The sequence below is a fragment of the Notolepis coatsorum genome, assembly GCF_963971535.1.
Source record: "Notolepis coatsorum genome assembly, chromosome: 14".
Taxonomy (NCBI): domain Eukaryota; kingdom Metazoa; phylum Chordata; class Actinopteri; order Aulopiformes; family Paralepididae; genus Notolepis; species Notolepis coatsorum.
Genome location: NC_140178.1, coordinates 93,255,651 through 93,322,735, shown reverse-complemented (window position 1 = coordinate 93,322,735; position 67,085 = coordinate 93,255,651). Strand labels below are relative to the sequence as shown.

General features: G+C 44.4%; 3 protein-coding genes across 3 annotated transcripts; 1 reads left to right on the top strand and 2 right to left on the bottom strand.

Annotated features, from left to right (window-relative positions):
• Positions 1-6,531: 6,531 nt before the first annotated feature.
• Positions 6,532-31,674, top strand: LOC311241215 (CCN family member 1). Its single transcript, XM_084329970.1, has 5 exons — positions 6,532-6,759; positions 9,824-10,037; positions 20,447-20,884; positions 21,600-21,778; positions 28,528-31,674. The coding sequence occupies exons 1-5, from the start codon at positions 6,709-6,711 to the stop codon at positions 28,831-28,833; spliced, it is 1,188 nt and encodes a 395-aa protein (XP_084186096.1). The 5' UTR covers positions 6,532-6,708; the 3' UTR covers positions 28,834-31,674.
• A 912-nt stretch (positions 31,675-32,586) lies between these two features.
• ddx39ab (DEAD (Asp-Glu-Ala-Asp) box polypeptide 39Ab) lies at positions 32,587-54,189 on the bottom strand. Its single transcript, XM_084329321.1, has 10 exons — positions 54,118-54,189; positions 52,695-52,910; positions 49,618-49,745; positions 45,508-45,784; positions 43,197-43,315; positions 38,181-38,312; positions 37,480-37,589; positions 36,790-36,934; positions 35,984-36,131; positions 32,587-33,250 (listed from the first exon to the last, which is right to left on the bottom strand). Exons 2-10 carry the CDS (start codon positions 52,900-52,902, stop codon positions 33,234-33,236), a joined length of 1,284 nt encoding a protein of 427 aa, XP_084185447.1. The 5' UTR covers positions 52,903-52,910; positions 54,118-54,189; the 3' UTR covers positions 32,587-33,233.
• Positions 54,190-55,883: 1,694 nt separating this feature from the next.
• Positions 55,884-63,081, bottom strand: LOC311240874 (volume-regulated anion channel subunit LRRC8D; the record flags this gene model as incomplete). The annotated part of the gene is made up of 5 exons (XM_084329475.1): positions 55,884-57,003; positions 58,502-58,873; positions 60,620-60,870; positions 61,414-62,022; positions 62,707-63,081. 5 exons carry the CDS (start codon positions 63,079-63,081, stop codon positions 55,884-55,886), a joined length of 2,727 nt encoding a protein of 908 aa, XP_084185601.1.
• Positions 63,082-67,085: the final 4,004 nt, after the last annotated feature.

Sequence of the window (67,085 nt, the reverse complement as noted above, 5' to 3'; positions counted from 1 at the left end):
AGTACACAGGCAAGAGAATATACAAACTGTGTGTGTGTGTGTGTGTGTGTGTGTGTGTGTGTGCGGGTGTACACACGTGCAATTGTATATCTGTGTGTGTGTGTGTGTGTGTGTGTGTGTGTGTGTGTGTGTGTGTGTGTGTGTGTGTGTGTGTGTGTGTGTGTACTATGCAGCCTGTATAATAGAGAATGTGAGGAGTGGCGAGGCTCCTCTCTGACTTAAACAAACACTCCACACCTGTCCTCTCCCCCTCCTCCTCTCCCCCTCCTCCTCTCCTCCTCTCCCCCTCCTCTCCTCCTCTCCCCCTCCTCCCCTCCTCCTCCTCCCCTCCTCCTCTCCCCCTCCTCCTCTCCTCCTATCCTCCTCTCCCCCTCCTCCTCTCCTCCTCTCCCCCTCCTCCTCTTCCCCTCCTCCTCTCCCCCTCTCCTCCATCTCCTTCATGTGTAAACACACTCATTCTCGCAAATAAACAGAACTTTCTTTACAGTAAAAACCGCCTCTTTTTCTGCAGTTTTTTCCCCCTGTCTGACTGAACGTTGCGTTGCTTTTCCTCCGACTCCATCTTGGTTGGTGGCAGTGGTTGTTTGATTAATTTTCAATTCAATGAATGCAGAAAGTGGATATAAGACTGAAAACTTGTATTGTGAAATGGTTGCACTTTCTACCCTACCGACAAGGTTCCGTCATCAGAATATAAATTGTGATTTCTGTTTACATTTTTAAATGTTCCCGACCCTGGTTGTAGTCTATATTCGACACTACAGTAGACTACAACAGTAGCTGAAGACCACTATCTTGTTTAACTCAGTTTCTCTCTCTCTCTTTCTGCCTCTTTGTCTCTTTCTCTATCTTCCCCTCTCTCTCTCTCTCTCTCTCTCTCTCTCTCTCTCTCTCTCTCTCTCTCTCTCTCTCTCTCTCTCTCTCGCTCTCTCTCTGTTTCTATGTCTCTTATTTATCTGGCTTTTAAGGTACAGGTTAGTGTGTCTATTGATGTGTTGTTTTTGAAGGTACAGGTTAGTGTGTTTATTGATGTGTTGTTTTTGAAGGTACAGGTTAGTGTTTATTGATGTGTTGTGGTCTAAACTGTGTTCATTCTTCAGTCTTTCTAAGAACAGTGACAGGAAAGCTTTTCCAGTGAACTCCTAAAAACAGCCGTGTGTCACTTTTGCCATGAGAGGCTGACGTTTGCCGTCAGCCCAGAATGCAGAGGTCACCATGAAGGTCATGCCCCAACGTCCAAGCCAGTCCCCAAGAGCAAATGAATGGCACTATTTGTGTGTACATGTGTTTGTGTGTGTGTGTGTGTGCATGGATATGTGTGTGTTTTGTGCACCCGCCTGTGTCTGTGTGTGTGCACACACTACAGTACCTCTATCAATACATGCTTCTATATGACTCTGGGATATGTGTGTGTGTGTGTCTGTGTGTGTGTTATAGTGTATTGTGTGTATTATAGTGCACTGTGTGTGTATTATGTGTATTAGAGTGTAGTATTACCATTATGTGTATTATACTGTACTGTGTACTGTGTGTGTATTATAGTGTACTGTATGTATATTATAGTGTACTGTGTGTGTATCATTGTGTACTTTATGTGTGTTATAATGTACTGTGTATGTATTATAGTGTACTGTGTATGTTGTAGTGTACTGTGTGTGTATTATAGTGTACTGTGTGTGTATTTAGTGTACTGTGTGTGTATTATAGTGTACTGTGTGTATTTAGTGTACTGTGTGTGTATTATAGTGTACTGTGTGTGTATATTAGTGTACTGTGTGTGTATTATAGTGTACTGTGTGTGTATATTTTTGTACTGTGTGTGTATTATAGTGTACTGTGTGTGTATATTAGTGTACTGTGTGTATTATAGTGTACTGTGTGTGTATATTAGTGTACTGTGTGTGTATTATAGTGTACTGTGTGTGTATATTAGTGTACTGTGTGTGTATTATAGTGTACTGTGTGTGTATATTAGTGTACTGTGTGTATATTAGTGTACTGTGTGTGTATTATAGTGTACTGTGTGTGTATTATAGTGTACTGTGTGTGTATATTAGTGTACTGTGTGTGTATTTTGTACTAAGAGACCAGAGAGGAAGAGAGAGAGAGAGAGAGAGAGAGAGAGAGAGAGAGAGAGAGAGAGAGAGAGAGAGAGAGAGAGAGAGAGAGAGAGAGAGAGAGAGAGAGAGAGAGAGAGAGAGAGAGAGAGAGGGGGGGGGCAATGAAAACATACTTGTGTGGGTGTGTGAGATTGAGAGAGACAGAGAGAGAGAGGCAGACAGACATAGACAGGCAGACAGGCAGGCAAGTAGACACACAGACACAGACATATAGACAAGCAGACAGGCAGGCAAGTAGACACACAGACAATTATAGACAAGCAGACAGGCAGGCAAGTAGACACACAGACATATAGACAGGCAGACAGGCAGGCAAGTAGACACACAGACACAGACATATAGACAGGCAGACAGGCAGGCAAGTAGACACACAGACACAGACATATAGACAGGCAGACAGGCAGGCAAGTAGACACACAGACACAGACATATAGACAGGCAGACAGGCAGATATACAAGCAGACATGCAGACAGGCAAACAGCTTATAGGGGTTGTTTACATGGGCTGGTTATTACATCATCTCCGTTGACTGTCAGAGAGAGATGGATAGAGTGAAAAGAGGATGGAGGTCTGGGGAATACATCATTTTACCCGTGTGTAGGCCCACTGTGTGTGTGTGTGTGTGTGTCCATGTGCCATAACCTGTTGTCTGCACGCTTACAGGTGATGCATGTGTGCATATGAGTCCCCCTTGTATTATAGATTTATATAAATTAAATGTAAGAGAAAACTTCCATTTGAAAATGTATGGGAACATTTTAATTTGAGAATGTAAGGGAAAATAGGAATTTGAAAATGTAAAAGAATTTACAGGTGGTAGCATCAACTCTGAGTAAAATAAATCTCTCTTCTCAGAGGAAATGGTTGCATGCATCCCCTTTTTCTTTTAAATATGGAACTTTCTCTGTCTCTGTCCATCTCTCTCTTTCTCTCTCTCTGACTCTCTCTACTTTAAGGCAAATGTAAGGGGAAACAACCATTGAAAACAACACTTTACCCAGATCCTTATTAATTAAATGTGAGCAAATCTTCTGATTGCATGTATCCCCTTTGTTAATTACACATGATATGATAAATGTAAGGGAAAACTACAATTTACCCCCTACACACACACACACACACACACACACACACACACACACACACACACACACACACACACACACACACACACACACACACACACACACACACACACACACACACACACACACACCTTAACCCTAACCTTTATTGTTACACTACAATAGCAGGACATCAAACATGTCCTCATTTATACACCAAACTTGATTTCATCTTGTGCCTCAAAGTTGGTCCTGATTTCGTCTTGTGTCTCAAAGTTGGTCCTGATTTCGTCTTGTGTCTCAAAGTTGGTCCTGATTTTGTCTTGTGTCTCAAAGTTGGTCCTGATTTCATCTTGTGTCTCAAAGTTGGTCCTGATTTCATCTTGTGCCTCAAAGTTGGTCCTGATTTTGTCTTGTGCCTCAAAGTTGGTCCTGATTTCGTCTTGTGTCTCAAAGTTGGTCCTGATTTCATCTTGTGTCTCAAAGTTGGTCTTGTGTCTCAAAGTTGGTCCTGATTTCATCTTGTGTCTCAAAGTTGGTCCTGATTTCATCTTGTGTCTCAAAGTTGGTCCTGATTTCATCTTGTGTCTCAAAGTTGGTCCTGATTTCATCTTGTGCCTCAAAGTTGGTCCTGATTTCGTCTTGTGTCTCAAAGTTGGTCCTGATTTCGTCTTGTGCCTCAAAGTTGGTCCTGATTTCGTCTTGTGTCTCAAAGTTGGTCCTGATTTGTCCAATAAATAAATATGCCCCCCCCCCCAAACACATTTACATTTACATTTACATTTAGTCATTTAGCTGACGCTTTTATCCAAAGCGACTTACAAGTTCTGTGCGACAAGACAGCAAGAAGGGTATAACTCTATCAGCTGAGTAACAATGTTCATCAAAGTGTTGCGTGTTACAGTGTAGGTTAGTTTATTAGGACAAGTGCATGACATTAAGGTTAGTCGGGGTTAGATTTTTTTTTTTTTTTATCATTTCAGATAATGGTTGAAGAAGTGAGTCTTTAGTCGACGGCGAAAGATTGGACGGGATTCGGCTGTCCTAACTGGGATGGGTAGTTCATTCCACCATTGTGGGGCAAGGACTGAGAATAGGCGGCTTCTCTTTGATGACCCTCCGGGAGCTTGGATAGGAGTAGATCTGAGGCGGCCAGAAGACGCAGAGCGTAGGGGTCTTGAGGGTGTGTAGTTAGAGACCATTGACCGGAGGTAGGCGGGAGCGGTTCCCTTTGCCGCACGGTATGCTAGGTCGAGGGCCTTGAAGCGGATACGTGCAGCAATGGGGAGCCAGTGCAGGTCCCTAAGAAGTGGGGTGACATGGGCTGACTTCGGTAGGTTTGAGATCAGGCGGGCCGCTGCATTTTGAATGAGTTGAAGAGGCTTGGTGGCAGTGGCCGGGAGGCCAGCTAGCAGTGCGTTGCAGTAGTCGAGGCGGGAGATGACTGTTGATTGGACGAGGAGTTGGGTGGCTTCTTTTGTCAGGAAGGGGCGTATCCTTCTGACGTTGCTCAGGAGGAATCTGCAGGTTCTGGTTGTCGCTGCGATGTGAGCAGAGAAGTTCAACTGGTCGTCGAGGACAACACCAAGGTTCTTGGCGGTCGGCGACGCGGTCACAGCTGCATTCTCGACTGTGATGGAGAGGTCGGTCAGGGGGGAGGATTTGGCCGGCAGGTGGAGCAATTCTGTTTTGCTTAGGTTCAGTTTGAGGTGGTTGGTCGTCATCCAGGCGGAGATGTCGGACAGACAGGCCGAGATCCGCTCAGAGACGTGGATATCTGAGGGAGGGAAGGAGAGGAAGAGTTGAGTATCATCGGCATAACAATGATATGAGAAGCCATGAGATGTGATAATGTTACCCAGTGATTTAGTGTAGAGGGAGAAGAGAAGGGGTCCTAGGACCGAGCCCTGGGGGACACCCGTCCGGAGGGGGCGGGTGGCCGACAGAGTCCCTCTCCATGACACTTGGTAGGAGCGGTCATTGAGGTATGATGTCAGCCATGTCAGCGCAGATCCAGCCACTCCCATTCCTGCGAGGGCCACTCACCCCAACACCCCTGTTCACTTTCATCAAATCGCCATGTGTGTGCGTGACTTCTGAACAGTTTAATGACGTGTCAGATAGTAGGACGTGTGTGTAGTATGTGTTTAATGTGAGCGTGTCGCCATAGTGTGGTCAGAGCACTGCAGCGGCTCAGGTAGACAGACAGCATCCTGTGTGCGTGTCTGAGGGGGTGAGAGGACCATTAGCCAGACCCAGTGTCCTCACGGCTCTGCACACTCAACACACACACACGCACACACACACACACACACACACACACACACACACACACACACACACACACACACACACACACACACACAGTACATACACTCAATACAGTATCTCTATCAACACATGCCTGTATATGACTTTGGGATGTGTGTGTGTTTGTGTGCATGAGAGAGAGAGAGAGAGAGTATAATGAGTGTGCATGTGTGTGGAGAGTGGATGTGTGTGGAGAAAGTGTGGATGTGTGTGTGTGTGTGTGTGGTGTGTGTGTGTGTGTGTGTGTGTGTGTGTGTGTGTGTGTGTGTGTGTGTGTGTGTGTGTGTGTGTGTGGAGAGAGAGAGAGCGAGAGAGAGAGAGAGAGAGAGAGAGAGAGAGAGAGAGAGAGAGAGAGAGAGCAGTTAAAAGGGTGCACAGATGAGCTGTCTACCATGGGAACCAGTGAGGAGGTGAGAGGGATGTGGAGACCGACGACCGGATATGGAGAGAAGCGAGGGAGGAAAGAGGGCTCATCACAGTCATTTACACCATTACGCTACTATCACTCAATCAATGCTCAGCTCTATACAGCTCGCACCGCCGCTCTCGCCTGGTATATATTTTATCTGTCTAACTTTCGTCTTAAAGTATTTTCATAAAGAGGGGAGGAAATTCCTAACTGTTTTCTATGGCTGCCCTACTATTAATGTAGTGCAGACAGGCAGCTGAGCATATTTATCTTGCCGTTCACAAAGCAGCAGCCGGACAGAGGTATGCGTGTGAAAACGACTTTAAAACATCAATAATATTATTTTCGCTCAAACATAAATAAATAAACACCCAAAAGCCAGGTCCTCTTTGGAATGTAGTAATACTGAATTTTTATGAATGACTGCATTCATCGTTAGCCACGCCCTAAAACCTCAAGCTATCCGTTTTGGAGCTCCGAGGTCCCGCCCCTTTTGGAATACCTTGGCCACGCGCCTGTGTCCTAATTGGATAAAGGCGGTCTCCGGGGGGCGGGGTCGTCATACAAAGTAAGGGGGTGATATAAAAGCAGCCTCAAACTTGAAACGGTGAAAATGCACACAGGTGATGGAGGAATCAAAAGGATGATTGTTCATTATTAAAACGTTTTGGAATTACTCCCGTGGACAAAACCCCATTGTTTGTTTTGTTTTGTTTGTTGTTTGGGCGTCAGTGGATTTATTCTGCTGTGACTTCAGTTGTTTTCGCTTCAATTTATTTTTCCTGTCTTCTTTCTGTCGTCAACATGGGGATATTACTGTTCCTAGCGGCATTTCAAATGGTGACTATCGGCTTGGTAAGTGTATAAGATTTGTTTTGTTTCATTTTGCGTGTATAGGCCTTTGTAAACACAAGGAATAAAGACTCACGTGTTGGCTGGTCAAGTAACAGTACAGCTGTTCTCGCGGTTCGGCTGTATACCTACGTTGCAATATGCGAGTCTTTTCTCTCGTTATTTGCTGTCGTTATTAGACTGTTATCGTATTGTTATAATTTACATATTTTGGTATGACCATGTTGAAACAACGTCATGTGTCGGATGTCAAAGCAAACGATCTAGTACTCTCTCATGGCACAACATACGTACTACTGGAGCAAGAATAGTAGTAGAATAAAACACATTATCTCCCTCTTTGGTTTTATTAGTCACAAGTGTGTTATAATGTAGGGTATTGCTACCATAACGTGGCATTTGAATCGTATTCTTTCTTACTTGATGTCCGACCTGCCACACTGCTCTAAAAAAGGAAAGGTAGAATAGTCTCTGCTACATGGGTTATGTGTGAATCACACCTGCTACCTCATAGGTACCCAGCCTCCCAGGCCACTGTAAGGGCAGGAGGTATCTCTTTGTTCGCTTGTGTTTACCTGGATTCCTGGATCATATTTGAACAGCACAGAACTGGCTTTTACTGGCTTGTAAAGTGTCACACCAGGACCCACGGTGTGGATCACAAACAGAGATGAAAAGTGACACACATACAAGACTGGAAATAGATGAAGCTCACTGTGCGGAAACAATTTAGGCCCTCTCTCTCCAGCCCCCAGCCCCCCCCCCCCCCCCCCACACACACACAGACACACACCACCCATATACCCCCCCCCCCCACACACCACCCATATACCCCCTCCCCCCCACACACATCACCCATACCCCTCCACACCACCCATATACCCCCACACACACACACACCACCCATATTCCCCACACACCACCCATATACCCCCCCACACCACACACACACCTCCCCCTGCCCCGGGTTTAGAGAGTGGCTAAGCCAGGAAGGGATCCCTATGATCCGGTCGTGGACAGGCGGGCTGAGAGTATCTATGATATCAATATACCTGCTGAGCTATTGAGTTATTGGATTTGGAGGGGCTGTGGTGTGTGTGTGTGAATTTCTCTTTCATCCTTGCTCTCTTGGTGAATGCCAAGCGCAAGGCGACAGAGGATGACAGACATGTCGCTGGGGCCACTGGGGGACAGTGCTGGGTATTCAGAGAATATTTTAACCCTTTCACTACCACACTACAGAAGGTTAACCTTTCACTACCACACTACAGATGGTTAACCGTCTGTAGTGTGGTAGTGAAAGGGTTAACCTTCTGTAGTGTGGTTGTGAAAGGGTTTTAATCATTTGCCATGTGGCAGTGAAAGGGTTAACCATTCTGTAGAGTGGTAGTGAAAGGGTTAAACCAAACACACACTGAGGAATCTGCGGTAACACGAGTCAAACAATTATTTCCTTTTGAGTTGCAAAAGATCCGCCGCTCTTCTAAAAGTATGTTGTCGTGTGAAGCTTGTTTTCCCCCCAACATCCAAATCATGTGTGGAACTGGAATAGCTGACCCTAAAATTAGGAATGCACAGATATGGGTGTATAATATACCATACCGGTATGGTGGAGAATCTCCCCAATACGGATACCAAGAGCCATATATCAGAAATCAAAGCAAAGCAACTTGTTGTTGTAGTTTTTGACACATAAAGATATTAGATACTGGTGAAACATTTATTACATTTATTTTATTTTTGTCTACTGACCCCAAGCTAATGGTCTAAGTCTATATTAGTAAAGCTAATGGTCTAAGTCTATATTAGTAAAGCTAGTGGTGTAAGTCTATACTAGTAAAGCTAATGGTCTAAGTCTATACTAGTAAAGCTAATGGTCTAAGTCTATATTAAGCTAATGGTCTAAGTCTATACTAGTAAAGCTAATGGTCTAAGTCTATATTAGTAAAGCTAGTGGTGTAAGTCTATACTAGTAAAGCTAATGGTGTAAGTCTATACTAGTAAAGCTAATGGTCTAAGTCTATACTAGTAAAGCTAATGGTCTAAGTCTATATTAAGCTAATGGTCTAAGTCTATACTAGTAAAGCTAATGGTCTAAGTCTATATTAGTAAAGCTAATGGTCTAAGTCTATATTAGTAAAGCTAATGGTCTAAGTCTATATTAGTAAAGCTAATGGTCTAAGTCTATATTAGTAAAGCTAATGGTCTAAGTCTATATTAGTAAAGCTAATGGTCTAAGTCCATATTAGTAAAGCTAATGGTCTAAGTCTATATTAGTAAAGCTAATGGTCTAAGTCTATATTAGTAAAACTAATGGTCTAAGTCTATACTAGTAAAACGAATGGTCTAAGTCTATACTAGTAAAGCTAATGGTCTATGTTTATATTAGCAAAGCTAATGGTCTAAATCTATACTAAGCTAATGGTCTATGTCTGTGCTAGTAAAACTAATGGTCTATGTCTATATTAGTAAAGCTAGTGGTGTAAGTCTATACTAGTAAGACTAATGGTCTATGTCTGTGCTAGTAAGACTAATGGTCTACGTCTATACTAGTAAGACTAATGGTCTACGTCTGTGCTAGTAAGACTAATGGTCTACGTCTATACTAGTAAGACTAATGGTCTACGTCTGTGCTAGTAAGACTAATGGTCTACGTCTATACTAGTAAGACTAATGGTCTACGTCTATACTAGTAAGACTAATAGTCTACGTCTATACTAGTAAGACTAATGGTCTACGTCTATACTAGTAAGACTAATGGTCTACGTCTGTGCTAGTAAGACTAATGGTCTACGTCTGTGCTAGTAAGACTAATGGTCTACGTCTATACTAGTAAGACTAATGGTCTACGTCTGTGCTAGTAAGACTAATGGTCTACGTCTGTGCTAGTAAGACTAATGGCCTACGTCTAATCGTCTATACCTTTATGTAAAAGCGATGGATCACATTGGTAGGTTGTCGTATTGGTGCATCCCCAACTAAACCACTAAAAAGCACCATCACTTGTTACGATTTCTTCCTCCCATGAACTCACCATGGTCTCCCTCCTCCACGGCGCCCCCTGTAGGTGAGTGCAGGATGCCCAGTGGTGTGCGGGTGCCCAGCGGGGCCCCCCTCCTGCCCCCCAGGGGTCAGCTCGGTACCAGATGGCTGTGGCTGCTGTAAGGTGTGTGCCGCTCAACTCAACCAGGACTGCCATGAGGGACGGCCCTGCGACCACCACAAGGGTCTGGAGTGTAACTATGGCAACGATGTTGGCCGCACCCATGGCATTTGCAGGGGTATGTAAACCATGATGGGTTGTAGAAAGTGGTAAATAGCTGGGCTGGGAAAATATGGTCGAAATATCACATGATCATTTTCTATCTTCTAGTTAACACTTTGGTTGCCTAAGGTTAAATTAATGATATACCATAGATTGCCAGCGCTATTTGTCTATGGAGAAAGTCCCCTTCTTTGCAGGGCTATAACTTTTTAAATTCTATTGCTACATTGCCATTATTAGGGCCCATTCAAAGTCCTATATGTATTGTTCATTGTGTAGCAACGTTAAACTTTTTCATTCACATATTCATAGTAAAGTATGGTCTAATGTATAAGTATGTTTTCATCTCTTTCTGCAGCTTTCTCCAGAACGTGATATATAGCCCCAAATGCATTATATTGATGATGAAATACAGTTTGATGGCAATCGGGGCGATATAAAAAATTCCAACTAGACGTACTTCTAGAAGTTACTACACGTCATCTGATGTTGACCGGATGGGCGAGGGGGCGTTTATAATTCCGTGGGCAGCGTTATACCAATCATCTAATGTGGGTCAAATGTTCATCATAGCAGTTAGTGTCGAACACGGTAATATTACACGCTAAAACTCACCCCAGTCTCCGCGGGCCGTTGGGCGATCAGCGTGGGGTAGACAGTTTTCCATTATGGGATGTTGAAATAGTCGGTCCATTTCCAGGTTGTATAATAATATATACGTCCAAATCATGTTGTTTTTTCAAGTTATTTGCAGCGATCGATGTTCACTGTGTGAAGACGGAGTCTCTCTAACATTAGCGAGTGCCCGGACCCCATATGGAGTGAGTCCTACCGGGTTAAAGGTTGACATCCGGTTTCGATCTGCCGATCGGCCACCAGATGGCGGTCTTGAACCGCTAGAGGATTGAGAGGAGATCACACTTGTGTCTCAGGCCAGCGGAGGGACATTATGGATCAGATCGCAGATTTTTGAAATATTGATATAAAGACGACGTAAAGCGTCCCCCGGCAACTTTAGCATCGCCAGCAAAGACGTCTAAAGACGCCCCCTGGCAGTCAAAGTGTTAATGATATTTTACGATATGTGGTTTTCCCAGTACAAATCTGTGATCATGATCGATGGCCTTTTTATTTAATTCAAAATGGTCTATTCTCATCCAATATAATATATATGGAATATATAATATCCAACATATAGGCAAATTTCTTTAGATATTGGGAGAAAAACAAAAAAGAGGGGGGAAATATCTATATTATGTAATAATTACATAACTTGCTATTGTATTGTATACAATATATATACCTTAGCATGGATCCATGACGGTGTGTTTGAGATGAAGAATGGCATGTAGAGTTTTGATTTCAGCTCAGGGTCGAGTGAGAGAACGGGTAACTATAGAGCCAGGCGAGGTCAGTTTGTCTTTGGTATGGCTTTGAGGGTTAAAGGGGAATGTCACCCATTTTAAGAATTCACATAATGTTCTCTCGGTGCTCCGGGATAGTTCAGTCAGTATTTGTGAACACACACCACTCTCTTCAGAGAGAGAACCCTCCCAATCGGTGATGTCACTTGGATGTCGAATCTGGGGCTGCTCCATAGACATGACCTGAATGGGGCTCTGCCTTTTATGAGGCCATGATGTTTGTGTGAGCTCTTATACCCAGATTCTGTTTACATTCTGGTATTAGTAAAAGGTCTGAACCAGAATTAAAACCTCCGTTGAGTGTAAGATTCAGATTCAGATTCCTTTAATGAGCCATATGTGTGTAAACAATTACAGTATATGCATTTTTACATAGATCTTTTTTCCACATAACAAACGGCAACAACAGACACAGGACAAAGACAGTGCAGTGAAGGATTCATAATTTGAATATATATATATATATATATATATATATATAAAGTGTATACAGTGTAAGGTAAAGTGCAGAGTTCCAGGTCAGAGCTCACACAAACATCATATGGCCAGTGCCATATATATATAAACATCAATGTCCCATTTATTGTCCATGGAGCAGCCTCAGACATCCCAGTGACATCTCCCTGATTGGAGGGTTTCTCTTCCTCATTTTTTCTATTCTAGCTTTAGGAGAGAGTGGTGCGTGTTCACAAATGCTGACTGAACTGTCCTGGGGCACAGGAACGAGGTGTGAATTCTTAAAATGGGTGGCATTCCCATCATTTCTAAAAGATGGAACACCTTCCTGAGCAGCTACTGAAAGCAGGCCAACTATTTTAGGTTTACATAAGCAGTTCAGTGTGTACACACACACACACACACACACACACACACACACTCATGCACACACACACACACACACACACACACACACACACACACACACACACACACACACACACACACACACACACACACACACACACACTCTCATCCACTCACTCACTCACTCAGTCATTGTCTTTCTCTCACAGTCAGTGGCATTTTTAAATGCATGTTTATATGAAGTGTGTAGAGGGGTGTATCTGTGGTATTGTATTTGGTGTTTCTATATAGGGGGTGTATTTGGGGTGTTGTATGGGGGTGTTTCTATATAGAGGGGTGTATTTGGGGTGTTGTATGGGGGTGTTTCTATATAGAGGGGTGTATTGGGGGTGTTGTATGGGGGTGTTTCTATATAGAGGGGTGTATTTGGGGTGTTGTATGGGGGTGTTTCTATATAGAGGAGTGTATTTGGTGTTTCCATATAGAGGGGTGTATTTGGGGTGTTGTATGGGGGTGTTTCTATATAGAGGGGTGTATTTGGGGTGTTGTATGGGGGTGTTTCTATATAGAGGAGTGTATTTGGTGTTTCTATATAGAGGGGTGTATTTGGGGTGTTGTATGGGGGTGTTTCTATATAGAGGTGTGTATTTGGTGTTTCTACATAAAGGGGTGTATTTGGGGTGTTTCTACAGGGGGTTCTATGTATGGGGGTGTTTCTACAGGGGGTTCTGTGTATGGGGGTGTTTCTATGTGGAGGGGTTGTTATATAGAGGACCAAAGTGCAGGACACAGGCAGGAGGCAGATGAAAAAGTAAAAAGCTAACACTGGGTGAATGAATGAACGAATGAGGGGGGCCCTGGTTCGGGGCCTCGGCGGGTCGTGGTGTTAAAGAGGCTGACGCTTTGACTCGCTGGGGCACCGGACTCGGGGTCTTCGAGGGTTGGGGATCGTGGTTGATGGGGGGGGGGGGGGGGGGGGGTGGGGCTCGGGTTGGTCACTGTGCAATCTGTCTCAATTATTGTCTTGTTGTGTTAAGTTGTTGCATTGGGATGTCTTTTATGTATTATTATTATTATTATTATTATTGTATTGTGATATGTCTTTGTTTCATGTTTGAAAAAATAAAATAAAAAGATTTGATCACAAAAAAAAGACACCAAAAACAACAATTGAACATAACAATCACTTCCCAGGGTTTCTAAGCTACACCGTGCACACCATCAGAGGCCAAAATACATCACTTGTATGTTATTTCCGTGTGTTTATCCCAAGCTTTTTCTAAATATTCTGCAAGTGCAAAAACCCTGTGATCAAAAATCCATTGAATCTATCTGCATCACTAAACCACATTAACTCAAGGTTTTTACCGGTCAAATAACTTTTTACGCAACTCATAGTATAGTGGACAATAAAACATCAAATGAAACTCATTCTCAATATAGATACCACAGTAAATACAGATCCGCTCCTCTTCTGTGACCCCCCGGTAACGTCCGGTCTCGAGGTGCAGGGGCAAAATCCCAGAGCGGAGCTGGGCACATAATGACCTTTGTCTTTTTGATAATGGAGCACATACATATTTTTCATTTATACAATATTATGTATTGTAGGCAGAGTACAGAAGTAACAGTGTAACACTGTCTTCTCTAACAAATAATTGGCAGAACAAAACTACTAAGAAGTAGTAAACTACTAAAGGTACAGACTAAGTACGTAGACTGATGAACGACCGGATAAAGATTGGGAAATGGAACGTAAATACACATTGGGAAATCAAGACTACAGCTGGGGGTGATGAACAATGACGAGACACAGCTGGGTGAACAGTTTTCACACGGCTATGCAGGACCTACTGTAGGTGGAAACTAGGGGATGTTCGATATTGGCTTTTTTACTGATATCCGATATACCGATATTGTCCAACTCTTAATTTCCGATACCGATATCAACCGATACTGATATATGCGTGTTTCAGGTAATTAACCTTACATATCTCTTGTCGTGGAATTAACACAACATTATGCATACTTTTGACAATAAATAAAATAATAATTCGTTCTTAGTTGCTTGCCTGGGTAAATAAAGGTTAAATAAATGTAAAAAAAATATATATATAATTATAAATTTTTTTAAACCGATACAGATCATTTCCGATATTACATTTTAATGCCAATATCAGCCGATAATATCGGTATGCCGATAATATCGGACATCCCTAGTGGAAACGCATGGGGGCAGGAACAGGCAGGCGTGAGAGGGACAGTCCAGCAGACAGACAAAGACACATCATCATATTAAACTAGTGAAGACAGACAGACAGGCGGGCGGGCGGACGGGCAGGGAAAGGTCTGAAGAATCTGAAGGGCTTATGGAAATCCTCCATAAGAAGGACCCGTCATAGCCCCGTTCCACCCAACTGCATAGGCGACGCCCGCGTGAGCTCGGGAACTCTTCCGGTCGGGAAGTGTCGGCCTGGCCAACTGTGAAACAGCCGAATGTGGCATGATGGGTGGAAGAGTAGAGAGGCTGGGGCTGAAGGGGTGCTAGACAGCCAGTGCTTCGAGGAGAGATACAGAAGCTGAAGACGTACAGTATCTCCTCCAAAACAGCTGCCCAGTCGGTGCTTCGAGGAGAGATACAGAAGCTGAAGACGTATCTCCTCTAAACAGCTGCCGGTGGCTTCCACTCGCTACCCCTAGGGCTGGCATTGACGACACAACACGGAGGCAGCCTCACGCTGGAAATAGACCAGGGCCGAAGCGTCCCGAAGTGCTGCAAAATGTAAATTATTGTGTGAGCAGTAGCCTGGTTGTTCACACCAGCAGTAGAGCAGTAGCCTGGTTGTTCACACCAGCAGTAGTCTGGTTGTTCACACCAGCAGTAGAGCAGTAGCCTGGTTGTTCACACCAGCAGTAGTCTGGTTGTTCACACCAGCAGTAGAGCAGTAGTCTGGTTGTTCACACCAGCAGTAGAGCAGTAGTCTGGTTGTTCACACCAGCAGTAGAGCAGTAGTCTGGTTGTTCACACCAGCAGTAGAGCAGTAGCCTGCTTGTTCACACCAGCAGTAGAGCAGTAGCCTGGTTGTTCACACCAGCAGTAGAGCAGTAGTCTTGTTGTTCACACCAGCAGTAGAGCAGTAGTCTGGTTGTTCACACCAGCAGTAGAGCAGTAGTCTGGTTGTTCACACCAGCAGTAGAGCAGTAGTCTGGTTGTTCACACCAGCAGTAGAGCAGTAGCCTGGTTGTTCACACCAGCAGTAGAGCAGTAGCCTGGTTGTTCACACCAGCAGTAGAGCAGTAGTCTGGTTGTTCACACCAGCAGTAGAGCAGTAGCCTGGTTGTTCACACCAGCAGTAGAGCAGTAGCCTGGTTGTTCACACCAGCAGTAGAGCAGTAGCCTTGTTGTTCACACAAGCAGTAGAGCAGTAGTCTGGTTGTTCACACCAGCAGTAGAGCAGTAGTCTGGTTGTTCACACCAGCAGTAGAGCAGTAGCCTGGTTGTTCACACCAGCAGTAGAGCAGTAGCCTGGTTGTTCACACCAGCAGTAGAGCAGTAGCCTGGTTGTTCACACCAGCAGCGATTCTCCCACACACCTGTCTGCGCCATTGATCTTTTATAACCACAGGTAGAGCTGATCTTTATCATGGGTTAAAAATCAAGAGCTTGGTAACTTCTTGTTGTAGAGGACGCAAGTGCAGGACACAGGCAGGAGGCAGATGACAAACACACAAAAAGTAGCGTCTAGTAAAAGTACAGATGGCAAAGACAGACAAATGACTGGATAAAGACCGGGGATGAAACTTAAATACACATGGGGAAATCAAGACTAACAGACAACAGCTGGGGGTGGTGAACACAGACTTCAATGTGGCTCTGCAGTTGGAAACACAAGGAATGGGAAAGAAACACCAGAGGGAGGGAGGGGGGGGGGGGGGAAAGGGGGTGAAAGTCACGACCGTGACAATATAGGGTGTTTCTCTATAAACTGGTGTATTTCCATGTAGAGGGGTGTATTTGGGGTGTTTCCATGTAGAGGGGTGTATTTGGAGTGTTTTATGGGGGTGTTATATGTAGAGGGGTATATTTGTGCTGTTTATATGTAGAGAGGTGTATTTGTGGTGTTTCTATGTAGAGAGGTGTATTTGGAGTGTTTATATGTAGAGAGGTGTATTTGTGGTGTTTCTATGTAGAGAGGTGTATTTGTGGTGTTTCTATGTAGAGAGGTGTATTTGTGGTGTTTCTATGTAGAGAGGTGTATTTGGAGTGTTTATATGTAGAGGTGTATTTGGAGTGTTTATATGTAGAGGGGTATATTTGGGGTGTTTCTATGTAGAGGGGTATATTTGGAGTGTTTATATGTAGAGGGGTATATTTGTGGTGTTTCTATGTAGAGAGGTGTATTTGGAGTGTTTATATGTAGAGGTGTATTTGGAGTGTTTATATGTAGAGGGGTATATTTGGGGTGTTTCTATGTAGAGGGATATATTTGGAGTGTTTATATGTAGAGAGGTATATTTGTGGTGTTTCTATGTAGAGAGGTGTATTTGGAGTGTTTATATGTAGAGAGGTGTATTTGTGGTGTTTCTATGTAGAGGGGTATATTTGTGGTGTTTATATGTAGAGAGGTATATTTGGAGTGTTTCTATGTAGAGTGGTATATTTGGAGTGTTTATATGTAGAGAGGTGTATTTGTGGTGTTTATATGTAGAGATGTATATTTGGAGTGTTTCTATGTAGAGGGGTATATTTGGAGTGTTTCTATGTAGAGAGGTGTATTTGGAGTGTTTATATGTAGAGAGGTGTATTTGTGGTGTTTATATGTAGAGTGGTATATTTGGAGTGTTTCTATGTAGAGGGGTATATTTGGAGTGTTTCTATGTAGAGAGGTGTATTTGGAGTGTTTATATGTAGAGAGGTGTATTTGTGGTATTTCTATGTAGAGAGGTGTATTTGTGGTGTTTCTATGTAGAGAGGTGTATTTGTGGTGTTTCTATGTAGAGAGGTATATTTGGAGTGTTTCTATGTAGAGAGGTGTATTTGGAGTGTTTATATGTAGAGAGGTGTATTTGTGGTGTTTATATGTAGAGAGGTATATTTGGAGTGTTTCTATGTAGAGGGGTATATTTGGAGTGTTTCTATGTAGAGAGGTGTATTTGGAGTGTTTATATGTAGAGAGGTGTATTTGTGGTGTTTCTATGTAGAGAGGTGTATTTGTGGTGTTTCTATGTAGAGAGGTGTATTTGTGGTGTTTCTATGTAGAGGGGTATATTTGGAGTGTTTCTATGTAGAGAGGTGTATTTGGAGTGTTTATATGTAGAGAGGTGTATTTGTGGTGTTTATATGTAGAGTGGTATATTTGGAGTGTTTCTATGTAGAGGGGTATATTTGGAGTGTTTCTATGTAGAGAGGTGTATTTGGAGTGTTTATATGTAGAGAGGTGTATTTGTGGTGTTTCTATGTAGAGAGGTGTATTTGTGGTGTTTCTATGTAGAGAGGTGTATTTGTGGTGTTTCTATGTAGAGAGGTATATTTGGAGTGTTTCTATGTAGAGAGGTGTATTTGGAGTGTTTATATGTAGAGAGGTGTATTTGTGGTGTTTATATATAGAGAGGTATATTTGGAGTGTTTCTATGTAGATGGGTATATTTGGAGTGTTTCTATGTAGAGAGGTGTATTTGGAGTGTTTATATGTAGAGAGGTGTATTTGTGGTGTTTCTATGTAGAGAGGTGTATTTGTGGTGTTTCTATGTAGAGAGGTGTATTTGTGGTGTTTCTATGTAGAGAGGTGTATTTGGAGTGTTTATATGTAGAGGTGTATTTGGAGTGTTTCTATGTAGAGGGGTATATTTGGAGTGTTTATATGTAGAGGGGTATATTTGTGGTGTTTCTATGTAGAGAGGTGTATTTGGAGTGTTTATATGTAGAGGTGTATTTGGAGTGTTTATATGTAGAGGGGTATATTTGGGGTGTTTCTATGTAGAGGGATATATTTGGAGTGTTTATATGTAGATGGGTATATTTGTGGTGTTTCTATGTAGAGAGGTGTATTTGGAGTGTTTATATGTAGAGAGGTGTATTTGTGGTGTTTCTATGTAGAGGGGTATATTTGTGGTGTTTATATGTAGAGAGGTATATTTGGAGTGTTTCTATGTAGAGTGGTATATTTGGAGTGTTTATATGTAGAGAGGTGTATTTGTGGTGTTTATATGTAGAGAGGTATATTTGGAGTGTTTCTATGTAGAGGGGTATATTTGGAGTGTTTCTATGTAGAGAGGTGTATTTGGAGTGTTTATATGTAGAGAGGTGTATTTGTGGTGTTTATATGTAGAGAGGTATATTTGGAGTGTTTCTATGTAGAGGGGTATATTTGGAGTGTTTCTATGTAGAGAGGTGTATTTGGAGTGTTTATATGTAGAGAGGTGTATTTGTGGTGTTTATATGTAGAGAGGTATATTTGGAGTGTTTATATGTAGAGAGGTGTATTTGGAGTGTTTATATGTAGAGAGGTGTATTTGTGGTGTTTATATGTAGAGAGGTATATTTGGAGTGTTTATATGTAGAGGGGTATATTTGGAGTGTTTATATGTAGAGAGGTGTATTTGGAGTGTGTATATGTAGAGGGGTGTATTTGGAGTGTTTCTATGTAGAGAGGTGTATTTGGAGTGTTTCTATGTAGAGAGGTGTATTTGTGGTGTTTCTATGTAGAGAGGTGTATTTGGAGTGTTTATATGTAGAGTGGTGTATTTGGAGTGTTTCTATGTAGAGAGGTGTATTTGGAGTGTTTCTATGTAGAGAGGTGTATTTGTGGTGTTTATATGTAGAGTGGTGTATTTGGAGTGTTTCTATGTAGAGGTGTATTTGGAGTGTTTCTATGTAGAGAGGTGTATTTGTGGTGTTTTATGGGGGTGTTTCTAATAACAGTGGGTGTTTCCGCAGAGGGACTGAAGTGAAAGGACATTGTAAACGAGTCAAATTCCTCTCCAGTCTAATAATAGAGCCTCCTTCATAAAACTGGAGATAGTCTCTCTTTCTTTCTATCTTTCTCTTTGTTCATCTACTTCCGTCTTCATTTAATTAATTTCCTCTCTTTCATTTCAAAGACATTTAAACACGAGTCTCTTCTTAATATGTTAATTGTCCTCATGTTAATGCTGGACAATATATCAGTACTCACTGTTTAATATCGTCTGTCTGTGTTATCTTATCATTGTTGTTTAAACTCCATTGCTATTGAATATTAAGTCAGATTCTGTATTTGAGAAAGTCAATAAAAAATTACAGTTTCAGTATCATATTCATAGTATTCCCATGGCATGTTTTGCCAACCAATATGGTGCAATGAATGCCACAGCTCATTTAATGATATCTCCTACCAAGATGTCTGCGATCGAGTGCAGTCCTCACTATGCAGTCGAATATGATGAATTGGATATGATTAATCTTTTTTTTTTTTTTTTTTTTTGATATTTTTGCACAAATCTTACAAATATTCAAAGATATCTTTCAACAGCATAATATGCAAATTCCAAGATTTGTTTTTTTTTCTTTTTCGTATAGACATATAAAACATACAAAAGACTTATACAGACATACCAAAAACAGACATGGAAATTATAAAAAATACTTACAAAAAAAAAACATTACTATATGTGCATATATAACCAAGATGCATATACGTTAATGCATATACATACATAATACAATATAAAGTATAGGTACCATCAGGTCAGATCCCATTTTTCACCTTCATCATTGATAATACTGAAACCCCACCTTAATCATTCGTCCCCAGACCGTTCAGTCAGGTGTAGAAAACTGTCCCATACCTCAGCGAAGATATCCTCTCTCCCTGCGACTCTATATGTCACCCTTTCATATGATGCTGTCCGGAACATTAGTTCCATCCATTCTTTAAAAGTAATATCAACAGGTGATTTCCAATGTCGTAATGCAATTCTACATCCTGATATCATGGCCATTCTATACCACATTGGATATGATTAATTGTATACTTTTTTTAACATGTGATTTTCCCTACCTGAGCATGTATGGTGATATATGAATATCGGAAGAATATTGTAACATAACTTTTTCCAATGTGTGTATGCTCCTACTATATCCAGTGTCGTTGATGACGTAATCCCACCTCATCCACATGGTGTTCTAAACCAGCCACATGCGTCTTCCCCCTCACAGCCAAAGCAGAGGGCCGCTCCTGTGAATACAACGGACGGATCTACCAAAACGGGGAGAATTTCCGCGCCGGCTGCAAGCACCAGTGCACCTGCATCGACGGGGCGGTGGGCTGCGTGCCCCTGTGCCCCAGCCACGTGCCCCTGGCCTCCCTCTCCTGCCCCAGCCCGCGGCTCGTCAAGGTGCCCGGCCAGTGCTGCCTCAGCATCGACTGCCACAAGGGGACCGCCGCCGTGTCCCCGTCCCACCGCCGGCCCCAGCCTCCCGCCTACCCGCCCTACCCCTTCATGCCCTATCCGGCCTACCCCTACCCCAAGCCCTACCCCAAGCCGTACCCCAAGCCCTACCCCTACAAGCCCGGGAAGGAGGACGCGCTGGGCAACGAGCTGGTGGAGGTGGGCAGGAAGTGGGAGAAGCCACGTGGACACAAGCACCTGGCTGGTGAGGGTGCAGCGCTGCCGCCGTGTCGCCTCAGAGCGCCGCCTGTTTCCCGGCCGCAGTAAAGCGTCATGTTGCGCTGTAGTCTTTTTAACCCCACCGACGCACAAACGGCCCCACTGTGCACTGCCCTCGCTTTTCCCCCTGCATCTGTGTGTGGGTGTGTGGGTGTGTGTGTGTGTGTGTGTGTGTGTGTGTGTGTGTGTGTGTGTGTGTGTGTGTGTAATAGTGTGCACGCTACATGTTTTCCACTGGCTCCTTGTACACCAGAGGTGCACTCACGCGCACGTACACAAACGCACATGCACACACTCTCTCTCTCTCTCTCTCTCTCTCTCTCTCTCTCTCTCTCTCTCTCTCTCTCTCTCTCTCTCTCTCTCTCTCTCTCTCATACAGCACATACCTCTGTCACCCAGTTTTCCCTCTCTGTAATCACTCTCTCTATGCTTCAGTGTTGCCTGTTCCGTGAATGCAGCCAGTGTGCTTTACATCTCTCTCTCTCTCTCTCTCTCTCTCTCTCTCTCTCTCTCTCTCTCTCTCTCTTACCCTTTCCCCTCTCTCTCCTCCTGGCCCTCTGTCGCCCAATCTTGCTTTTTCCTTCACCTCCGTTTCTCTTCCTGTGTTTCTGCCTCTCCGGCGTTTACACATCCCCGTCTGTGTTGTTCTCTGTTATTTTCATCGTATAACTCTCTCTCTCTCCCCCTCTCTCTCTCTCTAGCTTGGCGGCAGGTGGGAGATCAGTGTGCAGTTCAGACCACTTCCTGGTCCCAGTGTTCTCGGAGCTGTGGGATGGGCGTGTCCTCTCGCGTCACCAATGACAACGCTCAGTGTAAGATGGTGAAGGAGACCCGCCTCTGCAACATCCGTCCCTGCAGCTCCATGTCCATCCCAGTGAAGGTAAAGAGAGAGAGAGAGAGAGAGAGAGAGAGAGAGAGAGAGAGAGAGAGAGAGAGAGAGAGAGAGAGAGAGGGTGAGAGGGTGAGAGAGAGAGAGAGAGAGAGATCAAGTGAAAGGGTGGGGTAGTGGGTTACTGCATGAACAAGTGAGTGAGTGAGTGAGTGAGTGAATGGGTGAGAGAGCTAACAATCTATAGAAAGAGGACGGTCCCAGCAGGTTAGTGTGTTATGTGATGTTCTTCTAGAGAGAGGACGGTCCCAGCAGGTTAGTGTGTTATGTGATGTTCTTCTAGAAAGAGGACGGTCCCAGCAGGTTAGTGTGTTATGTGATGTTCTTCTAGAAAGAGGACGGTCCCAGCAGGTTAGTGTGTTATGTGATGTTCTTCTAGAGAGAGGACGGTCCCAGCAGGTTAGTGTGTTATGTGATGTTCTTCTAGAAAGAGGACGGTCCCAGCAGGTTAGTGTGTTATGTGATGTTCTTCTAGAAAGAGGACGGTCCCAGCAGGTTAGTGTGTTATGTGATGTTCTTCTAGAAAGAGGACGGTCCCAGCAGGTTAGTGTGTTATGTGATGTTCTTCTAGAAAGAGGACGGTCCCAGCAGGTTAGTGTGTTATGTGATGTTCTTCTAGAAAGAGGACGGTCCCAGCAGGTTAGTGTGTTATGTGATGTTCTTCTAGAAAGAGGACGGTCCCAGCAGGTTAGTGTGTTATGTGATGTTCTTCTAGAAAGAGGACGGTCCCAGCAGGTTAGTGTGTTATGTGATGTTCTTCTAGAAAGAGGACGGTCCCAGCAGGTTAGTGTGTTATGTGATGTTCTTCTAGAAAGAGGACGGTCCCAGCAGGTTAGTGTGTTATGTGATGTTCTTCTAGGCGGGGATGAATGGCAATGCCTGCTCATATGTCCCACACCCATGTTCTCTTGCTACCGTTCCAAATAGATTTGGAGAAAGGGGTGTAGGCCGCCTGCTTAGAAGAGGTCAGACTGATATTAATATCATGGTATTCATCAACTGCTCTGCCCACTGGCAGCCTCGCTAGTCAACTCTGTCTGTCTATTCACAGTTCTCCCTCCCTCTCTCTCCGCTCCCTCCCCCCTCTTTCTTCCACTCTCTTGCTTTCTCTCAGACTCTCTTTCTCTCTCTCTCTCTCTCTCTCTCTCTCTCTCTCTCTCTCGCTCTCGCTCTCGCTCTCGCTCTCTCTAGCTGGAGCCTCGCTCGGCCACTCTTGTCTATTCACAGTTCTGTTGCTGTGTGAACAAATAGGCCTATATCTCCAGCAGGATGACGAGTTGACAACAGAGCAGATCAGGGCATGGATTTCCCCCCCAGGGCAAGTTAGCGCCAAGTTCACATGTGTCCCGTGATGTAGTGAAGTTCACATGTGTCCCGTGATGTAGTGAAGTTCACATGTGTCCAGTGATGTAGTGAAGTTCACATGTGTCCCGTGATGTAGTGAAGTTCACATGTGTCCAGTGGTGTAGTGAAGTTCACATGTGTCCAGTGGTGTAGTGAAGTTCACATGTGTCCAGTGGTGTAGTGAAGTTCACATGTGTCCCGTGATGTAGTGAAGTTCACATGTGTCCAGTGATGTAGTGAAGTTCACATGTGTCCCGTGATGTAGTGAAGTTCACATGTGTCCAGTGGTGTAGTGAAGTTCACATGTGTCCAGTGGTGTAGTGAAGTTCACATGTGTCCAGTGGTGTAGTGAAGTTCACATGTGTCCCGTGATGTAGTGAAGTTCACATGTGTCCAGTGATGTAGTGAAGTTCACATGTGTCCCGTGATGTAGTGAAGTTCACATGTGTCCAGTGATGTAGTGAAGTTCACATGTGTCCCGTGGTGTAGTGAAGTTCACATGTGTCCAGTGATGTAGTGAAGTTCACATGTGTCCCGTGATGTAGTGAAGTTCACATGTGTCCAGTGGTGTAGTGAAGTTCACATGTGTCCCGTGATGTAGTGAAGTTCACATGTGTCCCGTGATGTAGTGAAGTTCACATGTGTCCAGTGATGTAGTGAAGTTCACATGTGTCCCGTGATGTAGTGAAGTTCACATGTGTCCCGTGATGTAGTGAAGTTCACATGTGTCCCGTGGTGTAGTGGTGGAATGACAAAGTGGCCAAACTATCGACTCCAATCAGTGATTCCAATGAGATCATTGAAGTGTTGTAGCCTGGGGTCCCAGTTTTCACTTTAAAATGTTTTAAAATAAGCCTCCATTCTCCGTTCTTTAACCCAGAGGTTCCTCTAGGAGAGTGGTTCTCAGACGGTTCTGTTTAGTACAGAATTTCAGACTATGGTGAAAAGGAAAACTCTATTATTGGTATACTGGTTGATCGACCATACCAGTCCAATTTTTCATAATTCTTTAATCAGTCATTCACTGCTGATCATGTTGAAAGATCTGTAAAGACACTCTACGAGACTTGAAGGTTGCTAGGTGTTTCATGTTGAGATGATGTGTAAAGACACTCTACGAGACTTGAAGGTTGCTCTGTGTTTCATGTTGAGATGATGTGTAAAGACACTCTACGAGACTTGAAGGTTGCTCTGTGTTTCATGTTGAGATGATGTGTAAAGACACTCTACGAGACTTGAAGGTTGCTCTGTGTTTCATGTTGAGATGATGTGTAAAGACACTCTACGAGACTTGAAGGTTGCTCTGTGTTTCATGTTGAAAGATGTGTAAAGACACTCTACGAGACTTGAAGGTTGCTCTGTGTTTCATGTTGAGATAATGTGTAAAGACACTCTACGAGACTTGAAGGTTGCTCTGTGTTTCATGTTGAAAGATGTGTAAAGACACTCTACGAGACTTGAAGGTTGCTCTGTGTTTCATGTTGAGATAATGTGTAAAGACACTCTACGAGACGAGACTTGAAGGTTGCTCTGTGTTTCATGTTGAGATAATGTGTAAAGACACTCTACGAGACGAGACTTGAAGGTTGCTCTGTGTTTCATGTTGAGATAATGTGTAAAGACACTCTACGAGACTTGAAGGTTGCTCTGTGTTTCATGTTGAGATAATGTGTAAAGACACTCTACGAGACTTGAAGGTTGCTCTGTGTTTCATGTTGAGATGATGTGTAAAGACACTCTACGAGACTTGAAGGTTGCTCTGTGTTTCATGTTGAGATAATGTGTAAAGACACTCTACGAGACTTGAAGGTTGCTCTGTGTTTCATGTTGAGATAATGTGTAAAGACACTCTACGAGACTTGAAGGTTGCTAGGTAGGTAGTTCACCCTTTTGAAAGTCACTACACCATTTATTTGACCTAAAATGACTGTACTACAAGCCATTCAAATGTGCGCATTGATATCAAATCACCTCTACTTTTAGTACATTCTGTAATGTTTATTGAATATGGACAAAATGTAGGCTAAACAAACACGATATCTAAAAAATAAAGCAATTTTGTGGAAAATGGCCGGGGTTTGCGTAAACCATGTGGCCGGTGTTGACGATGGCCATGACGTGTGACACTGGCCCGTGGTGCTCGTCTCTGGAACCTGTTGGCATGGGATCCAATCTCTCCAGAACCTTCTCTCCTGCGTCTGATCTGCTTCGTCTCCCTACTGTCTCCATAAACTAGTGAAGTGATTGGACCGGCCGCTCTGCTTTTTTTTTTTTTTTTTTTTTAAACTTAATTTTTTTAGCGTTTATCGCTTTTCTGGTCAAGCATGACCGACAGATGCAGGGTGAAACGGGAGGGAGAACAGGGGAAGACATTCGGCAAATGACGGCGGGTCCGGGAATCGAACTCGGAGTCAACCAGATCCGTGACGCAGCACGGTAAACCCAGACGCTTTCGCGTCGAGGTACATGGTGAGCTACTGGAGCCCCGGCCGCTCTGCTTTTAACACTTTGATTGCCCAACCCGAGTTTTCTCGGGTTTACCCCCCGCGGGTTGAATGCCCATAACAAGAATATTCGTTTTTGCTCTTCTTTTTTTTATTAGCGATCTGAATTCATATTTCATCAACCGAGTCTACCGTTGGTAAATCAGCCACCCCAGGCGCTCAGATGTGAAAAAAGCGCCCCCTATCGTCTCCCAGATGGTAATTCACCCTTTTGGATTGGACTCAATGAAAAGGCATGATAAAAAAAAACCCGGACTCCACATATTACTTCTTACGCATGTGACCGGAGTCGATCAGCTTCATTCTGGACCCTCAGAGCAGCGGGATTATGTGTTTTACAGTATACGCTGTGGATCAATAAAAGGATAATTTTCGGAATGGCGATCAGGAATTGGAATAATCCATTTGGATACCATCTGATCTCAGGTAAGGAATCTATTTTACCAGTCTTAGGATAATCGGACCCGTTTTCACGGAGATATAAGCTTTCCCCCTATAATGTGATATGGCTGTTTGACTGTAAAAGCGATCAGGAACTGAGAGAATCGATTTTCAGCGCGCGGCACCAGCGTGCACACGTACACATATACTATCGATAATCTAGCGTTTATTTGAAAACGATTCATAAATAGGCCGAAAAATGACAACGTTCTAGAATATTCCAGTACAGGGCGATTATCATGGAATCTCTTCTTTTTTCCGTGAAAACGAGGGCTTTTCAAAATGATATAAAACGGAAATGAACCGATAAAAAAACAATCCGCTTTGACAATGTTGACTGGAAATGGGTCATTGATAATGCGACGGGCAGATTAGACCCATAATTTAAACCATAGATTAGGCGTTATTAACGTTAACATTGAAGTGGTGCTGGGCATTCAAGGGGGTAAAAAGGAAAACACGGCCGGCTCTGAAAGTGTTAAAAGGAAAAGTAAAACTTTGTCTTTGTGTCTGCGTGGGCGGGGCTGAATCTGGAGCTGGTGTGTTCTTCACTCCACCTCTCCCACGTGGACCTCTCCCACGCGGAGCGCCTGTGGCTTTTGTGAGCCTCTAATGTGCTCCTTTTGGTTTGTGTGTGATGTAGGCAGGGCTTGACATTAACACCCGCCAAATGCGGGTAGAATTCGGCAGTGGCGTGTAACTCCGTCACTCTTACCAGCCACTTTGGCGGATAGACCGTGCAGCGTCACCGTTTTAGAGTCGTAGTGAAGAGTCTCTTTCTCTATCTCTCTCTCTTGGAACGCAGTGCGCGCTTACTTGCATCGTGCGTAATGAGAGTCTTTCTCTTTCTCTCTCTCTCTCGGAACACAGTGCGAGCTTACTTGCGTCGTGCGTAATGAGTCTCTCTCTCTCTCTCTGTCTCAAGTAGCCAAACTTTGCACTATACTGCCCTGTCAAGGCTAACCGCAGTAACTTGAAAAAAGTCTAAATTGAGTTATGAGTGAAATTGAACTTGGCCAATAAATGTTTTATCTTGTGACCAAGTTTCAGATGTTAATGTCGCTCAGTTTTGGAGATATGGGGTTTTATGAAGCCAGCATAGCAGTCTGGGTAGCTGTGGTGGAGAAGATAAAGGGAAGCATATAAACTTGTAATTTTCTGATGTTAAATGAAATAGTGGATGTATAGTCCAAGTGGGGGTCCTGAGGGGGGGGGGGTGGAGGGGGAGGGAAGGGGAAGGAGAAGGAGAAGGAAAGAGCGAGGAAGAGCGAGCAAGAGCACATGTATTGTATTTATTATTTTTACGTCTTTTAATCTACATTTATTTTGATTTAATTACTGGACTGTCATTATTGTTGTTATAGTCATTGTCCTGTGATTTATCATTGATTATTACTGTTACTGTATTGTTTGTCTAGTTTCATGTTAAAAAAAACATTTGTTAAAAAAAAATAGATATGGGGTTTTAAAACTGCAGTAACTACAAAATCACACTCAAAACCCAGGCAGACCGCAGTAACTTCCAAACAGTGAAACTGAGAAAAATGGCTTTAAAGTTATTTGACTTGCCATCCAAAATGTGTTATAGGTAGATAGATGATAGTACCCATATTTAACATGTATTAATGAAGTAATCTTTAGGCATACCAAAAATATGACGTAATTATTTTAATTAACCCCAAAAAAGCAGATACTGCACTCTGCTGCACGATTTCCTTAAATAATTATACAGGTAATGTACAGGCAAAGTGCAGTAACTTCAAATACAATGTTGTTTTCCCTCCAGCTTTCATAACTTAACCTAGCCATTTTGAAAATGAAATTTAACACCTGAATATATTGGAATGATGATGATCCAAATAAAATGGCTAGGTTAAGTTATAAAAACGAACTGGATGTGTGTGTGTGTGTGTGTGTGATTTTTGGCTGGTGAAAATGCTGAGTGGCTAGTGACTTTGGAAAACCACTAGCCACAGTGGCTGGTGAGCCAAAAAGTTAATGCCAAGCCCTGGATGTAGGGCTGAAGGGCTCCACTCTGCCACTCGTCGGGCACCTGTTGGGCCGCGCTCTCCCAGTGTTTGCAGAGCTGTCGTGGGCGTTAATGTGCTGCTAAGCACATGGTTCATACCCATTGTTGGATGACCCCTCTCTCTGGATCTTTTGTTCTGACCTCTGCTCTTGTTTTTCTCTCTTTCTCTCTCTGTGCCAATGCCATTAACGGCGCTTTCCCATGGCTCAGTGTGGTGGCGACAGGTATTCTATGCTGATGGGTAGTATTACGGTTGTGTCTCCTGATTCCTAGATCCCACTAACAGGGCTTCAGAGGAAAAGTGTGTTGACCAGACTTACTCATCTCTCCCTTTTCGTGTGATGTTGTAACTGTGTCTCTTTTGCTTTCTCGGTGGAATTCACAGCACTCTCTCTCTCTCTCTCTCTCCTGTTTCCCCACAGAAAGGCAGGAAATGCTCTCGTACCCACAAGGCCCCGGAGCCCCACCGCCTCTCCTACGCCGGCTGCAGAAGCACCCGCCTCTACCGACCCAACTACTGCGGCGTGTGCCGGGACGGCCGCTGCTGCTCGCCCCGCCGCACGCGCACCGCCACCGTGACCTTCGCCTGCCACGACGGCGAGCGCTTCGAGAGGTCCGTGATGTTCATCCAGTCGTGCAAGTGCAGCGACGAGTGCAGCTATCTCAACGAGGCCGCCATGCCGCCCCAGCGGTGGCTCTACGGGGACACCCACAAGTTCATCGACTAGCAGCCTGAGGCCCCCGCCCCGCCCCCCCCCCCCCCCCCCACCTACATTCCCTCACACACTCCCATTGACATTCACCCTCCTACCCCCCCCCAACCCCCAGCCATCCCCCCCCTTATAGAATAGCTGTCCTGAGTGTTATCCTATGAGTAGAGCCAGGTGCACACATCACTGCCTGCCCTCCTTCCTGGAGAACTCTTTGGGGAGAATAGGGAAAGGAACCAGACAGGTGGATCGAACCCCCCCCCCCTTGCCGAGAAGAGCTGACCGGCACTGGCCTTAGTGTAGACAACCGGTCATTTGTGGCTTTGCCTGGGTATCCACAGTGTGTTTATGGGTAAACATTAATCCGGCAGGCCACCATATTGTAACGTAACACACGCTCCTGAACTCTGGGACTGAATCCACGATGGAGAGAGAGGGAGCTGACACATACACACCTATACACACCTACACACACCTACACACACACACTTACACACAAACTCAAGCCGGTTAACCTGATGAGGATTGGCGGTGGTGGTCTGTAGCCAATAGCAAGCTGGACTGGTGTCGAGAGGAGAGACGGTCAAGGTTCATCACGTGAGACAAACTGAAATGAACCGTCCATCAGCTTTCCAACATCTGGGTCACTGATTTAACTAAACGAAAGAAAAGAAAAAACCTTTTCCTGGGAAAACCAGGACGGTGATGAGGAGGATGGAGGGGCTTTTCTCCAAAGCTCCGCCTGGACTGGGAGTGGACCGCGATCGAAGAGGAGGAGGGTGGAGGCCGAGGGCATCATTTCTCGAATGCTTCTCCTAGACTGTGATGGAGGAGGAGGGTGGAGGGGCGTTTCTCTAACCCTCTGCCTGGACTGGAATCTCTGCCTGGGGGGGTGTTTCTCTAAACGCTCGGCCTGGACCGCGATCGAGGATGAGGACGGATGGGCTTTTCTCTTAACGCTCTGCCTGGACTGGAAGAGGGCTTGTATCTTTATTTCTACTGTATTTATTCCATGGTATTTATTGTTGAGACAGAGATGGCGACTTGGTGGCGGCCGACAGAGGAGGTTGGCGATGCTGCTGCTATGTTTGGAGCAGCACCGCGGCCGGACGGGGAGCCGTGAGGGACAAAACAGCTGAGAGCTGTCAGCGGAGGGAGGGAGGAACTCCCACAGTTCTGGGGGCTTGACCCCCGGGGGAGAGGGGTCACACCAGAGGTCACTGTAGTCCTAGAGCCAGATCTATTGATGGATGATGAAGGCAGCGACTCCAGGGGGAGGGAGAGGCGTTTGTTATGTCTGGCAAAAGGACAGACTTGAACCTGTTGGGTTGAGACTTTGTGTGCATTAGCGGGCAAAATGTCAAAGGTCGTTTACACAGCTGGACTCATCTCCTGCCGTGCCCTGTCTCCCCGCTCACACACACACACAAAAAGAGTGAGACATTTACCAAGCGCTGAAGGAGCAGGCCTGGGATTCTGGCGTCGAGAAGTCGACCGGCTAATTCCCAGCAAATTACAATCCTGACTCTTTGAGGCGAAGAGAGAGCGTCAAAGTCCACCGCTCTCTCGGTTTGTTGTAAAAATAAAACAAATTAAAAAAAGAAATGCCAGCCGTGTACTGAAGTAAACATGTAATTTGTGACGAGCGGGTGGGACCGCTCTGGGACCCGCTCTGGCCTGTAATCTTAGCGGAAAATGACTCAATGAAACAAAACTCTTACTCACGGCGCTTCATGTTTATGTGGCGTCTATTTCTGAACAAACGCTGTTGAGGGTTGCCTTGTTGTCGGATGACATCACTCCCCCGTTTTAAAAGGGACTTGAGCGCTTTATGACACAAAGCATGGGGTTGGGGGTGCGGTTCCTGCCACAGAGGTCGATAATGGCCCTTCTCTTTTTAAGAGACACATGTCGGTGTGTATATCACCTCGTAATTACCTACATGAGAGGAATGCTGTATTGGTCTATTACTGGTGAGACCTAAAACATTTTTATTGTATGACTGAAGAGCCCAAGCATCTTCCTTATTGGGACTAGCGGCCAGCGGGGTTTAAAACTCATGCACCTTATAGCAGCCTTTTTTTCTTCATGGCCAATTTCTAACAATGAAGTAGTATGGAGAAATTTATTGAAATCTTTATGTTGAATGAAAAGTTTGTCAATGATTTAAAGGTTAAATTGAAACCCGTTTTTTTTTAATGTTTCAGTCGACCAGGTTTCTTTCATTTCAGATTTTTTATTGTTTTAAAAGCTTTTACATTTTCTATGAAATGGAAAAACCTTTTCTTTCTCTTTCACAGTCTGTCGGAATCTAATTTCATACGTTAGGCAACTCGACCTTCACTCAGCCTCTTCTAGGAGCTTTGACCTTTTTAGGAAAAGACAGAACTTATTGACAAATGTTTCTTATGTTGTGATCGCCAATTTTTTTTGCCTATGTATGTAGACGCTGTGGTTGTGGTAAAACATGTCTGTAGTTTTGTTACTGGACACAATAGAGCAGCTATGTACAGATGCCATTGTTTTGCGTTTAGAGTTTTATCTGCTGTATTAAGGGCCAATCCATTTACTGAGTATAATGCTGAACTAGTCCGTGTAGCACTGAGCAAGGTCGGCTTCAGACACTTTCGTGAGTATTAATGAAGCTTGCTGAAATCACAACAGTTTGTGTGAACTAGTGTAGATTTCCTATAATGCCACATAAAAATAATGTCACATTTTTTTATGGAAAATGTGAATCCCCCCCCCCAAAAAACAATCCGACCCTATAAATGTGTGGTTGTCCTGTCCTACTTTTGATGTACAGGTCAAATTTGTTCATTGTGCTATTTTTTGAATAAAGAATTTGTTTCACTTCTATCCCAGGTGTCAGGCGATTACGTAACAGAGACAACTGTTGTTCTAAAGATAGTGAGCATATACTTTAGCCAACCGTTTGTACTGGCTGTCTAGTTTTCCGTGATGGATGACAGCGGAAATCTTTATGGTGGCTGAAGTATCCAGATCCTTTTGTTCCAAGCATAAGTAATAGAAAGTATTTGATGATAAATGTTAGTGCAACGAACCAAGCCTAGTCATTTTCATGAACTGATGGCATATTTTGCACAGAAAAAAAACTTTATTGAAGGTACTTGCCGGTTGTATAAATGTAGTGGGGAAAATAGGATATTTGCTTCAAAATGTTATGAGTAAAATATATAAAGTTGCCAAACATGGAAACACTTCAAATTGTATTTTAATGCAGTACTTTAGTAAGAGGACTTAGTTACTTTCCAGACGTTAGGCCGCAATTTGATTACCTAATGGAAGGCTTCCATGGACAGTCTCCAACCGTAAACATAAATAGAGCCATGGCTACCGGTGCCAAATAGGACTGTCATCAGAATACTTGTAGTCTCCTCAGATCAACAGTAGTTTGCAAACTTTAATTATCTAAGCTAATGAGGGCTAAATGTATCTTGCTTTTAGAGCATTATAACCATCAACCTAGTACTTAATTTAACATTCTTTAATATACCTCGAGGGCGTTGGCTTAATTTGGAGCCATTTAAAATCTTACCAAGATCCAACGTGGGTCCCGATCGACAATTTGGAAAGATACTACTCTACACAAGGTACCATATGCAGTCCATTGAAAACCAAAATCATGAGTTTGTGGTCTACAGCCACATGAGTAGATGTTTTGATGTTTTATTTGAAAAAAAGAAATTCAACATGGATATTATAGGATCTAGTCCAAACACAGGGGTACCATGATACAATCTTGCATCCACCCCCCCCCCCCCCCCATCTAAAAAGGCATCGCTTTTATAGATAACTTAATTCGTACTTCACACACTGAATAATGCATCTCGCGTGCAGTGATAAAACAACTTACTGTACATAACATGGATAAACAAAAACACAACTCTTAAATGGCAACTAAAGATCTACTTAAGTGTTTGCCAAATCTACACCTTTTCTTTCTAAAACTCTTAAGATGGAAACAAAAACATAAACACTGATCAAAACGCGTATTGTGTCACATGAGCCCACAACAATGAACTGTTGTTTTTATAAAAAGTTTAATTGCACTGACCAGAAACAAACCACAATAAAAGACAGATTAAAGCCACCCAATACCCACCCCCCCAAAAAAAGATACATTAAAATAAAACCATTGGCGACAACAGCCAAGGAGCAGAACTTAGAAATAAACAGTGAAGCAGGCTGTTTTCCAAATATAAAAACGATGAGAATCATTCTTCTGGGTTGGAGGACTCATCTGGACTGCTCAACTAGACGAGAGAAAAGACTTCTTCTGGGTTGGAGGACTCATCTGGACTGCTCAACTAGACGGGAGAAAGACTTCTTCTGGGTTGGAGGACTCATCTGCACTGCTCAACTAGACGAGAGAGACTTCTTCTGGGTTGGAGGACTCATCTGGACTGCTCAACTAAAGAGAAAACGGGAGAAGAGATGTCACTCAAGCATAGTACTACTTGTTGAAATAGTTTTACAGAATTTGTTTGATCAGATAGGACAGTGAATAATTTAAACCAAAGGTTCGAAGAGGATTCGAACCTATTACGTTTTTACATAGGAGTCTGTTCAGACTGCCAGTCGAAAGTATTGAAATGTGTTTTTTGCTAATCTGATCCAAACCAATTTGGAGGTGGTTTTTAAATGAGATTCCAATCGGATTTCTACAGATGAGTCTCATCAGTCCGGACGCTCAGGTCACTCGCATAGGATTTCAAAGTGTCCTCTGAGTCACTCGCAATACGACACACGGCGACGTCGTGGTCAAATCTAGAGTGAGGGGAAATGCATCAGAGCGGCTAACGTTAGCCGACAGCTGAACCCAGGACCGCGGTTACAATAACATTACATAGCGTTGGCAGTTAGCTATTGTTATATGGATGTCAACTACTGTTAAAGGTAAGCCAACATTACCACAGCAACCCATGCAGACAAGTTGGTGATGTCTGGAAAGATCACTTGTAAATAAACAGTGTGAACAGTTAAAAGATGCCGATTTGAGAAACAAAAATCTGATTCGCCTGCAGTCTGAACAAAGCCATACATCTTGAATTTTAATGTATTCACACACACACATATCATCGTAGAAACATCAAAATTGTGTGCATGTGCCAGGTCTCCCAAGAAGCTATTTAAAGATTTTGGAGGGAGCCCTGATCACAAACAATGGCCTCCAAATATGGACAACATACAACATGCATAAGCTTACACACCACCAGTATCTACTTATACATACATAAATAAATAAATGAATGAATGCAGACAATAATATCCCCAAGTATAGTTACTATTTACAGATATGATTTGAGCAATTTCTCGTTCAGTGACTTTTTGAAGGTGGCGATGGATTCTCATTTCACATCTAAATGGTTGTGGCTGCTTCTTTTGAATTGGGGGGGGGGGGGGGGGTGCCCAAAAATGGAGCGGCGTTCCGTGATAAAGTTGAACTCCACATGATGTGGTGGCCCATCGATCAGGGAGAGAGGGCAGGGTTAAAAATCTCACAGCATGATGTCACACTAAGGCAAATTAGAGGAGAATGAGCCGTTAAGTGTGGTGAGCCACCAGGACGCCCGTCTAACATCCAACACCACCGCTGCCACTATGAGCAACAGCTGAGCACACCAACTTTACCAATAAAAGGCAGGTTCCAATTGCAGAGCCCCTCTCCAGTTACATGGCGACGTCAATTGTCGTCAAGATTATTCAATCAGTGATTATGCCACAGCTTAGTATCTGAGGGGGGTTGATGTGAGCCGACAAGATCCCGCTGACCTTTCAGACCGAGCGGTGCGGAGCACTGATGATTAAGAGCGAGCAGGACGAGATATTACAGGGCTGTTGTTGCGATAGTGAAGTGGCTTAACCTAGGGTCCTATGAATTCCGTTTAATCTTTTCTTGTTTTTGGATTTATCTGTTTATGTTTTCCTTTGGATTTAAGTTTAACCAAAAAAAGAAACTATAAATTTTTTTTAACCAACTTTAACAGTACATCTGTCATATAACAGTGCCAGTGCAGTTCAATGAATTTCTTATTTTTATTTAAAAACTACGGTACATTTTATAAAAATCGGTTCAGAAATTAGTCTTTGAGGTTCCGAGTTTCTGAGTCAGTTTCTACGCCAACTTTCATGTAGATCCCTTATTCGCACCCAAGGAGGGGGGTATCGTTGGAAAGGTACACTCATTGGCTACAACACTGACCAATCATTTTCACCATCAGCGGATGATTCTGGAGCGTTGGGAGTCAGGGGTGGTCATCCGACGCGTAAAAAGACACTCGACATATCGTCCCGTAACTCGAGAACCAAGGCACGGATTTGGTCGACTGAGGTGGCTTTCAAACGGCAACAAATATATATTTCGAACGGTAATTTATATGTTCCGTGAAAAATGCAGCCCGAGCCACTCAAAAGTGCCGTGACTTTCGTGCAAGTGAAAAAAACTGCACGTATACGTGCCACCACCTGTTAAGACGTTAAGAACCCATCAGTCCACATGGTACATCCATGCCAACTCGTCTTCCCTAAAGCACAAGCAGAAGGCTGGAGTTGGATAACATTCTGACAGGACCGTGCAGCTTCCAGGGGACATGAAGCGGCCAGAGCGATGAAGGGCTGCCATTCTGCCAAGCGTCAGGCTTACTCTACAAGTAATGGAATAACCTTGAAGTTGAACCTGAAGCTTGAAGTGTGGACGTTAACTCCTTAACTAACATCCTTCACTGGTCTAACGCACCAAAGTAGTCTCCTAAACTGGCCTTAACTACCATCCATCACTGGTCTAACGCACCAAAGTAGTCTTCTAAACTGGCCTTAACTACTATCGTTCACTGGTCCAAGTAGTTTTCTAAACTAGTGTGCTTTCTTCAGGGAACATTAAGCACAAGACATAACGGGCATATCAAATAAATCTTAGGATAAGGAGAACAAGTGTGAATTCACAATGACTGCAACATTCTCACGATAGGCCGCTCCCGTTGCCACGCGACCCACTTGACCTCCCCGATAAGATTACAGCCTCCTAGAGCGAAAACTGCGGCTGGGAGGGTGGGGAAATTTGTTGTCAACCGACAGACAAATGTAGTTAGTAGCTGCCTGCTGGTTAAAGTTAAAGACTCGACATGGAAAACGAAGCTTGGCTTACTGTAGGTTGAAATGTCGATCTCGTCGGGGAGCTCTGCCACGTTGACCTCGAAACGGTCCTGTACTTCATTCAGTGTCTTGGCGTCGGCTTCATCAGAGACAAACGTGATGGCTAGACCTTTGGTTCCAAACCTACCAGCACGGGCGACCTGGGGAGGGAGGGACATGGACTGTGAATAAAAATGTGCTTATAGTGTTTTAGTAAGCAGCGACTACACCTACGCAAGCAGACATAGAGTCCAGGCGTACCAGCTCTTTCATCCACCAATCTCCTGTGATGATCAGTGTACACACCGAGGCAAATGTTGGTTGAAACCAGTATGCTAGGTAGGTGCGGGGAGAAAAATTAAAAGTGGGGTAAAATTGTGTTTCTCACATGCAATCAGGTAGAAGGACCTCTACTTCTATTCCATACCTTTAGTGATTACCAGAGACAGGCTCATAATTTTTCAGGAAATAAAAACAGCCACATAAATCAACTTGGCAGATTAATTGATGCAAGTGGCCAGCCCTCCTAAAGTTACAAGAAAATAAATAATTGAATCTCATTTGTCAGATAATGAGTTTGTATTTATACTGAACGTAGTTGTCCAACGCTGGTCTAGTTTGCTTTCATTCAAACAAAGAAAAAGAATAAATTAATTCAGACAAAATCAACCTAGAAAAATCCAAGTCAATGAATATGAAGCTCCTGATAATACATATTGGAAACATCTATACTAATGTAAATGTGACCATCAATTTGGTTGTTTGTTGTGGATTAAATTATTTCCCATACCTCCGATGTCTCGTCTCTTTTCTACTCACCCTGTGCAAATAAGTGTCGGAGTCTTCCGGCATGTCGTAGTTGAAGACGATATTGACTCGCTCGATGTCCATCCCTCGGCCGAACAGGTTGGTGGCCACCAGGATCCGCCTCTGGAAGTCCTTGAACTGTTGATAGCGGGACAGCCTGGAAGACGAGAGAGCAGGAGGTGTAGAGATTATCCACAACACAGCTGCTACAGACATTACCGGAGTGACGGCCTTTGAAGGGAACGATGTGTTGAGTTAATTGATGAGGCCTCATACTCCATAAACATAGTCAGGCTTTTGGAGCTGAATTGAATGTGCGTTTATGAGGGTGTGTGTGTATGAGAGGGGAAAGAGTGTGTGTGTATGAGAGAGGGGAAAGTGTGTATGAGAGGAAAGTGAGTATGTGTGTATGAGAGGAAAGTGCGTGTGTATGAGGAAAGTGTGCATGCGTGTATGAGGAAAGTGAGTGTGTGTGTGAGAGGAAAGTGTGCGTGTGTGTATGAGAGGAAAGTGTGCGTGTGTGTATGAGAGGAAAATGAGTATGTGTGTATGAGATGAAAGTGAGTGTGTGTAAGAGGGGAAAGTGTGTGTGTGTATATAAGAGAGGAAAGTGTGTGTGTGTATATATAAGAGAGGAAAGTGTGTGTATGATAGGAAAGTGAGTGTGTGTGTATATAAGAGAGGAAAGTGTGTGTGTCTGACCTCTCCTCCTGAGCCATGCCCCTGTGTATAGCGATGGCAGGGAAGTTCTGTTCCACCAGGAGCTGGGACAAGGCCACACACCGCTGGATTGACTTGACAAAGATCACCACCTAGTGGCACAGAGGAGACATTACAATCAGATGCAGCTTCATAGTGAGGATACAGAGAACAACTTCACCAGGGGAATGTTAGGAGTAGACATTATAGGATATAAATGTATAGGCCGGGTTATGCGATTAGCATAATATTTTATTTAGGCGTGACTTTGACTATACGTCATTTGTGCAGAGCACCTTTTTTCCCCACATTAGAGAGGGAGAGCTTCTCTGAAATCAGAGTAGCATGAGTGAAGTCACCAATAGGTTGAATCATGGTCCAATATGTGGTAACTTGACACCTTTAGCTTAAGCGTACACAGAAGGCTGAGCCGGTATTGACATGGCTTGAAAGTTTGGACCAGCAAAGACTTCTTTCCAATGATAAATTAATGAAGCAATAATGTTTTTTGGGGGGGGCAATGCTTTTATTCCACACCTTTCTAAAAGCTCTGTAGATTTATGTTTTTTAAATGATTACATAAAAAAAGTATCTATAGCCACTTTAAGTATTGCATTTTGTGGATACATTTTGCTGGTCATATGGTCGAGTGGAAACCTTTAGGCCCACAGCGCATCTGTTGTAAATATAATGGTTTTCGTTACCTGGTTGAACTCCAGCACATCGAGCAGATCGAACAGCTTGCGGTTCTTCTCGCTGTCTTTCAGCTTGGAGTAATACTGCTGCAGGCCGTGGAGCGTCAGCTTGGTCTCGTCGTCCACAAACACCTCCATCGGCTACAGAGAGGAGACAGGCTGCATGAGGTCCAGGTAACAACCATCCAGGTAACAACCATCCAGGACATTTCTACCAATGCTCCCCTGCATACAGGTTAGGGCTGGGCGATATAACGATAAATATTGCGATATATTTTAATAATCGATATCGAAATAAAAAAAAAAATCGAAAAATCGTTTTTTTTTTTTTTTTTTTTTTACCTGCAACAGGGCAGTTTTAAAACCAGAGACAGTGGACAGACTTGTCTTTCTTGCCTGCAACTTAAAGTAATGGCTTTGCTTGTCCAAATGACAATACTGACCAAATTCAGATTTCTTTTTCTCTTGTCCATTTATTTTGTTTGCTTTCTAATTTAAAATACAGTTTGAAACCATCTGTACACAGTAGGCTATGTGTGCTAGCAGAACTAGACTCCAGTCACGAGTCACAGTGCACATGTGCGGTGGTTTGTCCACCAAAAAAGCGCCAAAAGATCGAAAATAAACTAGCAGAGCCAGAACTGTTCAACTCCTCTGGAGCCACAGCCAGCAGAGAAGCCGGTTTACTTTAGCTTTTAAACCAGCTGCAGCCTGAGAACTGGAGTGTGAGGGGATGTAACACTAAAGATGGCGGCAATGACAAAGAATTGCTGCAAAATAAACATACATCTGTTGTAAAAAAAAAAAAAAAAAAATGTATTTTTTTATACTTATAACAATTCGATAATTATCGATATCGAGAAATAAAATAAAATTATCATATCGTTATCGCGATATGATTTTTTTCCATATCGCCCAGCCCTAATACAGGTCATCTATAGCAGTGGTTCCCAAAGTCGGGGTCGCGACCCAACGGTGGGCCGCGAGCAGCCACGGGTGGGCCGCGAGATGATTTCCAAAAACATTTTTTATTTTTGTCAGGCCACTGAACTTAGAAGCAGGCCAGGACAGTGTTTCTAGTTGTATTCTAAAATTCTATTCTATTGTATTCTAAAATGTGACTATGGTTTTATATTAACTTAATAAATAAACAAAAACAAAAAATCTACTTATTTCAACGAACATTTCAAACTAAATAACAGATTATGCACATAAAACGCTGAAAACAACCGAAGCAACAATAGTATTTTAATGAGGCTATTATTATTATCATTATTATTTTGCAACAAGTTAGCCCTCTCATAAATAGCACATATAAATGAATAACTAACTTGAACTAACTTAATAGGATTGAAGTGATATTTGGCTTAAAAAATCGGTCGCCTGGCAAAAAAAAGAAAAAAAAAGAAAAGCCTGACTATGTGCATTGGGCCGCGGCTCTCTGACGCCTTATTTTCTGGGTCCTGGCCTGAAAAGTTTGGGAACCCCTGATCTATAGGGAGATGTAGTGGTTACGTCATTGGTGTTTCCGGCCGGTCCACCTCGTTTGAAATTGCAATGTTTTTCCAATGGATACATTTCTAAATTGTCTCGTTTAAAACAAATAAAGCATGAACATTGGCATGGTGTACCTTTCTGTGTGTATTCATCCACAATCTATAGCTCAAATCGCAAAATAATAGGGATGTCCGATATTATCGGCCGACCGATATTATCGGCCGATATCGGCAGTAAAATGTGATATCGGAAAATATCGGTATCGGTTTAAATTTCTTTTAAAACAATAACAATATTTGTTATATATATATACAGTGAAATTATTAGTTACCTGAAATTATTCAGTTTTTTGGACGGGGAAACCCTGCATATATCGGTATCGGTTGATATCGGTTGATATCGGTATCGGAAATTAAGAGTTGGACAATATCGGAATATCGGTATCGGTAAAAAAGCCAATATCGAGCATCCCTACAAAATAATGACGTATAATTTTATTTAAACCAAAAATGCTTAAACGATAGTGATAGAAGTGGCTCATTTTGTGCAAAAATGGAAAGCTTGCCAATGTTCATGAGGCAGAATTATTACAATAGCCGATAATACATTTGCCCAATGATAAATCCCTATACGGGTGGACCGCATGGGAAACTAAAGTGACGTCAGACTACACCTCCCTATAACAGCCGGTGCATCAGCAATGGCCCTGAAAACCATAAAAGACACCAGTCATCCTCACAACAGCTTGATCCAACTGCTGCCTTCCGGGAGGAGTTAACGCAGCCCCAGAGCCAGGTCCGGCAGGCCCATGGACTCGTACTTTCCTCAAGCCATCAGACTCATGAACACTATTTAGTCATTTATATTTTATTGTATATATTTAGTTTAGTATTAGACTCAGCACTGTCACCTTTTTCATACATCATTATTATTATGTATTTTTTTTTTTATTATATTTGTGCATTGTATTGTTCCATTGTGTATTTTATTGACATGCTGTAGATCGAGGGTGCAAGACCCAAGAATCTTAGTCTTTTTTTGTATGAGAAATATGACAAAGATGCAACAATAAAGCCATCTGAATCAGGGGCTCAGGGCGCGTGAATAACGTTTATTTCAAACCTTTATTTCAAACTCCTAAGAGAGGTTACCCTCATTTACAGTGACGACGAGCTTACAAAACAAGACAGTTTATCAGCAAATTCATACATATAGGCACAAAATTATAAAAATCAGCTAAGACGGCTCGAGGGGTGGGGGAAAAGATTCATACAGCAATATTTTGCATGTTATTAAACCAATACGGTGATGCCAAGTTGTGATTTAATTAGAAATCTATATTTCTTTTTTGACTCGACAATCCCATTTTACTGCAATAAATTCTTTGAATGAGGGGAAGAGACTGAAATCATAATCTTATATTTATTGATTTAAAAAAAGTATATATACCGGTATAGTGACTCTTAGTATCGTGATAATATTGAATCGTGGGGCCTCTGGTTATTCTGACCCCATACCCATCAGAATCTTTAAGTTATTGAAAGATATAGTTTTAGTTATGGTTAAAACAGAAGGTACGTAAAATACGTAGTTAAACACCTTTTAATTGTGTATGTAAATACTAGGGCTGTCACTAGCGATTTTGTTATCGATTAATCTAAACCACTAATTTACCAGAAAAAAACAATCTATTATATTTGCAATTGAGAGGAATATCTTATAGCAGACTTCATCAACTATCAAGTATGTTTTTATAGTGTAACTTTTGGCTACTTCATTGAACGTACAGAGAGAAAGAGAGCCCACCCGCCCCCTTTCCTCACTATTAGAACTCCATGAAACAGATTTCTCCTGTGCCTGTGAGCTAGCAGCTAATGTTAGTTAAGGTTTTAACCGCGACGGGCATACAGGGATGGCGAGGATATTAAGCATGTTAGACGCATTTATTGGACCCGTTGCTCACAGAGTTTATATAGAAACAGTGCAGCTCGCAAGAGGAGTTATCACAGGCTGTAGAACGCAGGCTGAAGAGCTGCCATAGCTTCTAAACTGTAAGGTGGGGGTATCAGGCTCAGCCCCTCCCTTCCAGCTGGCATGAAACACGGAAGTTATAAAATGGCTTTGTGAAGAAACATATATGGTCGTGTTTACCTTTGACCTGGAAATAATATAGGTTTCAGGTGAGCAACCCGCACAATATTTTCTAGGCTTTCCTTTTTTTTCTCCACTTTTTCTGCTCATTTTTCTTCCATCTCAATTTTGTATTGCCAATTCTCCCCTCCTGTCTTGAACGTTGCTAGACTATGCCCCCCACTGGTCGATGGTAGTGAGGATAGAAGCCTTGCATCACGTGTCCCCTCCGGTACACGAGGAGGCAGCCTGTCGCATCTTTTCACCAGACAGCACGGACTCTCAGTGGCGAGGAGTAACGCGTGGGAGGCTCACGCTGCACCCGGTACTTACCGTCTCTGCTGTGCAGGCGTCACCCAACCGACCTATAGGAGTCGCTGTCCACAACGTCCAATCCCCACCCAGCGACTTTCCACCCGCTGACTGCCAAATGAGCCAGTACGACAGCCGGCCCAAGACGAAGGCAATGCTGAGACTGGGATTCGATACCGGAATCTCTTGCATTGGTGACGAGCGCAATCTCCGCTACGCCACCCAGGCTTTCCTTAGACCTCGAAAGACGTTAAATTAGTTTAATTCTGTGCGAGACCTTTATTTGTGCAAATAAACATCCTTCCGATATGAAGACGACTCCACTGATGTTCTTTCCGGATGCATATGAGGGAGAGACGGTGCTTTAGCCAGTCGGAGTATGGGAGTGACTGTCGAGACCTGGCTCTAAGCAGAATCACGAATAGTGGTTTAAGAGAAGTTATTTATATTGTGAACGTGATTCACTGCGCATTAGTTAGATTACACATTGTGCATGTTATGACTTTGAACGTCTGCCATTTCCACCGCAAAAGGCACATACAATTAACAATACAATACGATGCAATCATGAATATGCAAATCGACGAAATTTCATCGTCGACTAGGGCGACAAAGCGTGACAGCCCTAGTAAATACCTATATCCAGGGCTTTGCCTAAACTGGAGTTTAATGGTGGCTTTGGCCTGTGTGTTAAAACGCATGCCTGGCTTAAGACAGAGGGCATGTGCTTGTGAACGAAGTCATAACAATAGATAAGCCGAGTCCCGCAGCAACGTCCCTAGGGGAAAGGTGGTTGCCGTGGCCTTTATTTGTGCAAATAAACATCCTTCCGATATGAAGATGACTCCACTTAAGTTCTTTGCGGATGCATACGAGGGAGAGAGACAGTGCTTTAGCCAGTCGGAGTATGGGAGTGAGAATTCCACCGAATGTTTGTAGCCATGAACTACTAACACACAACACAGATGTCCAGGAGATGCTGATAACAATCAACAGACTAATGCGACTGCAATCTAACAGTATGTTAAACAAACTATACAGCCTACGACATCAACCTACAAAGCCCAACTGAATCCAGATACTTACGTCCTGCATGAACTTGCGGCAGACGGGCCGGACCTCCTTGCTCAGGGTGGCGCTGAACATCATACACTGCTTCTCATGGGGCGTCGCCCTGAAGATGTCCTGCACGTCACGCCTCATGTCTGTCACACAGGGAGAGGGACACCAAGAGGTGATGAGTTACGGTAAACAGACTGGACGTCACGCCTCATGTCTGTCACACAGGGAGAGGGACACCAAGGAGGGATCACTAGGGATGTCACAATCAACAGAGCTCACCATTAACACTTTGAGTGCCGACAACGTGTATTGTCGTCTTATCATGCCCCCTGTTTGATTTTTTTTATTAGCGATCTGAATTCATATTTCATCAACAGAGTCTCCCGTTGGTACAGCAGACCCTCTAGGAGCTCAGAGGGGAAAATACCGCCCCCTATCGTCTATCCCTGTGTAACTGCAGGCCATTCGATTATACTGCTGGATCTGTGGAGGTGGAGCCAACTGGCTCCAATGTGCTGGCAAGCCGTCTGATGAACATGGAAGTGATCGCGAGTTGGAAAGCAGCGTGGAATATATATTTACAGCAGCCAATAATCAATCAATAAACACGATCGATATTTGGAATGGCGATCAGGAATTGGAATAATCTTTTTGGAGAACATCTGATCTAAGCTAAGGAGTCTATGTTACCAGTTTTAGGATAATCAGAGCTGTATTCACTGAGATATCAGCATGTGCCGTGTATGTGTGTGATGTTGAGGAAATGAGAATAGATTTGTCAGCCCGCTTCTATAGCGTGCATAAGTACACATACTATCGATAATCTAGCGTTTATTTGAAAACGATTCATAAATAGGCCGACAAATGACAACGTGTCTGTCTAGTGTATTAGATAATATTCCAATAAATCCCGTTTATGGGGGAATCTTTCAATTTTCCGGAAATTTTCGAGAGAACGATAGCTTTTCGAAATGCTATAAAAAGGATATGAACAGATTAAAAAACAATCCGTTTTGACAATGTTGACTGCAAACAAGTCATTGATAAGCGACGGGCAGATTAGACACAGCCATAATTTAAAACATAGATTATGCATTTTTAACACCAACATTGAAGTGGATGATGGCATTCAAGGGGGTAAAAATGAAAACAAGGCCGGCACTGTGTTAACAGTGATAACAGCTAACAGTAACAGCTGCTCCAGTATCTTGTCACTACTAGGAATAAAAGTGCGATGTTTATAGCAGCGGAAAATGTTTATTTTGTACATGATCTAACGTTAGATAATGTACAAAATAAATGTTTTCCGCTGCTATAAACGTTGCACTTTTATTTTGAAAACCCCAGAAAGGAAGTCATTATATTTGCTTTACCTTCCTGTTCTGTATTAGCTCCGGTTAGCTCCGAGCGTCCAGTAGTTAGTAGTATATTATCAATACCAGCCATTGGATTACAGTTTTCTAAATTGGGGAGGCTTTTAATCGTCAAGGTAAGAGGATTTTAAGTCATGGTATCCATAAACTTCAATCGGTTCGGATCCTTTGAAGGAATGAGAATATCAACAAACCTGTAGGGAACGTCAGGCTACTGTCCTCCCTCACTTCCAGTGATGAAGCTAAGCTATGCTAACGGAGCGACTGTTCCCAAAGCTAAATGCACGCACAGAGACAAAAAAGGTATGCATCTTCTTGTCTAACTGCAGGGAAGATGTTAAATAAGCTAATTTCCCAAAATGTTGCAGTTTTCCTTTAAGCAGTATCGATAAGAGTAGTAGTATCAAAGGGCGGTCAGGTGGCGTAACGGAGATTGCGTTAGTCACCAAACCCCGGAGCGGCTAGATTCGCCTGTTCGAATCCAGCTCACAGCTCCGGTGTTGTCACCAGCTTGGCTGGCCGTTCACACTAATACAATTGGCAGTATTAGAGGGTGGGAGAAGCTGGCGGGGTGGGTCCGGGTCGTTGTAAACAGCGACTCCTACAGTCGGGGCGCCTGCTAAGCGCGGATAGGACTTGAGTGGGATAGTGTGATCCTTCCACACGCTACGCCCTCTCAATGAGAATCCGCGCTGCCAGGTGAAAAGAAGCGGTTGATTGGCTGGACGTGTGTCGGAGGAAGCACGCGTCGTGATAGCCTCCACTCTCCCAGACCGACTGTGGGGGGTAAGTGCGCAGCGACCACGAAGGGGGATTGGGAATTGGCATAACGACTAACATTGGGATGGGAGAAAATCGGAGGAAAATGGAGGGGGAAAAGATAAAAAAATAGTAGTAGTATCGATAAAATCCTAACGATACCCATCCCTACCTACCAGCCTCTTGTCACTACTAGGACTCACCTAGCTGCTCCAGCATCTTGTCACACTCGTCCAGGATAAAATGCTTGGCGTTTTTCAGGATGAGGATCTTGCTGCGGCTGAGGGCGAGGATGCGGCCCGGCGTTCCCACGACGATGTGAGGGCAGTTCTTTTTCAGGACCTCCTCGTCCTTCTTGACGGCCATGCCGCCAAAGAAGACAGCACACTTTACTGTGGGCATGTACTTGGAGAATCGCTCGTATTCTTTACTGATCTGGAAGGCCAGTTCTCGCGTGTGGCACATCACTAGTACCGATACCTGGGGACGAGAGGTTGGAATAATTAATGGTCATGACTCATGTTCCCTTACGATTTGATTAGTCAATCAAATAATTTAGTTTGAAAAATAAGGAATGGAAATTCATTAGTTTACACATACCAGGAATGTATTCTTTGCATCTAACTAATCCTAACAATTTTAGGAACAGTGGGCAGCCACAGTGCAACACCTTGGGACCAACTCCAGTTGTAATGCCAGTAAAAGTGCGACGTTTATAGCAGCGGAAAATGTTTATTTTGTACATTATCGAACGTTAACACGAACCTAAACTAACTTTAGGTTAGTTGTAACGTTAGTTTAGGTTCGTGTTAACGTTCGATAATGTACAAAATAAACGTTTTCCGCTGCTATAAACGTCGCACTTTTATTTTGAAAACCCCAGAAAGGAAGTCATTATATATGCTTTACCATCCTGTTGTGTTAGCTCCGGTTAGCTCAGAGCGTCCAGTAGTTAGTAGTATATGATCAATAACAGCCATTGGATTACGGTTTTCTAAATTGGAGAGGCTTTTAATCGTCAAGGTAAGAGGATTTTAAGTCATGGTATCCATAAACTTCAATCGGTTCGGATCCTTTGAATGAATGAGAATGTCAACAATCACAACGACACGTTGAAATCACTGACTGCGCTCAGAGAGGAGTGGTTAGGCAAAAAATAGTTCAGAGTATATTTGCTTATAAAACGTAATTGTCTAATTCAATTATTTTTTATTTCTCCACGTGGTGAATACACAGGTCACAACATGTTTACATGAACGTTTTAGAGTTGTATTTAGAGTGTATTTCGTGACTGTATACAGTGTAAGGGAACGTCAGGCTCCGGATCTCCCCCACTTCCAGTGATGAAGCTAAGCTACGCTAACGGAGCGACTGTTCCCAAAGCTAAATGCACGCACAGAGACAAAAAAGGTATGCATCTTCTTGTCTAACTCCAGGGAAGATGTTAGATAAGCTAATTTCCCAAAATGTTGGAGTTTTCCTTTAAACGGAGTTTCACAACACTGGGCGCGGGGCGATGACGTCGCCGGATTTTCAAAATAAGAGTATCGCAATATGAAGATCTTTTTTTTACGTTGCATCGATCCTATTTGATTATTGATAATAGATCGATCTGGATCGATGTATTGTCCCACCCCTACCCATTAGACACTAACGTTCCAACGTGACTCTGCGGCACCAGTTCCATTAGTGAAGAAGGGGTGGAGGGGTATATTGACGAGGCTTGACAGAGGTTCAAAGATAACTTCACATTTATTGGCTATTCGTTTCTTTATATCGCTTTGTCCAACAGGCTGCTCCCGTTTCCAACTCTGTGTTGACAATGACATCCTAGTGTGACATCATCAACTACGGCAACTTAGGAAGGCTCAAACCTAATACATCACACACTCTCTACGTTGTCAAACATGTACACTATATATACACACACATAAGTTAAGTTATGTTGGAGTTTTATTGTGTTTGAGGGAAAGAAACCTCCTGTAGTTTTTATTTTCACTTTGTGCCGCTTGATTTTATTGAATTTCATGAAGTGTTTTTCAGAGATCTTTTTTTGTCCGATGACGTCAACGTTTAGTTTACAGCTAAATGAAAACTATGAAGTGTGCCGCACGTTCACAATACACGCTTACCTAGGATTTGACTTGATTCAACAACAAAGCAGTCGGGGCAATGGCAAGCCAAAAACTGTCGCAAGTGTGATTACACTTCACAAAGCTAGATGCAGACAACGCTGGCTGCAATATTATATATATATTTTAACAAATTGTTCTAAATAAATAATAAATCATTTGAAGTTTGGACTAATTATTTTTACAACTGAGGTAGGTAGATTACATTTTTAGAGACTAAAGTACCAAAAAAAGTACCATTGGTTACCGGTTCAAATGTGAACGGTACCCAACCCTACTCATAAGTGAGCCTTTTTTCATATTAGGGTTACGTGTGAGGCGAGATCTCCAGTTAAGTTTGGTTCATGAACAACTATACATGAGACATGGTATATGAGTTAGTGGACAGCCAGTAGAGGTCACCCATTATGACACTAGACATGAGATGACCGTATTTTAGGGAGCTCGATAGTGAAACTTGTCCGACATTACAACAGTAATACAGGATTCATTTAGTCTCTCTTTAACCCTGAGGCTAGGGGTGGACGGTATAAACGGTATACACGGTATGAATTTGCTCTACGGTATGGATTTTGACTATACCGTGTAACCGGTAGAGAAGCTCTAAAATAGCAATGACGTCATGTGACCACAGCGCGACTATTTCACTCGCATTTGCCCCTAAAAATAGATAGAATTAGTCATAGATAATAGATTGTGCGAACTGGAAAAAGTTATTTAGGAGGCTTCGCGCAGTGGGCGTGCCAGCCCCTACCGCACGCATGTAAACACGGGTCTAGTAGTCTAGTGGGACGGGACACGGTCACACGGGAGGACGGCGGCGTCTCCCTGAGCTAACGTTAGCTTAGCTACCGTTACAAAATGATGAGGCATTGTCTAACCGAACGGTATCTAGTCGGCCAGCTACCAATAGCTCCTGACATCAACAAACGCTCCACAAAGTCTAGTAGAGACGTGTGTGCTACCTGTTAGCTCACGTTAACGCAAGTTAGTTCACCGTTCAAAACGAAATGTCCCATTGAACCAGGTGCAGCGCCGGAGAATCCTGGCCGTAGCTCTGCTCGAGGCTACTCGAGTATAGGTCCAGGTGCAGCTCCGGACTATCCTGGCCGTAGCTGGAGGCTACTAGAGTACACACAGACAGTGGAGCTTGTTGCGTGGTGGCGATGTCTCGCAGATAATACAAGTACAAGTCTAATTATATAATATATATATTTTATAAAAAAATTATAAAATTAAATTAATTTTTTTTATCAAAAACGATGATACCGTGATATATACCGTTACCGTCTATGCTTCAAATTATACCGCGATATAAATTTTAGACCATACCGTCCACCCCTACCTGAGGCTACCGCTTCAGATTGTTATTAGTGTAGGTTCACTGCTCTGCATGACACACATCCTGCTATACTGTACCTTAATTTCACTACATGTACGTGACAAATAAATCTCTTGAATGTTGTAAGAAAACTATGAAAAGGTTGAGATCACTTCAGGAGACGTAATCCAATGAGACTAAACACAAGACTGTTCAAGTGAGTCGGTTCAATTCATATTGTAGCGCTTAGCTATTTCACTCTTCACACTGTTGTGATCTGTGTGGTGATTTTTTTTAACCCTTTCACTACCACCAGGCGTGCGTTCCTGATATCAACTGGGGTTGCACGCACACTAATGGCGCCATGTGCACGCATAAATGTCCCCTCGCTTGAGCACAGACTACAGACAGTGCCTAATTGCCTCTACGAATGGAATGTAACACATCATTCACAACAAGTTAGGTGCGAATGTATCGGAGAACATATTTAAACACCTGACAACTGGCGCTATTGATATGCAAAGTAGCCCAGGTGGGTACTTATAGCGAGTTGGCGAGTGCAGCGCATTCCTGTGTGCGTGCACACGCTTTTGCTCAAATCTTACCCTGCACGGAGTGCAACCCCGTCCCATGACGAACACATGCCCGACTACCACACTAGAGAAGGTTAACCTTCTCTAGTGTGGTAGTGGAAGGGTTAACGGCTAGAATGGTAGTGAAAGGGTTAATGCTTAGAATAGTTTTGCCAGAGAAAAATCTCTGGTCCCACGGGTATCGAATATCCGTTGTAAAAGAAGACCTCCCGGCTGGTTCCGGCACGCCGTCTCCGACCTCAACCGAAGCTTTCTGTATGCGCTCACCTGTCCGTCGACAGGCTCGATCTGTTGTAACGTGGCCAGCACAAACACAGCTGTCTTGCCCATTCCAGACTTGGCCTGGCAGAGGATGTCCATGCCCAGAATGGCCTGAGGGATGCATTCATGCTGGACTGGAACAGAAAAGACAGGAATTTGAGTCACTTAAAGTCTACAAAACAGTGTTGAAGGAACATGAAAGTCATCATTATGTGAAATGCACTTAGTCTTCTCCAGAGTCAGACAAGATACTGTAGATACCAATTTCCTCTCTGTGTGCGTTCAGTAGAAAGCCATCCTGCTGCAAGCTAGCACAAACGAATGAAAGCGGATACAGACCACTAGCCTAGCTGTTGGGACAAAAACACCTATCCTAGAGTTTTAACCTCTTAAACATCGGATGGCCCGACAGCCTATTCCTTAATGTCAAGCAAGCAGTGCAAGAATGCGGAAGCATTCGTCACCGCAGGTACCGTAGTGGCGTGCGGTAATGCGCCTTTCATTTTCCTTCGCCCAGCGCCCAGGTGCGTGCACCGGCGTGCTCGCGAGGTGCCCGCGCATGCGCATGAGATCCCGCCTTGGTTCGACACGAGCGGATGCCAGAAACCGCCCCTTATTCAGTATCCAGAAATAGCTCAATTGGCAAGACTGCATGGCTGTGGATCCTACGGCTCGTTGCTGGCGAGTTCGAATCCCATCAAATATTATTTTTTTAGCGTGATTTTTTTTTTAACGTGTATTCTTTCGCCGGTTAAGGTTAGGCATGGTTAAGGTTAAGGTTAGGCATTGTTTCGGAGTTGGTTAAGGTTAGAACGGTTAAGTTTAGGCGCTGTTAAGGAGCTGGTTAAGGTTAGAGTTTGTCAAAGAGAATGGCAATATTCTTTCTATGGTTAAGGTTAGGCATGGTTAAGGTTAAGGTTAGGCATTGTTTCGGAGTTGGTTAAGGTTAGAACGGTTAAGTTTAGGCGCTGTTAAGGAGCTGGTTAAGGTTAGAGTTTGTCAAAGAGAATGGCAATAGACAGCCTATTTCCGCGCGACAGCTCCCAAAGCGGGCCTGAAAAGAAAGGCGCTTTACCGTAGTGGCGTGCGGTGACGAATGCTTCCGCATTTTTGCACTGCTTGCTTGTCATTATGCTACACGCGGCCCGACAAGCCACTCCGTCAAATGACCACGTCCGGTAATGAACGGTCCTGAACTGACCAATCACAGCTGAACGACCATTTCCGATAATCACTGTATTTTTTGCCGGTACACACATTACCAAAACCTCTCAAACACATTTTCCGTGGGATTTTTATCAAATTTGGACCTGTACTAAATAAGACTTCAGGCTATGGAACCGCTATGTTTTCCAGCTGCTATGCTATGCTGGAACTTAAAAACAGTCATATGGTAACCACTAAACAGAAATGCGAGTACACACAACTTTTACTTCAGTGTGTTCAACCCTCCGTTTCTCCAATACATAAGCACTCAAAAAAGTGATTTTTCTTTAGTGCCATAGCAACTTCAGAATGTTACCTTTCAAGAGACCAGACACATGCATGTGCTATAAGTATAAAGCTAACTTTTGCAAAAAAGGTATGCAGTAGTCAAAAACAAAAATGTCCCCGTTTTTGCCTGATTTTGAGAAGAGGACATCCAGAACTTTCAATGAGCATTGGAATTTTTCAAAACTACACTTCCCAAAGGCTTCTAGTTTTCTGCAAGCAAATGACTTCCTGATTATTATTTTTTATTTTTCTTATTACTCAGGATTATATACCACAAAACCGAACGTTATTGGCATATATTGGAGCGCAGTTAGTTTGTCTGCCCTATTTTGAGCATTTAGCAACCATCCGATTTTAAATCAGTTTCAAAATGGCGGAGCTCTTGCAAGAATAAAAACCCTACTGTACATACAGTAGATTTCATTATCTGTTCTTCATGCACGCCTGGTGATACTATACAAATTGAACTCGGCCATTTGAAAAAGATTTGGACCAATCCATAAATGTGCGAATTGGATATAATAAAGTAATTTATTACATGGCGTTTTAACATTAGCCGAAATGCTTGATTGCGATTGGTCAATAGTGCTCGTCAGAGGTCCGTTATTACTCAATAACAGACCTCTGCCGAGCAATAATGACCGCTGTGCGCAGCTGTAGCAATCAAGCCCACTGACACTGCATCAGTGCAGCCAATCAGATACACCTGCCGGCTGCTGCCGATGACAGCGGAGCGACAGAACAGAACTGCGTCTGCATTTGATCTCGTCTTGTCGATGGTGTAAAATGAATTAGGTATATTGTTAGTAAGTTAGCCATGTAATAAGCGGGATAATGTATAACTATTAGGGATGTCAGATATTATCGGCCGACCGATATCGGCAGTAAAATGTGATATCGGAAAATATCGGTTTAAAAAAACAATAACAATATTTGTTATATATATATCCAGTGAAATTATTAGTTACCTGAAATTATTCCGTTTTGGGGGGGGGGGGGGAACCCTGCATATATCGGTATCGGTTGATATCGGTATCGGAAATTAAGAGTTGGACAATATCGGAATATCGGTAAAAAAGCCAATATCGAGCATCCCTAATAACTATACTCGGTCATTGTCGCAAAATAATTGACCTTCACTACGTTTAAAGAACACCTCTGTGTTCTAAACTCTGTCTGTCAATTATTTTGCAACAATGACCTCGTAGCTATACATTATCCCTTACTTATAGGCCTGCTATTCTATAATATTTCAAATTGCATCTTTTGATCGTCCCAAATACATATTTTATCGACGACGGGACGGTGTTAGTCTCGAGCCCTGGCTCTATCGTGCCTTAAAGTTTATGAATCTTCACAAATTACTTGGGAAGCCATATGTCAAACAGACTGGTATGGTACTTGAAGAAAGTAGCCCAAACAGCAAACACACTGAATGGAATGCACCACTATGCTTACTGAGTCAGACTATGTTACCATAATGTAGAATAAAAAATTAAGTAAAAATCAACATCACCTCTCAACTATTGATAAGACCAATTGATTTGGCCAAAAAAAATTCTACTCTCAACCACCTACTGCCCCCTCACCTTCAGACGGGTGCTCAAAACCACAGTCAACGATGGCCCGGAGCAGCTCTGGTTTTAGCAGGAAGTCTCTGAAGCCGGAGCTGTGGATGGAGACGTAGGAACCCTTCACCTCCTTCTTGCTGGCCAGAACGGCGCTTTCGGGGGCTACCTCTGGCTCCTCGTCGTCATAATCCAGCAGCTGCTCGTTGTCGACATCATTATCGGCCATTGTGTTGTCTAGAAGGAACACAAGAGGCTATATTTGTTTGGCTGCAGACACAGACGACGTTCATTCATTATTACATATACATGCATTCAGTATACAATGAATATGCAGATATGTTACTTTATTACACTCTTTATATGTCCAGGCCTACGCTGCATCTCTGATCATGTGACACTTCACTGGTATAATTGCAAGTCTCCCTGGCCCCTTTCCAAGGCCTACCTTAGATCATTAACATCATCATACAACAATGTAGTGGCATTTGACTGATTCTTCGAGCCATCTCCGTTCCTGTAAAAGTCACTCCCTCCCCCTTACACGTGTAGGTTCCACAAACTAGAAGGTTTAAGATGCACATCCAAATCAATCAGAAGAGGTACTGGGTATCTTTCCCAAGCCATTATAAAACCAATGTTTACAGAGCAAGTATTATTCTTCCACCCCCCCCCCCCCCCTGAAGAGCTGAGAAAGAGGTTAGAGATAGTCACACCTGTTGCCATTTTGCTGTACTACTACTTCACCAGATGTTAACAAGTGCATGTGATATAATAAATATCACAGGTGTGTGGCCTTGTGGACATCCAGTCTGCATTATTCACTCCTAACGTGTAACGTCCTGTGGGCGATCCACTTTATTAAGTACGATAATGTCACCAGAAGAGCCAGGCGGGCATCATGCATCACTAGACATTATTACACGGCAGACTGCTGGTTAAACCTGGCCTTGGTTTGTTCTGCAGACAGTGGTGCAACAGTCGGGCTGGTGGGAGAGCCTGATGCTACCAGCTAACGCTAGTTACGCGCTGTTGCGTAACAATTGCTAACGTGGCTAGCTAGCTTGCACCACCGGTAAAAATGAAGATGGGTGCAAACTAGTCATAAAGGAAATTACAAAAACCGACTACAAATATCACACGACATGTACAACTAATAACATGGGTTATTTGGAAGAAACACACGACGAGCCCTATCGACGAATCTGTTCAATGAGCTCCCGTGAGCTAGCTTAGCTAGACGGTAGTTAGCAGCGAAGCTAGCAATCGGTCTCCCGATACAAACAATGAAATTGGTCGATCGCGGTTGAGCTATTACACCGTGTTATCCTGGGAAAAACAATACAACTACTTAGCTGACCGGCGCGTCTCAAACTCGAGCGTTTTATAAACGGTCTCATAAAGAGTTAGCTACTTTACAATTACACAGATATCCCCCCCTTACCTTGGTGGTGAACTCAACCTGTGCGGATCCGGAATACTACTGTGTGGTTACTGAGCACCGCGTGGGAGGCCTCGCCTGGCGTTTATCCCACTACCGCTTCCGGTGAACGCGTTGATACCATTGGTGGGTTTGTAGGTCCATCTAGACCAGCGGCTGCTACAATGACCGGGATTGGACAATGTGCCTGTCAATCATTGAACCGTGGTTGAAAAAAGCGGGATTTATCAACAGGCCTTAAAGAAAACTTGTTTTTACTCTGTTCGCCACACAAAACCAAAATGCACACACGTCGCACACGCGTACGCGCAAACACACACGCGCACACATTTGTTGCAACATTATAAATTGTTAGATAAAACACAATAAAAAAATAGGATTTACTTAATTTTATAATCAGTTCTAGTCTAATGTTTCCTGTCACATCCGGGTTGCAATCTTAATTTAATTTCAGGTAAATATAGGTTACAACATTCAGTAGTCAGTCAGTCCCAATAAAAAAAATGCATTGAGCATTATTCTTTTAGTAATACATTTAGTACTTTTAGTCATAAGACTCAACAAATATATATATATAAAAGTGTGCCCCCCAAGAAACAAATCGATAGTGATTTACTACAAACAAGTAGGCTATACCAGCCTGAGCCTGTAGAAATCCACAGCAGCTAGTCTGTAAATCAGAGTTACTCCATAAGCAGAGACTGCACCACATGACAAAAAGACACAGAAAGTCACATTCATCTAAGAATCTTTGATGATAACATCATTTTGGTAAAAGCTCAGACGTTTGGTAAGCTCATAAAGGACGTCTGAGCTCAGCCTTGGAGATAAAAGGAACGAACAGTCTGCTTCTCAATACATCACTGCAGCGGGACATTCATTCATTACAGATTTAAAAACGGTCCTCTTCAAAAGCCAGTTGCGGTGTCTGACTCAGCTCTTATGGGAATGAATAGAGGCCTCTTCAGGATCAAGGCAGAGGTTCCCCTGGCCAGCAGTCGGATTTAGTTCAGCCGGCTTGCTTACTTATGCTTACACCAGTTTGTTTTTCATAGGCTAACATAAGCATGTTATTCCAACTGCACAGGGATGTTATGAGGCTTCAAACGCTTCATTGAAGCCAGATTGATTTTCAATTTATACCCACAAGTCAACGAGGCTCACACTGAGGTAAAAAGCACTTCTTGTCATGCAATGACCTACAGATTTGGCTCAAACAAGGGACTAAACACGTTTCACAATTATGCCACAATAATGTGGAACGCCCTACCCACAGCCGAAATAGAACGGAACCCTCCTTCAAAACTGCTCTCAACGAGCACCTACGGGTGGCTGCAATTAGAAACTGGCCCCGGTAAATGTCCAAATGCTCTCCCACCCCCACCCACCCACCCAACCTCCTCCAATGTACAGTTTCTTCCCCTTCGGATGTATATATATTTTTTTCTTACAACAGTACTGTATATTTGTATGTCTTGTATGTCATAAATGTCATGATGAATTGAAAATGGAGGACCCTGGTGTAAACAAGATGAAAGTCTTTTTCTGGTCTGCATCCTCTTAGCTGTTGTTTGTATTGAGCCTTATTGTATTGCACCCATTCTGCAATCTGTTAATAAAGTTTTCAATCAAACATTCTAAAATAATAACTAATGTAAAAAAGAAAAATAGTCAAAGAGCAGAATTATAAATGACATATTATGGTTAGGGAAGTGTATTAACAGTTAGTTACTTTGCCGTTATAGAGCCGTTATCGGTCTAGAATCGCTCTATATCCGCGATTCTAGAGCAGAAGAGAAACTCCACTGTGTAGCAGAGAAGTATGGGAAACTGTCCGACTCCGGACGGGAGAGTGTCTCTGAGGATTTACCAAGAGCACCAGGCTGGGTCAGGTAGTCTCTCACCTGGCAGGGTAAAGAGTGGAAGAGCCAGTCCTCGACCAAAAGGCCGCCGCCTCGCAGCCCAGAGCAGCAGCCCAGCTCTATAGGCAGCTCCTCCAGGCTGTTACCGCGCAGGTCCAGCTTGGACAGCTGACAGAGTGCCCCCATCCCCGGAGGCAATGAACCAAGGGAGTTGTGAGCCACGTTTAGGCTGCGCAGCTCCAAACAGCCAGTGAAGAGCTCTGGAGGGAGGCCTTCCAGCCTGTTCCCACTCAGGTCCAGCTCAGTGAGCAGCTGCAGCGTCTTGACTCCAGCGGGCAGGTCTTCCAGCAGGTTGCCAGCCAGCAGGAGCCTGCGGAGCCGGCGGAGGGTGAAGAGGGCCGGCGGGAGGCTCCGGAGATGATTGTTGGACAGATCCAGAAGCTCTAGAGCTCGCAGCACGCCGACGCTAGCAGGCAGCGCCAGCACGCGGTTATAGGCCAGCCTGAGGCAGGAGAGCCGGTGTAAGTGAGCGAGGCCGAGCAGCTCCTCCAGGGTCCTCAGGTTGTTATGCTGCAGGTCCAGAGTGCGCAGGTTGGTCAGAGGCAGCAAGGCGGAGGGCAGGCGCTCCAGCAGGCAACCCTGGAGCTGTAACTCCGTCAGGCCGGCCATCCGTCTCAGCCCCGTCAACACGAGCAGCCTGGAGCCCTCGTTGTGGATCTCCAGCCTCACCAGGCTGCCCGCCACCTCGCAGAGCTCCCCGGGGACCCGCTGTAGCATGCCGCGGAGCACCAGCACGCGGAGGTGACGCAGCTGCCGCAGGCTCCCCAGGGCCCAGCCGCGGCCCACCCCGCCCTCGCAGCCCAGGCGGCCGGAGAGGTGGAGCTCGTGCAAGCCGCGGAGGGAGTAGACCCAGCCGGGGATCTCCGCTGCCTGGGTGAAGGTGAGGTGGAGGGCTTCCAGCCGCTCCTGGAGGACGGCCAGGGCACTGGGCTCCACGGCTGCGGTGCAGTGGTAAAGGTGAAGCTCCCTGTCGGAATCACAAATAATATTGGAGCCCAGAAAGGAAACATAAAAAAAGGACGAATGAATGTAACACATCTCGCGTTTTCAGAAACATCTGGATAATTAAGTTAAAAACATAATCAAAGGTGTCTTTTAGTGATTAATCGTGAATTGTATGCGCACAAAAAAAGTCTGAAACCTTAAAGGGACATCTCACAGATTTTGAATGTGAGGTGTATACAAATAGGCTACGCCATCATGTGTATAATCTCCATTGTGCATTATACTATACATTTTAAATAAGGAATATTTACAAGGAATAGTCAAATGCCCTCCTCCCAATAATTTAGTCAAGTTAAATAGCGTGATATCTTAAATAGCGTGACAAAAAATGAAAATCATTATTTATTAAGTTCACCATTCTGTTTATGGTTGACTATTGAAGTGTGTGTGTGTGGGCGTGTGTGTGTGTGTGGGGGGGGGGTCTCTCTGCACCCCTCGGTCAAACTCCTGAAGTTTGCGGATGATACCACCCTGGTGGGTCTCATATCCAGGGGGGATGAGTCTGCCTACAGGAGGGAGATCGAGAGGATGCAGAGCTGGTGCAGCTGCAACAACCTGGACCTTAACACCCAGAAAACAGTGGAGATGGTGGTGGACTTCAGACGGAAGGCAGCCCCCCCCCACCCCGATCATTCTGGGAGGCACCCCGGTGGCCTCTGTGGAGTCCTGCCGCTTCCTCGGCATGACACTCTCCCGGGACCTAAAATGGGAGCTGAACACCATTGCTCTCTACAAAAAGGCCCGGAAGAGGATGTTCTTCCTACGTCAGCTGAGGAAGTTCAGGCTGCCGAGGACCATGATGGTTCAGTTTTACACCGCCATCATCCAGTCCATCCTCACCCTCTCCATCATCACCTGGTTCCCTGCAGCCACGGTCAGAGACAAGACCAAGCTGCAGCGGGTGATACGCTCGGCGGAGAGGGTGATCGGCTGCCCCCTTCCCTCCCTCAAGTCCCTACACTCCACCAGGGCCTTGAGGAGGGCAAGGAAGATCATGGCAGACCCCGTCCACCCGGGTCACAACCTCTTCATCATGCTCCCCCACGGCAGGCGGCTACGGCTGCCCAAGACACTAAAGTCATAGACTCAGTTTCTTCCCCTCAGCAGCTCGCCTGGTAAACGAGTCAGGTGTCCCCCTGCCCCCCCCCCCCTCTATGGCGAGCTGCTAGGGCTGGACCTCTGGACTTGAACTGTGCTGCACTGTATCCATGTCCCCAACCACTGCACTTTACTGTCTTATTGTTGTCTCACTGTTCTGTCCTGTTTTGCACTTATTTATTTATTATTATGTTATTCTTATTTGTGAAAGAAATCATGCACTGTAATGTCGAATCACGTTCCATTTGTATATACAATATGGTGAATAAAGTCATCTGAATCTGAATCTGAATGATATAGGATTCGGGTAAAGAAATCGGGGGAAATTCCCCTTTAATAATACCACACAGCATGCCACTCACCTGAGCGAGGTCATATTGGCCACCTGTGCGGTGAGCTTGGCGTCGGTGATGAGTTCCAGCTTGAGCACCTCCAGCTTGCTGAGGGTGAACAGGGCAGGGGGCAGGCGGGGCAGGGCCACCAGCTGCAGCCTGGCCCGGCCCTCTGCGTCCAGGCCGGTCATGGAGCGTAGCCTCTCCGCCCCCCAGCGCCTCTCCAGGTTCTCCTCCAGGAGCCGGGTCTCACTGACCGGGGACAGGAAGACGGACAGACGCTGGGCCAGCAGAGGGTCATACTGGTCGGCCATGTGTAGCAGGAAGGCCAGGTCGTTGCTGAGGTCGGGCACGTCTCTCAGGGAGCACGGCTCCTTGTTGAAGGAGTACTGGCGTAGAGAGCTGGAAGGAGGGCAGGGGGAGCTGTTAGGAGTCACACGGCAGCATGGGCGATTAAAGGGGGTATTCCACTGGAATTCACTTTTAGGTTGTAATTCTACAAAATATATTTTTTTATAATTCTCTAAAATGTGCCATGATTTTCTTTCTCTTATTTTATGAGTTGAGTGCATAAAGTGAGTCAAATGAAATCCTCTGACATAATGGAGTTGCATTGGCTGAGATGTTTATGTTCCTGTAGCTTCATTAAAGGGGCACATAATCTCACACACATCCAAAAACTCGACTCAGTTTTGCACACAATCATTTATTTTGACAGTTATTGAGAGTAAATGAGTTTGAATGTGGCCACCAGTGCATCGGGGACATTGAATCCTTGTGTTGTGTTAATTACAGCACCATGAAATGATGAAATAGCAATACCTTGTCTTATAGGGACTGCTACTTTATAATTTAATTGAGCTGTAACTTTGGGAGCTTATAACTAAAAATAAAACATAAGTAAAAAAAAGAATTCGCAATAGCTGTGACTGTGTACATGCACGCACGCATGCATGCATTCACACACACCCTCACACAAACATACCGTGCCAAATGTCAGCCTCCTAGGCAATAGACTGTGGCCGCTTGAGGGTGGAGACACTTTTGTGGACCAACCAACCAACAGAGTGAGCTATAGAGCTGCTGGTTGCAGCAACTAAACAAAAAAATTAAACGTTTGCCGAATTACAATCTAAAAGTACATTTGAGTGGAATACCCCTTTAAAAGGCCATGGTGTGGGCTTTTGTGATATGACATACAATAGAACCTCTAAGTGGAGTGAAATAAACAGACAGGTCTTCCCTATTTATTGAATTAGTGGTGCTAAACATCCATTTAATCTCAGAGACTTGGCATGAAAATCGCTGAATACCAAGAACATAAAATTATACTGTAATCTTATTATCCAGCCTCCGGACTATTTTTTACTCAGAATGGTCCTGAGCATCTACTGTACCTAATTATGCAATTCAAAGTTTAAACTGTTTAAACAGGAAAAAACAAGTTGCGGATGAATCTCTGTCCTTGATAGATGCTAATCCTAATTGAATCACATAATTCAAGCCTTCATATCCTCTCTCTCTCTCTCTCTCTCTCTCTCTCTCTCTCTCTCTCTCTTGCTTATTCCAGACCTTTCCTAGCGAGCATAGACGTGACCTGAATTAATTTAAGCATGTTGTATAGTTTGTATTTGAAATTCTCATCTCAATACTTAATGCGCTTAACGTATTCAGAGTTAGACAAGAAGATAGATACTAATCTCCTCTCTGACTGAAAGCTAGCCTAGCTTACCACAAATTAATGTAAGCGGATACGGACCAGATAGCCTTACTGTTGGACAAAAACACCTCTCCTGGAGTTTTAAGCTATAGGCTAGGGGTCCGTATTCGCTTCCACTCATTAGCTTGCAACCGGATAGCTTTCTACTGAACGCACAAAGAGGAAATTGTGAAAAGTGTTCCTGGTCACTGACGTCAGATTAGTGCTCCTTAGTGCTTTTTCGATTATTGACCATATTGACATGGCGGCCATTTTGCTCTTTTACGTCATGCTCAGGTTGGGATTTCCTTCCACCCTGTTCCCACCCAAGGTGGAACATGGTGGCCCCCCTTGGTGGAAACAGGGTGAAAAGAAATCCCAAACCCGAGCATGACGTAAAAGAGCAAAATGGCCACCGTGTGAATTATGGCCAATTATGGTGCCCAGACCTGTGTAGAATCCAGCTCAGGGTGTAAAGGTCCAGCAGGCCATACAGGCCCACCAGGGTCAAGTAGGCCAGCAGCAGTTTGTGCAGCAGGGAGGCCAAGGCGTGGGTACACTCGAAGGTGCTGTAGCCCACCAGGGCATGGTCTTCGGGATAACAGGTGTGGGTGAAGGAGATGGAGTCCAGCAGAGGGGTGGTGTAGCTCATCACCAGCACCACCATGAGCAGCTTGAATACAGTCTGAGACAAGTACACCTGAAGGTGAGTAGGGAGACAGAGTGATTACAAGAAAGGGTTAACATGCTGTCGTGTGGCAGTGAAATGGTTAACCGTCTGTGTATTGTTGCAGTGAAAGGGTTAACCGTTTGGTAGTGTGGCAGTGAAAGGGTTAAAAGACTGTATTTAGTCATGTCACTTAGATAAAACATGTATGTATGTGAGGGTTTATTGCAAGGACAGAGATGACAACAATGTTGCAAGCAAATGCCCATTGTGTTGTGTAGTTTGTGTTGCATTTGAGCTAATGGGGCACTTTACTAAAAAAAACAATGCTGATTTATTTTCTCGCACACCTCCAAAAACTCTAAACCGTTTCACACATGTCACAAACAGATATACAAATACATCATCATGTTTATGCGTTATTAATTTTAAATAAGGACTATAAGGAATTCCCTCCTCCCAATAATTATTTTTAGTAAAAGTTCACCATTCTGTTTATGGTTGACTATTTAAGTGTGTGTGTGTGTGGGGGGGGGGGGGGGGGGTTGAGAACCAGTGTTCTAAACGACATCTCACCTTGTAGATGACATCAGAACTCTCGCAGTGGGAGCGGAACCTCCTCACCCTCTCGAACAGCGCCCTGGCCTGCTCCCCGTCACTCTTATCCAGCCTGGTCACCTGCCGGGGAGCGTCCGGCACCACAGGGGGCCTGGAGGAGGTGACACACATCCTGGGGGCCAGGGATGTGGACGACAGGGAGGAGCTCCGGGAGAGAGTGGAGGGGCACGGGGAGGGAGGAGCAGCAACGGCGTTACCATCAGGCCTCTTCAACAGGGGGCTGCTCGTGCCCGAGTCCATGCTCGACTGGCGGGTCTGGGGTGGTCCTGGTGGCGGTGGGGAAGAAGAGAGGAGTGGCCTTCCCTCCTCCTCCTCGACGTTCTCCTGGCGGGCGTCGTCGTGGGACAGGGCCTGGCCGTGCTCCTGGCGGGCGGCGTGGGACAGGGCACGAGATGTCCAGGGCGACTCACTGCACTTGCCCAGGATGGCCAGGAAGTGCTCCATGCGGGCGGAGGTGAGGGGGAAGTGGAACCAGAAGGATCCGCAGGCCAGAAGCACCAGGGACTGAAGCAGAGCCATGTAGGGGAAGAACCGCGAGTACCAGGGGAGAGCCTCGTGGTAACACACCTGGCCAGAGAGACCGGGGGGATGAAGAGTCCATGAAGACATAATCATGGTTGTTGGACATGATGAGCAGAAACAAAGTAGAGCCAGATGATGATCATGATTATCACCATATAGAAATAGAATAATATCTACGGATATGACAATATCTTTCTTATTTTTTTGACAGTGTGAATGTGGGATCTTTTTGACGCCCCTTCCCCCACAATACTATTATAATAATAATAATCAATTGGATTTATAGAGAGAAGTGCCTTTCTCAGACTCAAGGACACTTTACAATGAGAGAGAAGCTATATAAAAGAGAGGGTAAAAATATATATGAATATATATATATTATATAGTAACAACAGGAAAAGTTAAACAAATACAAAAACAAAAAAAGGAAGCATGGTGCTGTCCAATTGGACAGCATTATCATGGTAATACTGCATTCAAATGGTCAATTATTATCCGATTTCCATCATAAATGATTTATACTACTGCTACTGTATGTGCCATAATGCATATTGCATATATTGCAACATTTTAAATTGGATTCACTTTAAAATATACTGTATATTAATCGACAACAGTATTGTAAAAAGAATACATATCTTTGCATGGAACCATGGTGGAATACCTTAGAAAACAGTATATCTCGCAGCTGTAAAACAAAGCACACAGCGTACAGCCTTTACAGTATACCTGACTGATGTAGATGTACTGCTGGTAGACTAGATGGGTGCGTCGACCGCGAGCAGGGGGTGGTGGAGGGCTGGGACTGCTCTTGTGGGCGTCCCGGGGTGGAGGCTTCACACGCGGCTCATTTGAGTCAGGACTTTGAGCTACACCACCACCCGCTGAGGTACTTTGGTTACTGCTGGTGGGGGCGGGGGAGGTGTCGGGGTCCAGGGGGAGGCACACCACACGGTCCTTGGAGAGCAGCACCGTGCCGGCCAGAACCGACACCATCAGCATCAGAACCACCAGGTAGTCCATGAAGACCTCCCACCAGGGCTTCAGAAGCTTGGAGCTGCTCTGCCGCTCGTTCAGGGAAACCAGTTCTGACAGGGAAAACATGGTGTGGCGGCGGCCCTCGGGTTCCTGTAAGGATGGCAGTCAGAATAGGGCGAGCACTACTACTCACATACTGGACTGTACACAGATGGTGTGGTGTGGGGAGACGGTCGCCTCTGTGTAGTCCTCACGTCACTCTCTCTAGTCCTCACGTCACTCTCTCTAGTCCTCACGTCACTCTCTCTAGTCCTCACGTCACTCTACTTTACTCTCTCTAGTCCTCACGTCACTCTACTTTACTCTCTCTAGTCCTCACGTCACTCTACTTTACTCTCTCTAGTCCTCACGTCACTCTACTTTACTCTCTCTAGTCCTCACTTCACTCTACTTTACTCTCTCTAGTCCTCACTTCACTCTACTTCACTCTCTCTAGTCCTCACGTCACTCTACTTTACTCTCTCTAGTCCTCACGTCACTCTACTTTACTCTCTCTAGTCCTCACTTCACTCTACTTCACTCTCTCTAGTCCTCACGTCACTCTGCTGCACTCTCTCTAGTCCTCACGTCACTCTGCTGCACTCTCTCTAGTCCTCACTTCACTCTCTCTAGTCCTCACGTCACTCTACTTCACTCTCTCTAGTCCTCACGTCACTCTGCTGCACTCTCTCTAGTCCTCACTTCACTCTGCTGCACTCTCTCTAGTCCTCACTTCACTCTCTCTAGTCCTCACGTCACTCTACTTCACTCTCTCTAGTCCTCACGTCACTCTGCTGCACTCTCTCTAGTCCTCACTTCACTCTCTCTAGTCCTTACGTCACTCTACTTCACTCTCTCTAGTCCTCACGTCACTCTGCTGCACTCTCTCTAGTCCTCACTTCACTCTGCTGCACTCTCTCTAGTCCTCACTTCACTCTCTCTAGTCCTCACGTCACTCTACTTCACTCTCTCTAGTCCTCACGTCACTCTGCTGCACTCTCTCTAGTCCTCACTTCACTCTCTCTAGTCCTCACGTCACTCTACTTCACTCTCTCTAGTCCTCACGTCACTCTGCTGCACTCTCTCTAGTCCTCACTTCACTCTATTTCACTCTCTCTAGTCCTCACTTCACTCTACTGCACTCTCTCTAGTCCTCACTTCACTCTACTGCACTCTCTCTAGTCCTCACTTCACTCTACTGCACTCTCTCTAGTCCTCACTTCACTCTACTTCACTCTCTCTAGTCCTCACTTCACTCTACTGCACTCTCTCTAGTCCTCACTTCACTCTACTGCACTCTCTCTAGTCCTCACTTCACTCTACTGCACTCTCTCTAGTCCTCACTTCACTCTACTTCACTCTCTCTAGTCCTCACTTCACTCTACTGCACTCTCTCTAGTCCTCACTTCACTCTACTGCACTCTCTCTAGTCCTCACTTCACTCTACTTTACTCTCTCTAGTCCTCACTTCACTCTACTGCACTCTCTCTAGTCCTCACTTCACTCTACTGCACTCTCTCTAGTCCTCACTTCATTCTCCCATAACTTTTTTTTACTTACTTTTTTATGTATGTAGCACACTCTCAGGGGTTCATACAGAAACAAGCATTTCATCATAAAGTATTCTGTATTTTATTATGACAAATAATAAACAAACAAAAACAATGATGATGATGATGATGACGATGATGGTGGTGATGATGATGATGCCGATGTCAGCTTCAATGTAATCGGAGCCAGCATTACTGGACTAAATGGAATGAAGGAATGAAGCTGTAAATAACACAACACAAGAATCCAATGCCCCCGATGACATCACTATAATGGCCATATTCAAACTAATTTACTCATTAATGTGTGCAAAACTTTTGAGCGTTTTTGGATTATGTGCCAAATAAATTAGCATTGTTTTTGGTGAAGTGCCCCTTTAACATGCCCCCATTATAATGCACACTGTACACTGTACATTGGAATACTGACAAAGCCATACTTGGTAATTTACTGTACAATTGGGTTAGGACATTTGTAGGGGCCAGTTTCGAATTGCAGTCTCCCGTAGGTGTTCTTTGAGAGTGGTTTTGAAAGTGGGTAGTGATTCACATTCCTTTACAGTTTTGGGTAGGGCGTTCCACATTGATGTGGCATAATTGCGAAACGTGTTTAGTCTCTTGTTTGAGCCGAATCTGGGTTTAACATGATTTGTGGAGCTCCCTCTGGTGTTGTGATCGTGGTATTCACTGACCTTTGGGAAGTATTTTGACATGTACATGGGTACCTTGGTCGTGTAGTGTATCTTGTAGACCAGGCCCATTGCAAGTTGCTGTACTCTGTCGTCTACTCTAAGCCATCCTAGGTTGTCAAAGTGGGCAGGGGTGAGGTGGGTTCTAGGAGTCAGGTCAAGCAGTAGTCTGACTAGTTTGTTTTGAGATGTTTGTAATTTGGTTTTTAGTGCCTTTGATGTGAGGTTCGCCTCTTCCCTGGACCTTTATTTCCCTGTCTCCTCACCTCTCCAGCCCCCACCCTCGCGTTCTTTTACCCTCGTCTGCTCTTCAGCAGCCCACACCCTTGGACTATCTGTCAGTATCTGTTTGATTGGTTCGTGCCGAACACACTCTTCTAGTTCAAGTATCAATTACCTTCACGCACCTGATGTGTATTCTAATTAGCGCCCCTGTGGGTTTTAAATACCTCGCTCTTCCCCTCAGTCCTGGTCGGGTCGTTCCGTATCATATCTCTATCAGCAAACTCCTACGGGAGGTTCTCAATCTGTAGGCTCCTACGGGAGTTTCTGTTTCTGTCTGTTATGCTGTTTCATCTCCGGCGTGAGATGCGCTCAAGCCTTCGCCACCTGTCGCCGTTTGCCTGGAGGGAGACACTGTACTGCGCTCTCTAATCCTCTACGGGAGGTATTCCAGTGTTCCACTCCAGACCTCCGAGCCAGACGTGCTCTTCACTCCAGACGCGCATCCAGACGCGCATCCAGACGCGCATCCAGACTCCGCGCCAGACGCGCTCTTCACTCCAGACGCGCATCCAGACGCGCATCCAGACTCCGCGCCAGATGCGCTCTCCGTACCGGCGCGTACTCCAAGCAGACGCGCACCACTCAGACCTCCGCGCCAGATGCGCTCTCCGTACCGGCGCTTACTCCAAGCAGACGCGCACCACTCAGACCTCCGCGCCAGATGCGCTCTCCGTACCGGCGCGTACTCCAAGCAGACGCGCACCACTCAGACCTCCGCGCCAGATGCGCTCTCCGTACCGGCGCGTACTCCAAGCAGACGCGCACCACTCAGACCTCCGCGCCAGATGCGCTCTCCGAGCCGGCGCGCTCTCCTCCAGACGTCTAGCCTGCGCCCTCCTACTCCTCCCTGTAAGCAGCTCCAGCCCTCGCCCTGTCCAAGGCCTTAACCCTGTTTCTCTCTGTCCCTGTCTCCAGCCCGCCTCCGCGGGCCTCTGTCCCTGTTCCCCTCCAGTGCCCCAGTCCCTCGCCCAGTCCAAGGCCTTAACCCTGTTTTCTATGTCCCTGTCCCCAGCCCGCCTCCGCGGGTCTCTGTCCCTGTTTTCCCCTCTCTAGTCCTCCTAGTCCTCCCTGTCCAGTCCTTCTAGTCCTCCTAGTCCTCCCTGTCCAGTCCTTCTAGTCCTCCTAGTCCTCCCTGTCCAGTCCTTCTAGTCCTCCTAGTCCTCCCGGTCCAGTCCTTCTAGTCCTCCTAGTCCTCCTTGTCCAGTCCTCCTAGTCCTCCCTGTCCAGTCCTCCTAGTCCTCCTAGTCATCCCTGTCCAGTCCTCCTAGTCCTCCCTGTTCCTGCCCTTGTCCCTTGCCCTGGCCCTGTCCGTTAGCCTTTCCCTTAGCCTTCCCCTTAGCCAGCTCGCCTCTTAAAGGCACATTGCCCCTTTTCCCTAGTTCTTGTTTTCCAGTGTTTTGTGTTCTCCCTTAAAGGGACAGTGCCGTTTTCTGTTGTTTTCAATAAATGCCCAGTTCTTGGCTTACTCTCATACCTGTCTTGTGTTGTGCGATTGGGGTCGGTTACAAACCATAACATTTGAGGTGCTTTGGTACCATGAGGTGCAAGCATAGTCGTAGTACCCTTG

Excerpts from the sequence above, each read along its gene's own strand:
- LOC311241215 (XM_084329970.1), top strand. The coding sequence starts at position 6,709 with ATGGGGATATTACTGTTCCTAGCGGCATTTCAAATGGTGACTATCGGC. Across the intron at positions 10,038-20,446 it reads CACCCATGGCATTTGCAGGG|CCAAAGCAGAGGGCCGCTCC; the intron begins GTATGTAAACCA and ends TCCCCCTCACAG. Across the intron at positions 21,779-28,527 it reads CCATGTCCATCCCAGTGAAG|AAAGGCAGGAAATGCTCTCG; the intron begins GTAAAGAGAGAG and ends GTTTCCCCACAG.
- ddx39ab (XM_084329321.1), bottom strand. The coding sequence starts at position 52,902 with ATGGCCGATAATGATGTCGACAACGAGCAGCTGCTGGATTATGACGAC. Across the intron at positions 43,316-45,507 it reads CAAGATGCTGGAGCAGCTAG|ACATGAGGCGTGACGTGCAG; the intron begins GTGAGTCCTAGT and ends CCTGTGTGACAG. Across the intron at positions 36,935-37,479 it reads GGCATGGCTCAGGAGGAGAG|GCTGTCCCGCTATCAACAGT; the intron begins GTCAGACACACA and ends CTCGTCTTCCAG.